General features: G+C 59.2%; 6 protein-coding genes across 11 annotated transcripts; 1 reads left to right on the forward strand and 5 right to left on the reverse strand.

Annotated features, from left to right (window-relative positions):
• Nucleotides 1-2,914: 2,914 nt before the first annotated feature.
• Nucleotides 2,915-8,339, reverse strand: LOC109256693 (sperm flagellar protein 1-like). Of its 2 annotated transcripts, XM_019432227.2 has the most exons (7): nucleotides 8,082-8,339; nucleotides 7,504-7,615; nucleotides 6,315-6,465; nucleotides 5,900-5,966; nucleotides 5,466-5,553; nucleotides 5,267-5,369; nucleotides 2,915-3,287 (listed from the first exon to the last, which is right to left on the reverse strand). In XM_019432227.2, exons 1-7 carry the CDS (start codon nucleotides 8,221-8,223, stop codon nucleotides 3,192-3,194), a joined length of 759 nt encoding a protein of 252 aa, XP_019287772.2. In that variant the 5' UTR covers nucleotides 8,224-8,339; the 3' UTR covers nucleotides 2,915-3,191. The 2 variants fall into 2 exon arrangements, with proteins under 2 accessions (XP_019287772.2, XP_053766079.1); XM_053910104.1 differs by lacking the exon at nucleotides 7,504-7,615 and having other exon boundaries at nucleotides 6,315-6,430.
• A 54-nt stretch (nucleotides 8,340-8,393) lies between these two features.
• On the reverse strand, nucleotides 8,394-19,646 carry ADAM8 (ADAM metallopeptidase domain 8). Of its 4 annotated transcripts, none has more exons than XM_053910099.1 (25): nucleotides 19,437-19,645; nucleotides 18,135-18,238; nucleotides 17,191-17,267; nucleotides 17,028-17,106; nucleotides 16,862-16,938; nucleotides 16,333-16,516; nucleotides 15,920-15,982; nucleotides 15,765-15,833; nucleotides 15,437-15,606; nucleotides 15,229-15,310; nucleotides 14,779-14,927; nucleotides 14,518-14,695; nucleotides 14,227-14,316; nucleotides 13,892-14,081; nucleotides 13,734-13,815; nucleotides 13,313-13,475; nucleotides 12,785-12,862; nucleotides 12,150-12,234; nucleotides 11,724-11,858; nucleotides 11,478-11,589; nucleotides 10,914-11,073; nucleotides 10,411-10,476; nucleotides 10,191-10,241; nucleotides 9,363-9,443; nucleotides 8,394-8,951 (listed from the first exon to the last, which is right to left on the reverse strand). In XM_053910099.1, the coding sequence occupies exons 1-25, from the start codon at nucleotides 19,477-19,479 to the stop codon at nucleotides 8,901-8,903; spliced, it is 2,619 nt and encodes an 872-aa protein (XP_053766074.1). In that variant the 5' UTR covers nucleotides 19,480-19,645; the 3' UTR covers nucleotides 8,394-8,900. The 4 variants fall into 4 exon arrangements, with proteins under 4 accessions (XP_053766074.1, XP_053766075.1, XP_053766076.1 ...); XM_053910100.1 differs by having other exon boundaries at nucleotides 8,465-9,154; XM_053910101.1 differs by lacking the exon at nucleotides 10,411-10,476 and having other exon boundaries at nucleotides 8,465-8,951; nucleotides 19,437-19,646.
• Nucleotides 19,647-21,654: 2,008 nt separating this feature from the next.
• Nucleotides 21,655-40,848, reverse strand: TUBGCP2 (tubulin gamma complex associated protein 2). Its single transcript, XM_019432213.2, has 18 exons — nucleotides 40,715-40,848; nucleotides 38,038-38,197; nucleotides 35,944-36,072; nucleotides 34,965-35,141; nucleotides 33,674-33,833; nucleotides 31,526-31,733; nucleotides 31,064-31,263; nucleotides 30,565-30,754; nucleotides 29,241-29,386; nucleotides 27,667-27,847; nucleotides 26,878-27,058; nucleotides 25,980-26,152; nucleotides 25,562-25,690; nucleotides 25,030-25,150; nucleotides 24,535-24,678; nucleotides 23,891-24,019; nucleotides 23,033-23,196; nucleotides 21,655-22,066 (listed from the first exon to the last, which is right to left on the reverse strand). The coding sequence occupies exons 2-18, from the start codon at nucleotides 38,185-38,187 to the stop codon at nucleotides 21,931-21,933; spliced, it is 2,718 nt and encodes a 905-aa protein (XP_019287758.1). The 5' UTR covers nucleotides 38,188-38,197; nucleotides 40,715-40,848; the 3' UTR covers nucleotides 21,655-21,930.
• Nucleotides 40,796-44,480, forward strand: ZNF511 (zinc finger protein 511). The gene is made up of 6 exons (XM_019432225.2): nucleotides 40,796-41,009; nucleotides 41,271-41,344; nucleotides 41,640-41,841; nucleotides 42,027-42,151; nucleotides 43,154-43,303; nucleotides 44,097-44,480. Exons 1-6 carry the CDS (start codon nucleotides 40,857-40,859, stop codon nucleotides 44,173-44,175), a joined length of 783 nt encoding a protein of 260 aa, XP_019287770.1. The 5' UTR covers nucleotides 40,796-40,856; the 3' UTR covers nucleotides 44,176-44,480.
• Nucleotides 44,481-51,456: 6,976 nt separating this feature from the next.
• LOC109256694 (homeobox protein MSX-3) lies at nucleotides 51,457-53,083 on the reverse strand. Its single transcript, XM_053910106.1, is given in 3 exon segments — nucleotides 51,457-51,573; nucleotides 51,575-51,858; nucleotides 52,446-53,083. Coding segments are annotated over 3 exon segments (615 nt in total). The 5' UTR covers nucleotides 52,660-53,083.
• A 6,790-nt stretch (nucleotides 53,084-59,873) lies between these two features.
• LOC109256731 (BTB/POZ domain-containing protein KCTD2) lies at nucleotides 59,874-63,567 on the reverse strand. 2 transcript variants are annotated; one of them, XM_053910105.1, is made up of 2 exons: nucleotides 63,262-63,567; nucleotides 59,874-63,228 (listed from the first exon to the last, which is right to left on the reverse strand). In XM_053910105.1, the coding sequence occupies exons 1-2, from the start codon at nucleotides 63,559-63,561 to the stop codon at nucleotides 62,737-62,739; spliced, it is 792 nt and encodes a 263-aa protein (XP_053766080.1). In that variant the 5' UTR covers nucleotides 63,562-63,567; the 3' UTR covers nucleotides 59,874-62,736. The 2 variants fall into 2 exon arrangements, with proteins under 2 accessions (XP_053766080.1, XP_019287859.2); XM_019432314.2 differs by having other exon boundaries at nucleotides 59,874-63,567.
• Nucleotides 63,568-66,069: the final 2,502 nt, after the last annotated feature.

Below are 66,069 nucleotides of genomic sequence, written 5' to 3' on the forward strand. Positions count from 1 at the left end.
TTCTAGGGCTACATGGGAAACGGCACCTGGCTGGTGTCACTCACGCATGATGTTTATCATACAGCCTGTTTCGTCATCAAGGCGTCACGGCCAGGCTTTCCACACGGCTCCTTGGAGTTGCGGCTCATCCAGGCCGTTGCCTTGAGCCACGGCGAGCAGCCGGCGGTGAGGCCACAGGTCACCTCCGCTTCCTGGTGGGGCTGCAGACCCAGGCGGGAGCCCACAGCCCAGCCATGCGCGACAGCCGCGTCCCATCTTGCTGGCCCTCTGCGGCAGCCCCCGAGGTGTGTGTGCCCGTATCCAACCGGCAGCTCAGACCCCAGGTCCTGAGAGCCCTGTAGTCCCCTGGGGAGTACCCTGTGGCCTGGGTGGGGGCCTCCAGAACTGGGATGGGGACCCTCAGAGGGAATTGTGGCACTGTGCTAGGGTCCTACCTCCCCACAGAAGGATCCAGAAGCCTCTTGGGGCTATGTTGTGCTGGCCTGACCATGAGGTTGCTCTAGGGGCCCGGGGAAACAGAATGGGGTGGGGGGACCCACAGCGGCACCCTCATGTTTCACTTGTCATCAGCTTTGCGCAGGCCCTAAGGGAGCCCCCAACTCTGCAGCCTGTGGCACCTCCCATCACCTCCAGCACCTGCACCCCCAGCCACAAGCTCACCGGGGAGGGCCTGAGCGGGCACAGGTGGTCTGCTCTCTGCAGGGGCTCCACCCCCACCCCACCTCCAGACCTGGGGGCCCACGTGGAGTGCCTTGGACGACACCCCAACCCCACAGAAGAGACGCAAGCTGGTCACAGGAAGTCCTGTGACATCACAGCCACCCAAGATCATGGGTGCTGCCGAACCAGAGGGAGCCCCCAAGGGTGCCCTCACTGGAGCTCCAGTTTGGGGGTCTTTGCTGGGGAAGGGCTTCCCATACATGGTAGCCCAGGATCCAACACAGGCTGGAGGGGCGAGTGGGAACCCGAGGGCCTGGCTTCACAGCTTCCCCCATCACTGTCCGGCCCAGGCCTGAGTCAGCTCCACCCACAGCGAGGAACTCAGAACCTACTGCCGGAACCCGTCAACCTGTCCACTAGGTCTGCCATCCGGGGTGTACGTGGTGGGGAAAGGGTGTCCCTCCAGGAGCTGGGCTAAGCCAGAGGGTGGCTTTGGGCCCTTGCACCAGAGATCTGGCCCGATGTGCCCCTGGGAACCCGGACCCTCACCTCGGGTGGTTCAGCCTGTGCTGGTGGCACAAGGCTGAGCTGCTCCTTCAGCCAGGGTGGGGCCCTCACCCCCCACCCAGAGGTCTCCCTGCCTTGTGCCCCCCTGGCCCCTGGTCAGCCCCCTGCCTCTCCCCTCAGCCGTGGGGCTGACCCTCTCGAGGCTGCAGCCGAGGTCCAGCCCACAAGCCCATCTGCAGGCCAGCAAGCTGGGCCTGTGTTTGGGGTCCTCATCTGCAAGCGGCCCCCACCTCCAGGCACCAGATGCTCAGGGCCCACTCCCAGGTCCCTGCGGGGGACAGGTTCCCGTCAGGGCAAAACCGTCACCTCCAGCCACGCTCCCCCCGGCTCCAATCTCCGCCTCGAGCCCTTGGGGCCACCTCTACCGGTGAGCATGTGGGTGTGACCAGGCACACACACAGCCCTGCTTCATCAAAGGACCAGCCTCATGAGTGAGCACGTGTCCGCACACGTCTGGGCCCTGGAGCACATCGGCAGTCCCCCCGCTGTCCCCCCGAAGCAGCAGAGTGCAGAAGCACCCCCCGACGCACACACATCCTGGCTCCCGCAGGGGCCCGGGCAGGAGCAGGCCTGGGGTCTAAAGCCACCTGGGCCTGTCCCGACTCAGGCTCCAGGCCATGGGAGCCCCCATCTCTGGGCAGATTTTCTGGCTCCTGCCGGACACCAGGAACAAGCAAGTGACATCTGTAGCCCAGATGCCCACAAGTGGTGGGGTCTGGACCCTTGAGCAGAAGCCCCCCCCCCCAACTGAGCTGTGAACGCCCCCACACTGAGGTCTAGGAGCCTTACTACTTGAGGCCTGGACCCCCCAAACCCTCGTGCTCCAGGGGCAGGCTGCACGGGAGACCTCCGAGACTGCCACTCCCAGGCCCTTCTGGCAGCAGAGGGCTCTTCCAGAACGGCTCCCCTCCTGGATGTATGCCCCCCAACCCCTCACTGCCCCAGCCCACCTTGGGGCCCTGGTTGCTGGCCAAGACCACTTGACCCAGGAGTCTCCACGTGCCTCCTGGCTGGGGAGCAAATCCTTGGCCTCAGTTGTGCTTCTAAGCAGTTTAGCCCCAGTTCTCTCGACAGTAGCCTCGGACCCACCCTCTGAGCCTGAAGCCCTGACCCGTGCGTGCTTCAGTGGCTTCAGAGGCCAAGAGACATGCTGTCTGACTCAGGGAGGCATGGGCTGTCTGACTCAGGGCTCTGCTGACTCTCAAACCCTGGAGGTGGTTTGTGGCTTTGACGCAGCTTCCTGAGTCCCCGAAGGGGCTCGGGACCCAGAAGCCGGCGGGACAATGCAACCCCCTGCCTGTCCCCTCCAGCGTACTGCCCCGAAGTCCCTGACCCAGGGACAGGGCCCCACGTGCAGGAAGAGGGTCTATCCCATGGGGAGACGGCCACGGCGATGCTGGGTCAAGTTCCAGCTCCATCCTGACCCCCAAACTCTCCCAAGCAAAGTGCAGGAACCGGTCAGTCCATCTGGGGGTCTCTGCAAGGCACCCCGACCCAGCGCCTGCACAGCAGCTCGGATGGCCCTTCCCGACACATGGAATCTTCCATGAGACTTGGGTTTGGCTGACACAGGATGTTGCTGGCTGGCCCAGCCACCCCCCTCCCCTGCCACTACACCAACGCAACACCCTACAGACCGGAACTTTCTGTGCTCACAGACACAATGAGGACAGGACACCTCAGGGGCTCAAGGGAACGAGACCAGGTCTTCATATCCAAACAGGTCTCTGGGGTGGGCTGGAACCCCCGGCCTCCACTGCGTGGATGTCCACACACCAAGGCCCCCTGAAGCACTCTGTACATGGGTGTCCCCGCTCTGCGCCTGCTGGACAGCGCACAGCCACAAGCAGAAGGACCCCTGGTCTGGGGGAGTTCTGTGTGGGCCCGAGTCCAAGGTCTAGTGGACTTGGGAGGGGTGGCCCCTCGAGCCTCTCGGAGGAGCCTTTCTCCGCTGCCACTCTTGGTCACTGGGGCTCGCCCCCGGCTCTCGTCAGCTCTCCAATCCGCTGGTCCTTCAGCTTTACCAGGTGCTCCAGCCTGACCACCTTCATCTGCAAAATCTTCAGGAAAGCACACGTCTCCGAAAGCAGCACGCTGGGTGCCAGAGCTGCGTGGCCAAGCGTTCGGGGCTCCCAGCAGTAGCACAGCGTGAGGGAGGGCGGGACGTGAGAAGAAGGGGGGTGGTTATGGGAGGGGCTGGTTTTCCTGCCTCACCCTTTCTGGAGCACTCCTGGCTCCCGGCTGGCCAGAGCTGGCAAGGCCTCTTGGAGCCCCCCAGCCTGTCCCCTCTGCAAATGGAAAAGCCTTGCCTGGTCCCCTGGCAGGTTTTCAGAGCATGCTTGCGGAATTAATGTTGACTGAATGCATGCACTGCATCTGGGGAGCGTGTGCAACGTTTATTTCTACAAGTTAATAGCCAGGGGCGCCTGAGGGGCTCCGCCGGCTGAGCTCTGCCTTCAGCTCAGGTCATGATCTCACGGTTCATAAGTTCGAGCCCCACGTGGGGCTCACTGCTGTCAGCGCAGAGCCCGCTTTGGATCCTGTGTCCTGCCCCCCTCTCCTTGTGCTCTCTCTCTCTGTCTCTCTCTCTCAAAAATAAATAAATAAATAAATAAATAAATAAATAAATGAATGAATGAATGAATGAATAAATAAATAAATAAATGTTAAGAGCCTAAGGGTGACTGGCTGGCTCACTCAGAAGAACAGGTGACTCTTGATCTCAGGTTCATGAGTTCGAGCCCCACACTGGGTGCAGAGTTACTTAAATAAATAAAACTTAAAAAATAAATAAGTTGAAAAAACAAGAAATAGCCAAGCAAACGTTCTTGGGCGCGTGTTCGTGCAGGAGGAAGCACCAGGCTCCACACCCCCTCCCTAGGCTGTCCTGCCTGGGGTGCCCTCCCGAGCCACGTCACAGACCTTCCCTGCTGGAAGCACAGACCCTGCCCGAGCAGCCCAGAAAAAGGAAATAGCTGGACGTGAAAAACCGTGTCTGCCCCCAAACTCCAAAGTGAGGTCAACGGCGTGACAGCCCATGCCCCAACTAAGGACAGATGGCTCCGGCCGGTCAAGGCGGGCAGCTGGCGTCTCAGCCGACGAGTCCCTTCCCTGCTCGCTGGACAGCGTGGGCCAGCACGCCGCGGCACGCCATCATCCCCTGCAGCCGGCTACGGTGGCCCCACGCCGACACCAGGCCACACGCTGACCAGCGCAGTCCACTGTGACGGATGTCCTGCTCCAGCTGACACGGGGGGCTCCTGCCGGCCCCGCAGCTGCTGCTCCCAGGACCCCCCGCACCCCCCGCCCCGAGTCTACTCTCTCTCACGGGGACAGCGTCCGACCGTGCCGAGTGCGGCCACCTTCCCTCCAGGCGCCCTACAGTGCAGCAGTCAGGATCCACCGTGCCACGGGTGTGGGCACGAGGGTGACCTCACCGCGGCAGCAGCTCCATTTCTGCTTATCACTTCCCTCTCTGCTGCCCTTTGGCAAACTCAAACCGCACGATGATATCACCTTCCTGCTTCCTCAAGAAAACAGCTCATCGACATTTGGGCATCCGCTAGGGAACTGCGCTGTCTTCACAATTCTTGACAGCCCCTTTCACGCTGAGACCCGACTGGGGTGGCCTGCACACCTCCCACCAGCCCTGCACTGACTCAGCCCTACTACCCGACTCAGTGCCCCCAGACCCTGGGCCTGCGATCCAGCACTTCTGGGTGGTGGCGCCTGTGACTGTCCACAAAGCCCCTGTGGGCTCCGAGGGCTGGTAACCGGCAGGGCTGGGCGGCAAGTCATAGGGGGCTGGAGGTCCACCATACCCCTCTGCGCTTCTGGGTATGTTTGGAACGTTCCATAATTAAGCTGTTTTCTAGACAATAAAACTAAACGCACGCTCTCCCAGCACTGCCAAACTTCATACTGAGTCCAAGTTTCAAGAAGGCGGGGGTGGGGGGCAGCACCTCCCCATAACGGTTACAACCAGTCCCTCCCCTTCCTGGGGGGTATCTGGGCATCTGGGGCACCCAGGTCACTGTACCTTGACCATCTCCTGCAGGAGGGCCAGTGCCTGCTCCTTTTCCTCCAGTAGTTGCTGCACTCTGGAGTCCAGGTGCCCCCAGGGTCCACCAGCTGGGTCCCAACTAGAAGGCAAACACCCAGCCTTTAACCCACAGGCTGGGGGGGTGGGGGGTGGGGTAAAGGTGGAACAGCAGACGGGTCAAGAGACAGGGGCCTACCCCGTGCACACACAGCGGCCTGTTTTCTCTGGAGTCCTCGGACTCTGTGGGGTCTTCGCACTGGAGGGCGCCATGGGGCCCGGCAAGCCTAAGGGGTAAGCAGATGTTTATCTGGGGTCCGCCCCCCTTCCCCCAGAAGATCCTGCCCCATGGCAGCACGTGGGGTGGGGGCAGGGCACGGAGCCCCAGAGGGCACCATGCAGGCACGGTCTGGCCTAGTTCAGCCAGATGCAGCCTGGATGTCCCTGAACGGCACGGCACCTGCGTGGGGTGTAGACAGGCCTGCGGGCCCCCCTTGGGAAGCTGCAGCCTGGGGGGCGTTGGGAGCAAGGATGCCCCTGCCCTCCCGGAGTGTGAACTCATCTCTGACGCAGCCCTTCGTGGAAGGCTCTGATGGGCCTCAGTTCTCCAAATCTGTGGATGTGGAATACTACCAGTGTGCGGAGAGGCGGTGAGCTCTGCCCATGGTCTGTCAGCAATCCCGCCAGAGGGTCCTGGGCCCTGCAAACATTTTAAAGGTCATATGGTAAGGGCAGGCCGAGGAGAGGCTGACCTTGTTCAGACCGGGGGTCGGGGGTGGCAAACGGGAGTGGAGAGAGCCCGGGCTGGGCTGGCCTGGGCGGGAAAGATTCTGCACAGGGAGTTATCATGGCCCTGGTGGGTGAGGCTGGGAGGCCTGAGGGCTCCAGAGGGTTGCAGGTATCTGCGGTCCGCAGGCCAGGGCCGTGGGGACCAGGGCCTTCATCACCACCTGGTTCCTGATTTTACTATCGTGACAGATAACTGGGTCACATCCCAGCACGACAAACACAGCAGGGTCAGAGACCATACAAAGGTACCAACACGTACGGCCGGGTCAAGCAGGTACTGGTGGGCAGCACCATCCGTCACTTTTTCTCTCAGTGCACACAAGATGGGCTCGATGGCTCCGGGCGTGTTGGCCACCACCTTTCGGATATCCGTCTCTGAGACCCACAAACGCAGCTTGTGAAAGACTTTCCTGCGAAGGAAGCGGGGCCACAGCCCTCAGGGTTGCACCTGTAGGGCCAGGCGGGGGGTCTGGCTTTCCTTGGAGGGGAGAGGCTGGGACTGGAGCCCCTTCTTGCCCTGCACCCAGAGGAGCCCAGCAGCCATCTTGCCCCCAGCTGTCCCCTCTGGGACCAGAGCAGTCAGGCCAGGGGTGTCCCAGCCTGGGCCTCGCAGCAGGGCTCGCCTTCTGGGCTGAGTGCCCCCTGGCCCTGCGAGGAGGTCCTGCTGGTTCCCCTCCAAGGTGCTCAGAATTGGGACTTGACACACACTGCTAGAGCCACTGACCTCTTGTGTCCCTGGAGTTGAGCAGTGGCCTCTCCCTGCCTCCCCATCCCAGCACAATCTGCCCAGGTCTCAGCCCTGTGCTCCCTCTAGCCCTCCGGGCTCCGAGCCAGGTCTGAGCCACGTGGTGGCCTTGGCCTCCAGAGTCCCTCCAGAGTCTCCGGGGAAGCCTGAGCTCCCCTCCCCATCCAGCCTCAGGGGCTAAGGGACTCTGCAGCCTGCTCCCCACTGCACCCCTAGGTCACCCACACCTCACTCTGCTCTCATTTTCTCAGGGTCCTGGTCCTTCATATCACTCGTTACAACTGATGCTAGTTACATCTCCTTATTTATCTGTCTCCCCACTGTACTGCCAGCCCCATGGAGACAGGGGCCCATTCACTTCAGTGTCTCCAGTGCCTGGAGCAGAGCCGGCCGTCCACCTGCAATTTCTGCGGAGTCAGGAAGTGAGAGGTGTGGTCAGCAGGAGCCTGACTGACGCCCTGCTGAGTGGCTCTCAAGCTGACTGGTGCCGGCCAAGTCCTCTTGGGCGGAAGCCCCTGGGAGTCTGTGCTGATGGGGAGACCCCAGGGGACAGGGGGACACACACGGACAGGGAAACAGCCCAAGAGCTTGTCCCAGAGCCCAGGAGGGTAGGGGAGAGGCCGCCCACCCAGGCCAGCCTTGAGGGGAGGGCCCTCGCAGAGCAGGGGCTCGGATGCGACAGGCAGGGAGGCGGGAAGCCTGCCTGTTGAGGATGCTCCAGTTGCTGAGTTTCTGGTCAGTGTTGCAGGTGGGGACATAGTTATGCAGGTCCACGAGCCGGGGGCGGAAGTGCTTCACGATCTCTGCCAGCATCACTGGAGGGGGCAGGGGGTGCAAGGTGGGCTGCCCTGGCGAGCTTAGCGCCCCTCCTTTCCTTACACATCCGTCTCCCATGGCAGGAGAACCGGGGAGGGCCCTCGACCTGGGGGAGCGGTCACAGGGGCCTCCGGAGCAGGGTGTGGGTGCCCCAGGGGGGCGGGCTAGGAGCCGGCCTGAGGTCGGAGGAGCTGCTGGAGGGAACCCTGAGGCTGCCCGCATCCTCCCCCAGGAATGCTGAAAGGCGAGGGGACCTCCCCCCAAAAGGCGGCCCCTCTCGGCCACATTCATCCTCCTCCAGGGGCCGGCAGTGCAGCCGTCCTGCCCCTCCATTCCACGGCGCCCGTCACGCCCCCCGCTCTGGTATCTTCCTTCCTTTCGGGGAGCCTGCTGACGGCCGGCCAGGCACCCCCCAAGCCCCCTGCCCGCACCCCCGGCGGTCCCCGGCTTCTCCCCGGCCCTCACCGCCGTCGCTGAAGTCCCGGGCCAGGTGGCGCTTGGGACGGCTGAGCGGGAGCCCGTCCAGCCAGGCGCAGAGGCCGCGGAGGTCGCCGGGCGGCAGCGGCGGTGGCGAGGCCCGCGGGGTCGGCCCCGCTGCGCCCAGCATGGCTGCGGGACCGGCTGTTGGGGCGGTTGCCGGGAGACGGCGCCCAGGGGGGGCCTGGGGCCGGAAGGGGAGGGCCGTGGGGGGTCGCCAGCCACGCCCCCCGGCCGGTACCCTGGGGGCGGCGGACTTCCGGCTAAAGTCTGGGTGGGAGAAAAGGTAGGATTTTGGCGTTTTCCGTTTCCAGTGTTCATTTTATTTTAACAAGCACAGGGCCCTTACGTGTTATCAGTTGAATTCCACGTTATTGAGCACACACTCTTTCATCGATTTAATAAGAATCTCGCGTCATTGAGAACTCGATCAATAACTGTCATAAAATACACACTTTTCATTGCGGTTTCGGTTGCAGGCGCGCCAGGGGCCTCCAGAGCAGCAGCGGGGGCCGCAGGTGCCTCTCGGGGTCCCGGCCCTGCCAACTCTGTTGGCACTTCTCACAGCGGACCCGGCCCCTCCGAGGGCGAGGGCGGAGGGCAGTGAGCCCGGAGGTGGGGGTGGGGGGAGCGCGAGGATCCGGGCAGGGGGCACGGCGGGCGGGGTGGGGGTGGGGGTGGAGAGCGAGTCCGGCCCAGTTAGCAGTTCTCACAGCGATCCGGCCCCTGGGACAGAGAGCGGGGCAGGCCCGGTCCCTTCAACATGAAGGACATCTGCCCCGCTGCGGCGGGGGCCTGGCACCCGAGTCACCTTCTCTGCACCGGTGGCTTCAGAGCAGCCTTGGGACCGACTACGCCCTGGGAGGAGGAAAAAGAACCGATGCCGAAATCCACCAGCTTCGCCAGGAGCACAACTTAATCTCACTTCCTTTCACATTTCTTAAGATGCAGGTCTCGGCTCATGCAACATGCAGTGGCTCCGGTGCAGTGACAGCAGTGAGGGCCGCAAGCCATAAGACCGACAGCTGACGTCTTGTAGCCGTTAGACTTTCTCACTTGTACTAACAGGAAGAAAAGGCAGACTCGCAGCCGGTAGGAGTGGTGGTCAGGGAAAAGCCCGCCCTCTGACCGAGTATAAAGTGGGTGTTATATCTACGGCCCCTAACTTTTCCTTTCCTCGGACAGGGACAGTGTCGGGACAGTGTCAGGGCAGTGCGGTGGGGGAGAGGCTCACCCTGCTACCCAGAGCCCTGGGTGTGAGAGGCTCACCTGTGGCGGCGGTCCAGGATGGGCTCCTCCAGCCCCAGGCTTGACCGGTGGCATCGGGGGTGGGAAGATCGGCTTGACAACCTGGAGGACACAGCAGACGGTGGACACCATCTGACAGCCCCTTGGTGCAAAGCTCCCCAGGTCTGCCCTGCTCCTGTGCACCTTGCAGAGTGCCCCCAACCCGTGGCTGCCACCGTGGGCAGCATGAAGCCCAAACGTGGCAGAACCCCATTCCTGGGCCCATCACCACCTCCCCCTCTCCCTCGACATCCCTGCCCCCACCCCTCCCAGCCCAGTGTTTCCCAAGAAAAGCTCTTAAATTGCCAGAAAGTGGGTCTTGGGAAGTTCAAAAGCCAAGAATTCACTAAAACTTGCATCTGTGTGCTGGTCAGGTTCAGGAGGAGGCCTGGGGAGGTAGGGGTGGGCACTGGTCACCCATCCCCAGGGGAGACCCTGGGTGTGCCGTTCCCAATCACCACTCCTTGGCCAGAAACCTTTCTGTCCCAACTGCCCCCGTTTTCCTGTCAAAGTCCCTCCTGAGGCTATTTTTGCAGCTTTACTCTAAGTCTAAAGTTAGTTTAAAAAGTTACAAAGAGAAAGAATCTCCATCAAGCAAACGCCACAGTAATGGTTGCTGCTGGCAGGCCCACGGACAGACACAGACACGGGGGTCACAGTGGAAGGAGTAATCGACTATGTATCTCAGAGCATCTCCAGACGTCAGCTCCAAAGGGACGCCAAGGGCTTTACGCAGAGAAACCGCAGACACTGGCCACGGAGCCCCTGCCACCAGCGAGGGGCACAGGTGTAGCTGGGGGAGGCTCTCACCTGCTTGGACTTCAGTTCAGGGAGGGGCTTGGCAGGCGGAGCAGGTCTGAGCTGGTGGGAAGGAGGGGCAGTGATCAGACTAGGCCCGAGCTCGCCTACCTAGGCCCCAGGTCTAGCACTCGTGCTGTCCCTCCGGGCTGGGCCATCAGCCCTCCTGAGATCCCTGCCCACCAAATCCAGTCCCCAGATGGCCTGGCTGCACGGGCCCACCGCTGCTCACCTGGTCTGGGGGCGGCCAGGTGTACACAGGAACTGTGGAGGGGGGTTTGGACGTGGCAGCTGGAGGCTGGAGGGAACGGACAGGTAGCCTGGGTCTCACAGGAGGGCTCCTGCCTCCAGCTGCGCTCCCAGCGCAGGACCCAAGGTTCCCGCCCCTCCCAGAGGAAGAATAAAGTGTGCGTGGAGGGCTCTCCCTCACCCCGCTGCTCAGCAAGGCCTGAGCCCGGCTGGGCCTCCCATGCTCCCTTTCCTCAGCCTTGTAGGGGGCTCGGAGGAGGTGGACAGCAACGGAGGGGATCTGGGCCTTAACACCTTCTGACTGACCGTGCAGAGGCCAAGAGTCTCAGGTTCAAGTTCAAGCTCCAGTTCTGTCACTGGCTCACGTAGGTTCTCAGACTGCAGGCCCTAAAGCCTGCCTCTGCTCTGCGGGCCAGCTCTAAGCCCTGTTGTGAGGGATGGGGTGGCCTCCAAAGCCCATCGGGGACAGTGGGATGCAATGCTTACAGCAGGGGGCGGCTGCTTGGGGGTCGCCCTGGGGACCGCGGGCCTGGCGGGCTGGCTGGGGTGGTGGGGGGGGCCCGGAGCCCCACCCTTGGCTGGCACACCGCGCCCCTCGTGGAACAGGGGGTTGGAGAGCCCAATGGCGGTCTTGGGTGCTGCAGTCCTGGGGAGAAAGCAAGACTGGTCAGTGTGTCCTGGCCTCAGGGTCTGACCCAGGGACCCAGGGGCTCCTGGCGTGTCCTGCACCCAGCAAAGTGGGGTGAGGTCACACGGCAGCTCGGACCCTGGCTGGTACGGGCCGGCTTCTGCAAGCCCACGTCATCCCACGTGTTCCGGTGCCAGCAGAGGTTGAGGGGTTGTGTGGGGGGACAGAGGGGCAGACCATCCACCTGTCACCAAAGGTCATCACCTGTTCCCCCCACCCAGTGAGAGGCAGAGGCCCCAAAGCCCTCTCCGGGAAGGGCTATGTTTCTTCTTCCTCAAACAGCAGCGGGCATTTCCCAACTGTGAGCAGAAGGTCTCCCTGCACATGACAACGTGTGTGTTGCAACCCCAGAGCAGGCTCACCCCCAAGGGTTGCGGCCCCAGGCCTTTCGGTAGATGACTGCACCTGCCAGGAGGGCCAGAGCCACCAGGAGCACCACAGGCACCAGCACGACCATCAGGAGGCTCCTGGACCCTGGAGGGGTGCACAAGGCCAGATGTCAAGAGGGTAGTGAGGGCTGGGAGGGCCAGTGAGCCCAGAACCCTGGGACCCTCCCTAGAGCCCAGGGCCTGTCTGAGGACCCTCAGCACAGAGACCCAGTACATTACAACAGCACTCCAGGCTCTCAGATGATGAGTTGGAGGGCTTAGTGGTAGCTGGCCCCGGGCCCACAGTGACATGAGCCAGGTCTGGCCAGGCCCTGGAGGGGGTGGTGCTGTGGCCGGCTACACGCACAGTGGTTGCTGCAGAGGAAGACACGGTGGCAGTGGGGGCCCACAGACTCAGAAGGGGGCTGAGGACCCGGCAAAGGGGCTAGCGCTTCCTGTCACTGCTCCTGTGCCCTCCCTCTAGGATGGGCCTCTCGTCTGTCTCACTGGGGCCCAGGTGGCCACACAGGCCCAGAAAGCGTGGGGTTGAATCTAACAATGCCCGGAGGGACCTGTGGGCACATGGTGTCCTTGTCAGCCCTGCCCATGTGGTCTGGACCCCGTCAGGTTGTACAGACGTGCGGGCCCCAAGGCGGCCGGACGTACCTGTGTGCACGGAGGGCAGCAGCTCTGTGCAGTGGGGTGGTGCCCAGCCCGGGTGGCACTGGCACTCCTCCTTGTGGTTGCACACCTGGGGGTGAGTGGGGGTCAGGGCCAGGCCTCAGGCCCAGGAGGGGCTCTGCCGCGGCCCCCACTGATGGAGGACAGGCCGAGCTCACCCACGAGCTGCCACGACCAAGGCCGAGGGAACATGCTGACAACAGAGGAGGGCCCTGCTTCCCAGCACCGCAGGCGCGGGAGGCGCAGGCCGGGCAGCTTCTTGTGGGCTGTTCTCGGGGCCCACCCCCAGGCCTCCCTGAGACGGGAGCCCCCGAGGGGGGCGCTCCAGCCCCTTGTTTCAAGCTCTGGGTCCCAGCATCACCACACAGGTTACTGAGAGCTGACCACAGTAGCCACATTCCACAGCGGGTCATTTCAACCACAAGCAGCCCACAGGTTCCCCAGCACGACTGCCCTGGGCCTCTGCTCACATGGGACGCCCAGATCCCCACCAGCTCAGTCCCTCGGCTGCTGTTCAGCCCCCGGGCGCTGGCCCTGTCCCCTGCTCATCTTGAGCACCGCCTACCAGTCTCCTTCAGCCCCAAAAGGCAGGTGGCGGGATGTCCCGTGGACTCACATACCCCATGGTTGTTGCACTGGGCGGAGCAGTTTCTGGACCTGTAAACTTGCAGGTGCTCGCAGCGTCCTTTCCAGCAAATCTGGAGGGCAGGGAGTGTCTCCTCGGGCAGCCATTCTAGGGCTGCTTCAAGCCCCTGTACCCCAACTTCTAACGTCGGCTGACGCTGCCCCACAGCCTGCCCGGTGAGCTTTGGGGGAGATTGGCTGTGGTCCCGGCATCCAGGCTTGGTGTATATGCCCTCTGCCAGCTGGCCGGCCAGCCCACCAGGGCCAGAGGACTGGCCCCACCCTTCTAGGGGTGCGGTGGGTGCCTTGGGGGGACTTGCCCAAGAGAAAGGTGAACAAACCACACGAACAAAGGACAGAGTCCCTGCGCACAGTCCTTGGGTCACAAGTTTAGGACCTGTGGGTCTAGCAGCCTGACTGCCATGTGGGACACGTCCAGGCTCACAGCCCTCAAAATCCCCTAAAAGCTGCAGCCAGCTGATGTGCCCTCCAGCAAACGGGGTCGGGGGGCTCTGGGCGCTCACCCTCTCCTCGCCACACTTGGTGCCTTCAGGCACTGGCTCGTAGCCAACACCTTCCTCCAGGACGAGGGCCTGGCAAGCAGCCGAGGAGGAGGTGAGGGTGCAGGAGCTCTGCTCTGGGGGTTTCTGTCCCCCCTCACAGTACAGGACGCCACATTTGTTGACCCTGTGCAAGAGGAACATGCATGCTCTGCTGGGTCTCCTGTCTGGTGCGTGCTGACCGCACCCCCCTTAGGAGGACCGGGGGAGCTGCGGGAAACGAGGTCCAGAACCCTTGGACAGGCTGTGGGGTCCACTGATGGGTACTCCAGCGAAAGGCAGGCTGGGCCCCCCGGAGAACCCCCTGACTCGGTCCCCGGGCAGCCCTGCTCACAGGGACATCCTGTGGTCCCGGACCCAGGGCAGTCAGGCTACAACCGCTCACCTGCTGGGGCCAAGGGGGATCCCGCCCTTACAGTCGGGCGAGATGCTGTAGGTGTAGCATCTTTCCACGGCAACCCGTGAGCCTGTGGGGGCAGGAGGAGGTCAGTCCTCCCGCTCAGGACCCGCGGCCGCCCGTGGGCCTGGGGTCCCCTGCCTCACCTGGCCCCCACAGGTCCTGGCACCTCTGGGCCAGCGTGGGGCAGGCTCCGTTGTAGCAGTAGCCCCCCGGGCAGGGTGTGCCGTTCTCCTGGAAGGCGTCCTCTGGGCACCCCGGCTGCCGGCCGTCACAGTGCTCCTCAAGGTCACACGCGTCCTTTGGGTGACGGCACAGCTCACCGGCGGGTGTCACCTGCCCGGAAGAGCAGAGCTCACCTGGGGAACACAGGCCCGCAAACAGACCCGTGCCTCCCGCGCTGGCAGGCAGGTACCCGGGGCCCTTCCCACCCGCTGACCTGCGGGCACAGCCGGGCTGGAGCAGGAGGTGTCACACTCACCCTGCACTCCCGGCAGCAGGCGCCCTGTGCACACTCGGCCCCGTGGGCCAGCTGGCAGGTGGTGGCGTTACAGCAGGGGTTCCGACAGTCCTGGAGGGCAGGGCCGGACACAGCAAAGGTCAGAGCGGGCTCCAGGTGGACCCCAGGACCCCCTCCCCAGCAGCCCCTGCGGGTGGTGACGGGTGTCAGCGAACAGGAGCGTTTTCTGCCGTGTGGCTGTGGCGCGCAGGGCACCTGGTGGGTCAGGCATGGACGCCCCCGCTTGCAGGACGGAGACGGGGGCCTGTGTACCTGGGGTGGGCCGCAGTCACACTGCTCCCCACGTTCCACGAACCAGTTCCCACACACGGGGTCGCCCACCAGCCGGCCAGAGTCTGGGGCGTTGTCCAGGCAGCCCGTCCGGGGCTTCTCCACGAACAGCTCCAGGTCGGCACGGCTGCACTGGCTGAACATTCTGGGGAACTTGACGCTGGGGGAGGGGGGTGACTCTGTCAGGGGGTGCAGGTGGGGGGCACTGGGACACCCCGCTCCGCAGGCAGACCTGGGCCTCACCCGATGCTGGCCGCCATGACGCAGCCGCCACCTTCCCGCGGCACGGGACAGTAGCAGCCTTGAATGTTCTCGTCATGGGCCATGCCCAGGTTGTGGCCCATCTCGTGGGCCATGGTGGACGCCACACCGATGGGGTTCTGGTGGTGGTCCTACAGGGAGAGGCTGTGCTGGCTGGTGCTGCCTGCACCACCCCCACCCCCACCCGCGCCCCACCCCACTGCCCCAGGTAAGGCTGGGTGCTGGGCGCGGCCTCCTGCCAACCACGCTTCTCAAAGCTCCAACCCATCCTCCAGGGGAGGTGGCCATCCAGGTGTTCCAGCCCATGTGGATGGCTCGGGGACGAGCATGTGGACCTAGGTCCCCGGGGCTCCCCTTCACGCACTCCGCTCCAGCTCTGAACCGGGCTCCCCACCCAGAAGCCAGCAAGCCTAGGCCAGATTCCCTGCACACCTGGTTCACAGCCCCTGAGCCCCGGGAGCACATGGACGACACCTTGGCCAGTCCCACGGTGGTCCCGGTGAAGTCGACCCCGCTGGAAACAAGAGGCGTGCGTGGACGTGGATGCCCTGAAAGCCGCCTCCCTCCCGCGTGCCCCTCGTTCTCACACAGCCCTCCCTGGCTGCAAGGGCCCAGCTCTCTGCGTCCACGGCCCACATACGTGATCAGCTGCGCGTTGTCGTGCTGGTAACGCCCCGCCAGTTTCTGCGCCCGCCAGGTGAGGAAGTTCTCCAGCGTGGTGTCGGCTTGGGAGCTCACGTGAATCCCGTCCCTGTGGTTCCAGATCTCCAGGCCCACCAGGACCACACGGACATTGAGCTCCTGATAAAGCTTCGGGCAGAGAACCCCTTGGTCAAGCTCAGGGACAGCAAGGGCCAAAGACACAGAGGCCACTCCCTGCTCACCTAGCCCACGGTCCCACCTGCTGGCCGTGCCCCCCCATCTCTACAACCAGGGTTTCTACTGAGCTGGGAGGGAGCAGCCCCCACCTTGTCCACATGGTTCACCACCTCCAGCACCCGCCTGCGTACAGCCTCTCTGCTCCCCAACAGCTGGAACTGAAGGACGGCAGACCGTCAGGTGCACGCAGCCCGCTGGCCTGCCCCAGCCCCCGCCCCCGCCCCCGCGCCCCACCCCGCACTACCTCTGTACTGTCCGTGACCACGTACAGCTCCACGTAGCGGGTTTCCCGGGGCAGCAGCCAGTTCTGGGGGCACAAGAAGCTGGTGAGCTGCCCCAGCCACCGCCCTGCCGACCGAGGCCCAGTCTTCACATACCGACCCTGTCCCAGGGACCTGGAGCTGGCACCGGCCCCCTGCTCACTCCTGGGGGGACCGTCCAGGAGGCTCCAGTGCAGACTAGAGCTATCTCTGCAGCTGCCGGTGGAGCCAGGTCCAGGCCCACTGGCCAAGGGGACGGCTCGGAGACACCCTGACTATGGGGATGGTGGACAGAACCCCCACTCAGCTTCAGCTGACCACACTGCAGTCTAGGGGACGCACAGCCCCAGCAGACGGGAGATGATGAAGCTGGTGGGGGGGGGGGGCGCCCGCTCACCCGGGGCCTGAAGGCTGCTGAGATCCGAGGCCCCAAGGCCTTCTCCAAGCTGGAATCGCTGACCCCGCAGGTCCCGGCCTTCTGCTGCAGGTGCTCTGCCTGGTACAGCGCATGCCGCCCCTCTTCACTGGCCCCATCCAGGGGCTCAATCAGATGGACAGTCGAGCCAGCCCGGAAAAAGCCCCTGAGGGCAGAAGGAAGCCAGCAGGTTCCAAATTAGCACATCCCCCCCACCCCATGCCCATCTGGGGAGGACAAACCCTTGCAGGACAGAAGGCCTCCTTCTGGTGCCCGAGGACACAGGCCCCCCAGGGAAGTGGTACACTGGGGACAGCACCCACAGCCCTAGGAGAGCTGCATAGCTTAGGGGACCCGTGACTTCTAACAGGACAGACACCCGTGTGCAGAAAGGCTGCCATGTGAAGCCCCGCTTTCCTTGGCCTCGGTTTACCTCCTTGGGGCATGTGGGGGAGGGCTGAGGCACTGATGTGCTGACACCCCCCTCCCCGGGTGTGCAATGCCCACCCACCTGAGGCCGGCACAGGTGCTGAGGCTGGCGGCAGAATGCTCGTGCCCCTCCACGTGGCCCTGGTAGAAGCAGTGATCCTGCAGGAGATGGGAGGGTAAGTGGTGCACAGCCCTGTGCTCCCTCTGCCCACCACCGTCCTTGGGGGGCGCCGCCCAGGGGCCTGTACCTGCCTCTGTAGCTGCTCCGTCACTTGGGAGCCGTTGGCCGTGCTGTAGGTCTCCGTGTAGCCCGAGCCCACCAGCTCCCTGGAAAAGAGCCACCAGGTGCTGGGGGCATGTGTGGGACCGGCGTGGGCGTGCTGAGACCCTGCAGGCCCGGCCTCCACTTACCTGTTCTTCCGCAAGTGCAGGGTGAAGTTGTGCCCTTGGGCCCCAAGGACATAGCTCACACTGTCCGGGTACCGGTCCTGAGGCAGGGGAGAGGGAGGGGTCCAGGGTGAGGGGTGTACCCCACCTCAAACCTGGGGGCAGTGGAGCTCGGCTGGGTGGGGATGCTGCCCAAGTCCGGAGTACTCTGAAACCTGAAAGACCCTCAGAGGAGGCCTCGGGGTCATTCAGAGTCAGGCCGGTATTAGGAGGTTGGGGCTCTAGATCTCATTTTCCCCATCGGTCCACACAAGGGTAATGACTGGGATCCCATTCCCCGGGAAGCAGGGGGAGGGGAGACAGAGACATGACCCTGCCAGGCTGCCCTTAGAACCACTGCAGCAGAGGAGGTGGGGGCAGGGCCCATGAGGGGGCACCCCAGGGGAGAGCCCCGGCGGCTGACCTCGCTGACCTTGGAACCGCCCCCAGGGTGGGATGAGGGCCCGGGGTGGAGGAAGGCTTTTCCCAGATACTGAGGTCAGGAGAGGGCGGTCTCCACACTCACAGGCACACCCACGTGGATTTTAAGAATGCCCCCAGGCAGCCTTGGGGAACCCCAGGCCAGCCCCAGATGCCTCACAAAGGTGTGTCACCATAAACACGCCTCTGGTGAGCCATCCCCTCTAGCCTAGGAGAGATTTGAGGATCCAGCCCTTGAGTGAAACTGGGGCGTGGCCAGGGCCAGCAGGGTTCCTGAAAGGCACCCCCACCCACTAGAGGGCAGGGCGAGGCAGGAAGTAGGAAGGTGAGGCCTGGGGGTGGAGGCAGTCCAGGAGGCCCAGGAGGGCTGTGAGCCCTCTCAGAAGCTCACCTGGCCCTCAGCCCCACAGGCTGCCTCTTCATAACTGGCTGGGCCCACTGGGAACTACAGGAGGGACCCCAGGCCAGCTTCCCTGGCTGAAACTTACCGAGTGGGAGGGCAGGGCTCGGCGAGCACGGGGTTGTGGCAGACGTTGGGGCCACACCACCTCGTACTGCTCCACATGGGGCAGGGGGACACTGGGGGCGGCCACTGTGGGAGAGAAGGGGGTCAGCAGGCCTGTGGTGGGTCTGTATCTCTGCCTCTGGGGGAGTCCTCTAGCAGCGCAGGGACCAGAGATTTGGAGACCCAGTTCTGCTGCCCAAGGACCAGGTGTCAGGTTCTGGGTTCAGAGGCCACAGGACCCTGCCCTGGCTGCCAGGACAGCTCCTCCCTCAGAGCCCAGGGCTGACCTAGACGTCCCCTCCCCTCCCTTGGGTCCAAGGGCGCACAAGAGCCCTCCTTGCCATCTCAATGTCTCCCATAATTGCGCCTAACTGGAGAGCCCACTGGCCTGCCTGGCAGGCCGTTCACCCAGCCCAAATCTAGAAGCTCCCAGGTATCCGACAACAAACAGCCCAGGGAGTGGGGGTGAGGCCCAGAATTGGAGCACCAGCACACCCTTTTCTGTGTCTCTCTCAAAGCGTTAGGCCAAGTGTTTCCATAAGCGTTATCTCGCAAACCTCCTGAAGAAAGGGGCCCTGCCTGCCAGAGAAATGACCCCCTCCAGCCTGGGGGGCTGGGACACCACCACACCCCAGCCCAGAAAGCGCCCAGAAAGCTCCCAGGAGCAGCCGTGAGGGCTGGGGCCAGTAGCACACTTGGCTTCTCCCCCCACCAGAGGTGGGTCCCCTGTGGGGGGGCGGGGTAGACTACCACCTATACCCAGCCCCAGGCCATTGCTCCTCGGTCCTCCCTTCCTTGCCACGCTGGGGAGTCCAGGTGGGAGTGGGCACTCACCCCAAGGCCCCGGGGTGGGTAGGCCATGGGGTTCTCCACCTTCCCCTGAATCCTTGGCGGGACCAGCGCTGGCGGGACCAGCGCTGGCGGGACCAGCGCTGGCGGGACCAGCGCTGGCGGGACCAGCGCTGGCGGGACCAGCGCTGGCGGGACCAGCGCTGGCGGGACCAGCGCTGGCGGGACCAGCGCTGGCGGGACCAGCGCTGGCGGGACCAGCGCTGGCGGGACCAGCGCTGGCGGGACCAGCGCTGGCGGGACCAGCGCTGGGGACACGCCCTAAGCTACTTCTCCCTGGTTCCCTTTTGAAGTTTCTGCCTGTCACCTGAGGGCTCTGAGCTGAGGGCTCCCTTCCAAGCGCCCAACCGCTGGGTCTGTTCCAGAGCTCGGCGGGGTGCAGACGGCCAGGGGACAGCCCCTCGCCTTGGGGACAGCCCCTCGCCCTGGCACTCACCTTGCAGCCACAGAGCGAACAGCGGGAGTCCGAGGCGGCGCATGGGGGACGCACACAGGCGTCCGGGGCGGGAACAGGGAGCGTACAGGGGGTCGGGGGTCCGGGGTCCGGGGTCCAGGGTCCAGGTCCAGGACACAGCGCGAACTGGGGACAGCCCCGCGCTCGAAACTCGGTCTGGCCGCCGCGCTCTATGCTGGAAGGGCCCTCCCCCGCCCCGGAGCCCAGCCCCCGGCCCGCAGCCTATCGGCCCCTCTGACGGCCGGAGGGGCGGGGCTTGGGCCTCCGCGGGGGGAGGCCCCCGTCCCCCGCCCGGACGGCGTCTACTCCTGGGCCCCAGGTGTCCACGAGGAGGGGGGCTCCCGAACGGCCTCTGGTGTCCACAAGGAGGAACGTCGTAAACGTGGACGGCACTAACGAAGGGGGCCGCGAACGGGCCAAGCCGGGCCCCCCCTTGCAAGTCTGCACCCTCCCGGGTGCAGGTGAGGAGCCCAGGCTCGTCCTGCAGCCTGGCGGCGGCTTGAGTAAGGCTCAGAGGTTGGGGGGTGCTCAGGTGCGGATGTGCCCTCGGACTTCCTGGAGAACAGAAGCCCACACGGGACCCAGTACCGCTTCCTGCCCTGCCGGCCCCCACGCTGACCTGGCCCCCCGGGCGGGCAGGCGCGGGGCGGAGGGAGGGCGGTCCCTGTCATCTGCCGCTAATCCAAGAGGGTTTGCCCTCAGCTCAGTGGCCCTGGAGCCACGTTCTGGACAGGCTTCCTGAAATGGTGCACATCAGTGCAAGTCCAAACCTTGGGCGAGGGTGTGGTGCCCCAGGCAGTCCCAGACCAGAGGTCAAAATTTCACAGCCCAGTAGTTCCCCCAAAGCAAATGGAAAGAAAAGGAAAAGCAGCAAGGGGTTGGCGGGCTTTGAGGCATCTTGGGCAGAGGTGGCGGCGGGGCCCGTGCCCCCGCGAGCAGAGCAAGACACAGAGACGGTCTGGGGTCTGGACGTGTGGGTTCCGTCCCTGTGCTCACACACAGCTCGATCAGGGAGGCTCGTGAGCCCCCCTTCCCAGTGAGCTCACTTCTCTTCCTTAGCTGTGCAATTATTTGGGAACAAAAATTAACAGGCAACAGTCCCTGTAAAGGCAAAACCCAGAGCTGTCGCAGACGCACTCGCTCCTCGGCCAGCAGACCAGACCACCCATGTGCAGCCAGACCAGCAGGGGTCTGCTCCTCCTCCGACACAGGACCCCCCTCCCCTCCCCCCGCTGCCGCCAAGGCTCCTCTTGTCCCACCCTCACCACTGGCAACCCTAGGGTGTAGCGGGCAAGCCTGTTGCCCAGAGCCCAGGACGGGGACACAAAGTTTCCGGGTCTCAGGGCAGGGCACGAGGGCGGCAAGCCCAGGGCCAGTGGGCTCCTCAGCTCGGTAAGAGGTTAGCACGACACCAGGGCTCTGGTAACACTGGCGGCAGATAAGCGTATTTGCCACTGCACACACAGCGGCCTGGACAAGAAAGACGTCTGTGGCTTGTGAGTTGGACCCCCTCCATGGTGCCTGTTCTTCAAGGCAGCAGCCAGACTGAGTGCCCACCACCCTGCCTCCAGGAGCCTGCTTCCGGCCCCTTCCACCTGCCCCCCAAGACCCCCTGCAGCAGGCAGGCAGAGCCGAGTCTGGACAGCAACACAGGGCATTTGGCGGGTGGGCAGCATGGCTAGAGTGGGGAGCAGTGGGGTGGGGGTCACAGCTGTGCCACCCAGGGCCGAACCCGCCCTATGGGTTCCACTCTGCACTTCAGCGGGTGCTCCTCAGGACTCCCCCACCCTCCTGCCCAGTCCTGCGGCAGGACAAGGACCGTGCTGCCCCCTGGTGCCCAGAGCCCAGCCTTGCTGATTGCTGGGACACCAGGTGTGCCCACCTGGACACCAGGCTTGGATTTCGTCCCTGCGAGACCTTGATAATCATCCTGAAGTTGCTCAAATGCTGCGTGTTTTCACCTTTTTTTTTTTTTTTGAGACAAAGAAGGTGCCCAAGTGAGCGAGGGCCAGAGACAGAGAAAGAGAGAAAAAGAGAAAATCCCAGGAGGGGCAGAGAGAGGGAGGGAGGGAGGGAGAAAAGGGCGCATCCTCACCCAGAGCTGGGACACGTCCCCACCTGATGTGGGACTCAAACTCACCAATGGTGAGATCACGACCTGAGCCAAAGTCAGGTACTTAACTGACGGAGCCACCCAAGCGTCCTTCACTTTGTCTTTATTTGAGAACAAAAACGTTTTTAAAAACTCACCCTATTCAATAGAAGAACTCACACAAACACACCTATGGAGGCACCCGGCCCGGTGCGGGTGGCTGCTGTGAAGGGAACCTAGCGCCCTGAGCAATGACAGCAGCTTGGCAAGACGCCCCTCGGATTTTATATTTAAACAGTAACGACACACACAAACACATGTGGTTCAGCAACATTCATTCACGTGATGGCTTCTGAACTCATTCTTCTGCAACACCTGCTGGCCTCACTGGGCGGTGACGGCAACCCTGGGCGCAGATGCCGGGGGGCCCCGTGGGACGGGCACTTGGGGCGCTGCCTTCTGGCTCCTCTCTGCAGACAGACGCTCCAGGCGCTCCGTGTAGAAGCCATTGAAGTCAAGTCTGCGGGAGGAGAGGGGCTGGGCTCCTGCACCCCCAGGTGCAGAGGCGCCCTCCCTGGGGCAGCCTGTCCGCCCCACAAAGGGGGAAGGGTGGTCTCTGCACCAGGTGCGAGGGACACGCACCCACACGAGGGCCTCAGGCTCCATCCGGCCTCCGCTTTCTCAAGCAATACTAACACCAGAACTCAGACACACATGAAAATTAAACAACAAGCGTCCCAGGCCCTGTCCTTAGGACATCCGATGCCCACCATAGGACACCTTCCCAGGCAGGGACACCCCCTCAATCTCCTGGAAAGAAGCTGAGCCACTGCCTCCCTTCGGAAGAGCTGTGTGTCCAGGATTCACGGGCAGTGGGAACCTGACGGCCCCAGAACCACAAACTGGCTGAGCGGCCTGCTGGTCCCCCTTCCCACGGGGCCCCTCCCAGAGTCACCAGGAATGTACCACCACACCCACCCCCCACCACCCGAGAGTGACAAGGCACAGACAGAGTCAGGAGCCCAAACGGGGCGGGTTTAGTGCGTGCCGCCACGACCCTCACTGGGTGCTCACAGCCCACGGCAGAAATGGCATCCCCGGTCCCATCCTCCCTCCCGTGGCCACCCCTTGGCTGCTCATCTGAAAATGGGGGCAGGGGGTGGGGGGTGACGCGGCTGCCGTGCATAGCCTAGGGCTATGGGGGCACTGACGGGGCAGCCCGACACACGCTGGCGCACACACACGAGTGAACACGAACCGCTACGCACGCCCGTCTGTGACTTCAGGGGGTGACGCATAGGAGGCTAAGGACAGACACCCTCACGCCCGAGCAGACCCTGCCTCAGTGACACCTTCCTGAGGTGGCCCAAGGCTGCGTGGCAATGGTGAAGGGGGAGCCGGCGAGGGAAACCCGGGAGTCCCATCAGGCAGGGACAGGATCGCGCCCGTGGCCACGCGGGAAGCCGCCTGGAGATGACGCACCCACCTGGAGATGACGCTGGCCATGCTGTGCTCACAGTCACTGGTGCTGTAGAGGCTCAGTCGGGCCAGAAGGTCAAGCAGATGTGCTGAGAAATTCTTATCAAACTTGTTGATGGTGGCCTCGAAGCTGGAGGCCAGCTGCGGGGCGTCCACGTGCTCAGCCAGGTACTAGAAGACAAGTTTGGGCACCGTGAGCGCCCCCAGCCCGGCCTCGGCACTGCTCTCACCAGCTCAGCTTCCCTGTCCCTTTATCTCTAATAGAAGAAAGGATCTGGGCAAGTTTTTGCGTGATACAAGGTGAAAGAGTTAGGACAACATAAAGCTTCCCGAGACCCCAGGACAGAGACACAGTCTGGGCAGCTGGCACCCTGCTTTGCTCCCACCCACACGCGCAAGCAGTAGACCCGCCCGCCTGGGGTGTTTTTTCTGCAACTCAGGTTTTCGAGCTAATGCAGCATTCTCTCCTGGCTCCCTCTCAGTGGAGGGAACGGACCCAGGGGCCCGGGAGCAGGGGCCTGGGCTGGTGCTGCAGGGCCTATGCCCCGACATCCTCTCCAAGGAGGCCCCTCTAGTTAAGGCCGGGCTCTGACCATAAGGACGGCAGGGCCCACAGCCCCACGCCTGCTGTGTGCCAGGCCCTCCAAGGGGCGCCCACACCTGGGCGTTCCTCCCCTTGGGGGAACCGTGGCCTTGCCCTCAAGCACAGAGGGGCTGAGGTTTGGATAAGTCGAGCGAGAAGATTCTCTGGGACTCATATTTAATATCTAACTCAAAGCAAACTTTTTTAACCAAAAGAAGAGTGAAGGGCGGCAGCAGGCGCGCCTGCTAAGCTGCAGGCCCGGCGGTGCCGGACGAAGCACACCTTCCTGGCGAGCTCCTTGCGGGTGCGCTCCTCCGCCCGCTCGGCCTCCGTGGGCGGCCCCAGCATTGTGCCATGCTCCAACATCAGGCGGCCCAGCTCACCGTCCAACTTCATGCTCTGCGTAAATCTCTTGGGGTCAGAAAGAAACGCTCCTGTTAGCGTCAACCCGCCCGGCCCAAGTGAAGGGTGGGCCTCCGCACAGCCAGGCGGTGTCTGCTGTGCCCACGTGACCTTACGGGCGCCTGCCCGAGGGCTGGTCCACTGACTGACTGAAGAACGTTTCTCCCCCGATGGAGCCCCACGTGACCGCGAGAGGTCTAAGGAACCAGTTCCCAGGCTCCTGTCCTCTGGAGGCTGGCCAACACCTCGCACGCTCTCCACTGGCCCCACCGACTCAGACCCCCTAGGCCCTGGAGCCCCAGTGAACCCCCACCTCACCCCCTCTGCCTTCCAACACTTATATTCTGTGCCAATACTTTGGGGCAGCTGCTTGTAACTGAATCAAGTAGCTCAAGTCGGACAAAAAGAACAGCAGGTGTCCAGAAAAAGGCGCAGAACAGAGGCCCATACCGGCGGAAGGGGACTCAGAGCAGCACCCCTGCAGACAGATGGCAGGAGGCGAGTGGGCTGTGGGGTGGCCGCACCTGCATGCAGTTGGTGAACATGACGCACACGGACATGAGCCTGGAGAACACCTTGAGTAGCTCCGGGTTGGTCAGCATGCAGTCCTTCAGACAGTTGTCCAGGAAGCTCGTGTGGTGGCCCAGCACGTCATCGATGTTGGACGCCTGTGCGGAGAGAAGGACCCGGCCTTCACTCTGGGAACGACTTCGCAAGCAGACAGACTCCGCGGGCCTGGCTTCGGCTGCAGCTTTGCACGCTTCCGGTCTGTCGCCATTTTTCAGATGACCCTGTGGCCTCTGAGGGACAACACATCACCCCCAACACGCCTGCTCTCGCACACGCACACCCTCACCGTGCTCGTAGGGAAGCCTCTCGTGTGTGCGGAGGGCTTCGCTTCCTCCCCATCAGCCTGCGGCCGGCGCTGCTCTCACCCCTGACCCCTGACCTGCTACGCTCCCTCCTCAAGAACCCGCTGGAGCCTCTTCAACGTTCCGACACGCCAAGCTACGACTCACAGACTTCAGGTTCTTCTCGAGGACGTGCCAGGTCGGCTCCATGACTTCAAACATCATGTAGTACTGAATGTTCTGAACAAAGTTGAGCATCCGCTGCCGCAGAGTGAAGGCGCCGGCAAACCTGAGCGAGCAGACGGTTTCAGCGCAGTTGACAGGGAGTCGGCGCATCTACAGCATGTGGGGGCCACCCGCCTTGTCGTCAGGGCGTCTGCTCCGGGCTCATGCCCCTCCACGGGGGCCCACACGCGGGCACGAACACCACCAGCGTGTGGGGCACCCCTGGCCGACAGTGAGCAGCTGCGTGTGAGCCAGCAGGAGGAAGCACACGCCCCCAAACCTCGAAGGGCTCACGCTAACGGGCCCGACCCCCCCAAGTCTGCATAGACGGCCGAGGGACAGAGCCAGTGGCCACCGCGGTCGGCAGTGGCCCTGCTCCGCAACGTGAAACATGTCACGGATCTATAAGCTACAAAGGTGTGCGACAAATTGCCTTTTTGCAAGAGGGGAGCGCGTGCGCGCAGACGAGACGCACCACTTAGCGGAGTGCAGGGAGCACTGCTTGGCGGCCTTGTTGCTGATCCAGACGCTGCAGAGTTGCCGCTCTACGTGCTTGCAATAGAACATGTGCCTGAAGAGCATCTGGTAGCGGGTCAGGGCTTTCCTGCAGGGAGCGGGAGGAGACAGGCGTGTAGGTAGGCTTCTGGGCGGCACCAGAGCTCATGAGGCTCGCAGCAGATGGCGGCCTGGGCTTCGGCGGCACCGAAGCGGTTCTGCACTCCGGCCGCCAGGCGCCAGGCAGCCCACCCTGGACACAAATGGGTGTGGAGGCGCCTTGGACGTTCTGCAGAACAAGGCAGGTGCCGGGCGGATCCAGTCCCTTCCTCCCGGCAGACCTGCTGTAAGGTCTAGAGAAGCTAGTACTGGAAGGGTCAGGAAGGACCGACGCTCACCTATTGATAATCAGCGACAGGGGCCACTTGACGACGTAGTCGAAAGAGAAGGCCTCGAGGCCACTCAGCGTGAGCTCGGTGGGGTCGGCATGGACCATCGCCTTCTCCTGCTTGGTCTCGATGGCCAGAACCCGCAGGAGCTGGGTGATGAGGTCATGCGGCATCAGATCAATCTTGGGAAAGACAGAGAGAATGGCGTCGAGTCCTGACCACGGCACCAATCCAGCCGCAGCACAGGCCGGAGAAGCAAGTCCCTCCGGTGGACTCCATCTCCGAGCCCAGCTTGCAAAACGAGCGCCTGCCAAGAGACCCCCACTCAAAAAGTAGGCGTCTTTCCTCCACCAAAGTAGGAAAACAAACGTACGGAGAGATCATTTAAAATACACCTGACGATATAAATGAAAAACCGTGAAGTCAGAAAGGCCTGAATCCCTCCAGATTTACAACTTTACCGCAGGTGCCAGGCTCAGGCTGAAAGAGAAGGTACGTGGGTCTGGAAACACAGCACAGCCGACCCTTAACGTCGGGGGTCAGGGCGCCAACCCGCCGTTCAGCTGAAAATCCACGTGCAACTTCTGACTTCCCCTCCCCCGACCACCGAGAGCCTACTGCCGACCGGAAGCCTTACCGGGACAGCTGACGGACGCACGCTTTGCGTGTCGTACGCCACACACAGTGCGTTCTCGTAACAGAGAAAGCTAGAGACAAGGAAACGTCCCTGTGCTGCATTTACCATAAAACACCCACGTGCGCACACCCGGGCTGCGGGTATCACTGTCAAGAGTTGGTTCCTCCCGTGTCTTTACCTCAAATGTCTTTCTCAGGCAGCTGCTCCAGCTCTCGGGACACGGGGAGCGGCCTGAAAGGTGCTCCCCCCGCCCCCTCACCCCCAGCCCACCTTGAGGTCGTCCTTGAAAGGGTCCGTGTTGGCAGTGCTCATGCGCAGGGCCAGCTCCAGCAGCGCCTCCAGGCGGGTGGGAGTGATGTCGTCCACCGGCTTCTTCAGCTCCTCCTCGGTGAGGTCCATGAAGTGCACGAAGAAGTCCCCCTGGTCCATCAGGAAGTAGCGCTTGATGGACCTGCGGGCGGACGCAAGGTCATCGGGAAGACTGGCCGACGCGCACAGCGGCCTGGACTCGGAGAGAGGCAGGCGTCTGACGAGGAAGAGCTGCGTGCTTGCAAAGGGCTCCCACCAGAACCAGCGGTTTTGATGATGGGGGCGGCGGGGGGACAGGGGGAAGCCAGGAGGGGCCACGCGGCCCAGGAAGGACGTGTCAAGCACATGGCCAGCGCCCCACACCAGGAAACATGTTAGAAAGGGGAGACCGGCGGTCAGCTTCAAACAAACGGAAACAAACAGCTCTTAGGCAGGGGCAAAGAACTCTGTGCCCGGCTACGCCGCCTGGAAGGGGCTGGTGGGGCCGGGGGCAAGACTGGGAGGCTGTGTCACTGCAGACAAGGTGACGCAGGCAGACACTGCCCTGCTGGGCCTCGGGGAGTTAGGACCACAGTGGCAGGGTCACAAATGTGCAAGGTTCTCAGGCTGTCTTCTCAGGCAGGACAACCTGGCAGTGTGCTGGTTTTTACATAAATAGGACAGAGCCACTAAAAGTTAATTTGTGGCCTTGGTCAGACACCCCCGATGGTTACACATGCTGAGCTAGGAGGCCAAGGACAGACGACACACCTCAGGTGCGCCACAAGCTCCTTCTCTTCCATCAGGAAGGCCAGCAGGACCTTGCTGGCATAGTTGAAAGCCTTCTCGATTTGCTCAACATATGCCCGCTCCTTCAGAGTGTAGATGATCTCCTTGGCCACTGGGCAGGTGACATCGTGGCCACACTCTCTGACTACATTCAGATATTTTCCTGAAAAGACAGGGAGAAAGCAAATTAAAACTTTCACCGTAAGTACAAGAAACCACAGACCTGAACCTCGGATGCTGTAACCCAAACAGTAGCTAGAGAACTGGAAAGAGGTTGAGAACAGCCTACAACCCTCTACACATGGCAGAGAAACACAACCAACTGACACCCATGGAGCACAGAAGCGCTAAGTGCTAGAACAGGCTGGACTCTCCAGATCTTCTAAGAACACAGAAATAATTTCAAAAATATTTCAGAGAATGAGACTCTAAACCCTCTTCCGACCCCGTCCCAGACAGCTCCCAGAACCAAAGTGCCGAGTTCCCGGCCAGCAGCGTGTCAGGTACGTCAGTCCATGTGATGGCGACAGGACCATCACTGGCCCAGTGAGGCCTGCATCCTCGGCTGTTTTCCTGTCATGGTATGAGACCAGCCCAGTGAGAAACAGATCTTTGGTCTCTGTCCCTGGTTGCTGGCGCTGAACTCCTAAAACTCTTGGGATTTTGTTACTCATGAAGCCCCTTCTGACCACACCTGAGTTCAGGCCAGAGAGGGACTCTCGGCAGCTTCCCTAGACAGCTTCAGGGTGAGGGCTGGTGGCCAGGGGACCCAACCCCGTCATCACCGCCCACTGAGGTCAGGATCGGGAAAGGCTGAATAAATCACCAACGGTCAATCATTTCATCAATCATGCCTGCATAATGGGACCTCCATAAAATTCCTAAACCAAGGTGTCTGAAGAGTTTCCAGGGAGGGGTACACATCCACACGGGGATGGCGCACCCCAAATCCACAGGCACAGGAGCCCCTGTGCTCGGGACCTGCCCAGACCTCGCCCCATGGACCCTTCACCTGGCTGTTCGCTTGTATCCGTTATAACACACTGGTAATCTAGAGAGTAAAGCGTTTCCCTGAGTTCTGTGAGCCGTCCTCGCAAATGATCACACCAGAGGAGGGGGCCATGGGAGCCTCCCATTTGCAGCCACTCAGACAGGACCCAGTACTTGCTGATGTGGGGGCCGCCCCAAAGGACTGAGCCTCAAACCAAGGAGCCCGCCACAAACCCCGGGTGGATGGGATGAGGGCTAATTTACAGGATGCCCAGCTTGTGTCCACAGAGAACAGGAGAGCGGGATGCCGGTGTGGAAAAGCCCCGCGTCTGGGGTCAGCTGGGAGCAGGGAAGCAACTTTCCTGTCAGTGATAACAGAATTCTAGAAGCGAAGTGGCAAAGAAAAGGCGTCTGTGAGACAAACCCCCAGGGTCAGGGCACAAAGCAACAGTACCCAGAGCCACAGGAGTCGGACGGGACGGTCGCCAGGCAGGGAAGGCGCCACCGGGTACGGGGCCGTGACGGCAAGGCCACAGGCAGAGGCACACCGGGGCCGCAAGGCTCACCTGTGCTGAGGACCTTGCCTGCCATCTTCTGCAGGAAGGAGGGGATCTGGTGCTGCACGACGGTGTACCTCTGGTCCCAGTACTTGTCGTTGTAATCCTCCTGGATCTTCTCCTTGCGCAGCTCGTGCTCTTCCACCATGAACTCGCTGCAGGCACAGCGGACGCTCTCGGGGTCTGGCCGACCAGAGCCCCCCCCCCCCACCCAAGTCGGTCCCCGGCTGTGAGCAACAGTGAACCCACCCACACCCCCGGGGGCAGCTGTTTCAACCGGGGGCTCGGAGAAGACCCGGGGCCACGGGGCCACAGGGGGACCTCTACCTCCACCCCTCCCAGGGGAACTCGGCACTTCCCTCCATCACAGACACGGACAACGCACGACCCCAACAGCAGGGGCGCGACCCCAGCACACCTGCTTCAGATACCGCTCTCGCAAGGCAGGATTTTACAACTTGTTTTTTCAAGTTTACTTAAAACTTTATTTTATGCGAGAGACAGAGAGACAGGGAGAGTGCAAGCAGGGGAGGAATAAAGAGAGAGGGTGAGAGAGAATCTCAAGCAGGCTCTGTGCTGTCAGCCTGACGCGGGGCTCGAACTCACAAACCCTGGGATCATGACCTGAGCCGAAACCAAGAGCCGGACGCCCAACCTACGAGTCCCTCAGGCGCCCCGCGTGAGGCACAATTTTAAAATCGTGTTCCTGGGGCGCCTGGGTGGCTCATTCGGTTAAGCGTCCGACTTCGGCTCAGGTCACGATCTCACGGTCCGTGAGTTCGAGCCCCGCATCGGGCTCTGTGCTGACAGCTCAGAACCTGGAGCCCGTTTCAGATTCTGTGTCTCCCTCTCTCTCTGCCCCTCCCCTGTTCATGTTCTGTCTCTCTCTGTCTCAAACGTAAATAAACGTTAAAAAACATAACATAACAAAAATAAAATAAAAAAATTTAAAAAAAAATAAGTAAATAAAAAATAAAAAATAAAATAAAATCGTGTTCCTTGTAAGGCCCTCCCCTCAGACTGTTATTTGCACCATTAGCAGAGAAACACTACCCCAGCCACAGACTTATTTTTAAAGTATTTTAAGAAATCTACCTCAACACAATAGACTCCTTCGTGAGCTACCCAAGCTCCGTTTACGTATTTAAACGCGTGATGCGGAGAAGGAACGCTCAAGTCTCACCACTGGGAAGGAAGGAAGCTCAGGCCAGGAGCCGCCGCTCCGGGCGACTCCGACGCCCTCCGCTCGACAAGATAAAGCCTCCCGGGGCTCGTGTGGGCGTGTGCCCCTCGCGTACCTCACCGGTGTTCTCCTCGGGCCCTGCGAGCCTACCTGTACGGGTCGTTGATTATCCCTCTATAGATCCACTTCTCCAGGATCTCGAAGTAGGGCACGCTGGCAGCCTTGGTGAGGTACAGACACAGCTCCTGGGCCTGGCTGTCCCCCGTGTAGTTGAAGCTCCGGTCGTGGAGAAGGCTCAGGGTTGACCCCCCAACACACTCGCCTTTATCCACCGAGGTGGCTGCAAGGAGGTGGAGGTGGCGCTCAGTGCGGCGAAGGGGGTGCCCTTGGCGCTTGAGGCCATGTCACGAGAGGCCAGGGCCTCAGTTCATCTCCGGTCTCCCGGGGACAGGTGCCGCTCTCGCGGGACACACTCAAACCGTAACGCTGTGATCGCTAACTAAAGCCTATCAGGAAGAGCTTCCAGAGTTTTCCTGCCACAGACTAACACCTGACGCCCCGCGGGCTCTGGCCGCACAACACGCCGGTCCTGCCGATGCTCCCGCGGGAGGGCCGGCACGTCCCCGGGGGCGGGAGGGCAGGCACGTACCCAGGGAGGCCAGGATGTCCAGGGTGCGCATGGCTGGCTGGATGTAGAACCAGAGCTTCTGCAGGGACAGGAGGCCCTGCCTCTGCAGCTGCTCCAGCTGTGTGACCAGGATCAAGTACTCCTTCACCAGGGCCCTCATGGCGGCTGCCAGGGCGTGGTTCACCTGCCCGTATTCGAAGGAAGACTTCTCTTCAATGAACCTAGGAGGGAGAGGGCACCTGAGCAGGTGAGGCTGAGTTTTCAGATCAGATGTCACAAGCTCTGGGTCCCCTCCCCACTCAAGCTCTTACCCTTGAAGGGAACCTGTAGACACCAGCCCCCTGCACTTGTCCCCAGGCCCTTCGGGACCGTGCCAGGAGTGAAACCCGGTCACGACAAGACAAGCGCGCTCTTGGGGTTTTGTTTTTGGGCGCGAGGACTGAGCTGCAGGGATCAGGAGCACCTGGGAAGGCGGGCGCCCACCTGGTCACCGTGGAGTAACCGGCAGCCACCGGGAGGACCCTGTTCACCAGCTCCCGGATGGACAGGTCGAGGTTGGGGTCCACGAGGAAGGTGCGGCTCTGCCTCCCGGCGAGAGGCTGGGCGGTGATGTACCTGCCGTCCACACCCACCAGCACGTAGAGCAGGTCCTCCACCACAGCCGACTCCTGGGCCGTCAGGGGCAGCGTGCCTGCGGGCCGTGGACACCGCTGGGCCGTGGCCTCGCGTCCAGGGTCCCCGCTCCCACAGACCTCGCTCCCGCCGGAATCTCCTCGGCACGCCCCCCTCCCCCACCGGCTCCCCGGTGCTACGCCCTCCAGCGCTCACGGGCGTGAGAACCAGGCTGACGGGGACCTGACTGGCCCCGGAGCGGTGCGCCACAGCCTTAAAGCCCCGGGCGGAGAAAAACTCCCACTCAGATAAACGCCCGGCCTTAAAAGGACGTGGTTAGGAATTAAGGAGCACTTCTGCCGTAAGCTGTTCTCACAGCACTGGTCACGGCCAGCAAGTCTGGGTTGCGGCGCGACAAAAAGATTTTCTTCAAAGACTTTAAAACCGGGTACGCGCAGTATGAGGCGGTCCCCTCACAACCACGCCGCGGACCGAAGGACAGTCGCGAGCCATCCCCAGGGCCGCCCGCCAAACACCTCCTGACCCAGGCAGCCCCCTGCCTCTCTCGGTTCACGGGCCCTGACACGACCCCCACTGCTCCCCCCAACAACACCTGCCGGGAGAGACCGCCGTGCGCGGGCAGCCAGAGGCAGCAGCGGCAGAAAGGTGTCTCCACGAAGCCGCCCCCCACCCCAGCCTCGCACAGCCGGCCCCACGCGTGCCTGTGTCGGCCCCACAGTGCCCCAAACCGGGGCCTGGCGGCTCAGGGTGGTGCTGCACCACACGCGCGGGACACGGGCTCCGAGCAGGCAGCCGCCGTCTGTGGCCCGGGTCACCCGGCACGCGGAGGCGCACTCTGAGCTCTGGCTCCTCTCCACGAGCCCGTCACGACAAGATCACCCACAGCTCCCGTTCCCCGTGAGCAGGGCCGTCTTCCGGGAACGGCCACCAGCCTCGGCTGCCGCTCACTTGAAACCTGAGCGTCACCCCACTCAGAGCCCCGGCACACGCTCTCAGTGGGGTTAAGGGGTGCAGCACCAGGTCAGCTGGTCCTGAGGGAGGGGACCTCGGCCTCAGGGGGCAGATGCCACCCTGCCCCTCCAGCACCCTGCCCACGTGTGGGAGAGAGCACCGCAAGCCGTGCTGCTGAGAGGCAGGCGAGATAGGAAGGGACTGCTCCGAAGGGGACGCTGCACCGCGAACCGCGGCCAGGAGAACGATCCAGCAGGGTCTCTGTGGCTCGCCAGGGTTTGGGGAGTCGCTGCAGAGGCGACGTGGGGCACACCCCTGCCGCTCAAAGCCGCTAGCTCTGGGACTGTGGAGAGCACCCCAGGGAGGAGGGACGGGACACGAGGCTCCGTGCCACCGGCCACCTGGGCCAAGTAAAGAGAGCAAAACACCTGTTCCTCAGCCACACTAGCTGCATTTCAATGCCCACGAGCTCCATTCAGCTGATGGCACCATACGTTCTGGATACAGCATATCCAGAACATTCCTCAGCACAGAAAACTCTGGGGAGGTAGAGGCCCAAGCCAGTGAGGGCAGGACAGTGTGTGAGCAAGAAGGGTTGGTGAAGGCTGGGCCCGGGACCAGGCTGGGGCAGCGGGAAGGAAATGAACACAGGGGCCACCCCCAGCTCCAGGACCTGACAAACAGCGACACCGGTCGTCACGAGAGGAGTGGGGACACCAGAGGGCAAGTCAGGAGCCCCGCGGGAGACACAAACGGCAGACAATGGGCCCCATGAGCCAAAATTCAGGGAGACATCCTAGGGATAGAGACCTGAGATCACAACAGGGGCATGATTCCTTCAAACTAAAAGGTCACTGTGGAGAGGGAAACAATCAGAAAAGACCCAGGAGCAAACCATGGGAGCACTTGGAAGAGGAGGGTGGGGGGCGGGGAGGGCAGACACAGGGAGGACACAAGAGCTCGGCGCTCCTGAGCACAAAAGCACAGGAAGAACGGTGCCCCACGCCGCTCACACACGCAGATGTGAGAAACAGACGTACCGCATACCTATAGGCACAGCCATGTCCGTGTTGACGCCTGAGCCAGGCAGGAAGTCCCCAAGGAGGGTGGGTCTGTCGTATACCCACGGTGGAAAGACGGGGAGGCGCTGGCCTGAGTTTTTTTTGTTCTGCTTATCTCGAAGCAACTTTCTTGTCAGTTCCAGAGACTGGCGAGGGTGTTTTCAAAAAACAAAAAAAAATATATACTTTTAGTACAAACGCTTAACGCTAACACATACGGCACTGGAGAGATCGCCCACTGAACGCAAATGAGGAAGCGGAACGACTGTCTCCACGCCCGTCACAGTGTGAGGAGCTGGGGACGAGACGGGAACCCAGCCTCTTGTCAGGGTCCCAGTCTGTGCAGGACCCACAGGTAAACCAGCAACACCAGCAACAGGCTGCACCCTTCTGGGGACAACTACACACGGACCCCGTCACTTTTCCCGGAGACACAAGGTCTAGTCACGACCTGATGGGTCTCGGATGGGTCAAGGAAACCAGGCCACCCCCCCGCCCCTCCCAGCCAGCTGGAGAAGGGCAGGCGTAGAGGAGAGATCCACCCAGGGAAAGGCCGACCCCCGACACGCCCGGAGCAGCAGTCCTCCTGCGGAACCAGCCACCAGAAGCTGACCAGGGCAGGCCGAGGTGGCCCGGCTGTCAGGAGAGCCAGCTCAAAGGTGGCCAGGGAGAGAGGCAGGTGCAGACCATTTTCTCGTCGATCACACGGGGTGGCAGTGTGGGGACACGGGAGGTGCTGATAGGACACGCCCACCGGCACTGGCTGTCATGTGTCAGAGCCATGGTGCTCAAGAGGCACGTGCTCTGCTCAGACCCTCGTGGGGACGCAGCTCTGAGGGAGCTTGAAAAGCCACAGAAGTTATAGCCTGAGAAGACAGCTGTCCCTCAAGTGACCAGGGCAGGACACGAAATCAAGAGCAAGGAAAAACAGTAAGCACAGAAGATAACACAACGTAGATGAAATTATCTACAAAATACAACCTTAAGAAACAAACTGTGAAAACCTAATGGATGGAAACGGAGAATCACAGTATACAGGGCAAGACCCACACGAGTGCCTCGGACACGCGAGCCCAGAACAGGCGAGCCGGCGCGGGTGACGCAGGGCCTCGCGTTTCTGACCTGCAGCGTGCGTCAGAACTGCCGTCCCTACGCAGCTAGGTCCCCATCGGGAGCGAGCCGCGGCCCCTCCACGTCCACGTTCCTCTCTAGCTCGCACACACCCCATCGCCGCACCTGCTCCCGCAGGCGTGGCCCGTGGACGGCGGGTGCAGTACCTGCTGCAGCGTGGAGCCTGTGGCCACGCTGCCGAGCTGCTTCCTCAGCTCTTCCAGCTCCTGCATGGAGATTTTGGAGGCCGTGGCGGGGCCGCTGAAGCCGCTGGTGCTGCTGCCTGCAGCGCTGGCCGCGAGCTCGGCTCTCTCTTTGGCGTTCTGTTGTAAGTACTGCAGGGTCTGAAAACACACGAGACCCTACATTACACGCCTGTGCTCTGCTGGGCACGGCCAGGCCCCCTCCTTCCCTCCTGACCCCAGCCACCCACGGAGGGCAGCGGCAACTCCCGAGTCTGTGGGCCGCAGTCAGTCTCTCCGTGTTTTCTGCCGTGAGGTGTCACGTGCTCAGAGAGGGCGATAATCCCGCGGACGCTTGACAGCCAACTCCCAAACCCTGTTCCCAACTCAGCCTTTCCTCTACGCTCGGCCAGTCTCCCGTCCCGCACGTGGCAAGACCTCTTCCCTCTGTGTGACGGTCAAACATGCCTGGTGTGGCACCACAACCTTCTCCAGACCCTGGGCCTGAGGAGTGAGAGGCCCAAGCACATCCCCAGACGCCCTCGGGTGCAACAGCATCTCCGGCCTTGACATGACGCTAGGTGTTTTTCTTAGGGTCACGAGTAACATGCCCATTCAAAACAGACAAAACCCCTGCGTGAGACTACGAAATACAAAACCCTCCAACCACAGGGGTAACCGCGGTCAAACTTCCCAGGGGCACCGCCAACATGAGCTACTGTTCCTCCTGACGCACCACCGACACACCCCTGCGGTACACCAGAGTGCTGCTAGCACAAGGCAGGGAAGGAGCCCCGTGTTGGGTGCTGCAGGCGAGCAGAAAGGTGCCGTCCGACAGCAGACTCACGATGTGTTGTCGCAACTGAGCCAACCCACGTGCGTAGAACAGGTTAATCAGAGCAGCTCCACACACAAGCTCCGTCAGGAGCACGCATCACACTCTCGATGAGTCCACGGCCATTACCTCTCTGTCTTCCGTGAGTTTCGATAACAGGTACACCAGTGGGTCAAGGTTCCTTGTGTTTTTAGATTTCAGTTCATCATATTTCTTTAGAAAGTCTTCTGGAGTACGAGAAAATTCTGCTATTTTAACCTCAAAAGCATAAACATGAAAGATTTAGTGACAATAATAAACAACTGTTAAAAATCTTCCAGGGGCGGACGGGTGGCTCAGCCGGTTAAGCGCCCGACTTCGGCTCAGGTCATGATCTCGCAGTCCGTGAGTTCGAGCCCCGCGTCAGGCTCTGTGCTGACAGCTTGGAGCCTGGAGCCTGCTTTGGATTCTGTGTCTCCCCCTCTCTCTCTGCCCCTCCCCTGCTCATGCTCTGCCTCTCTCTGTCTCAAAAATAAGTTAAAAAAATGTTAAAAATTTTTTTTAAATCTTCCAGAAAATTAAACACGAAAACCAAAACAGTGAAATTAGGTAGGTTAAATAATCATACACCCCTGAAATAAAACTTAAACTCAACAAAATATCTCATTAAACCTACCCATGATCTCCCACAATTTCCCTCCTGTGTGCTTCCTCAGCCTGAGATCAGGAAATGACCATCTAGATCTTTCTACCAGTTTATGCATTCACTTTACACATTTAACTCTAGGGGCTCCTGGGTGGCTCAGTCGGTTAAGTGTCCGACTTCAGCTTGGGTCATGGTCTCTTAGTCTGGGGGTTTGAGCCCCGTGTCAGGCTCTGCGCTGACAGCTCAGAGCCTGGAGCCTGTCTCCCTCTCTTTGCCCCTCCCCTGCTCATACTTTGTCTCTTTCTCTCGCTCTCAAAAATAAATAAACATTAAAAAATATATATGCATTGGGGCGCCTGGGTGTCTCAGTAGGTTAAGCATCCAACTTCAACTCAGGTCATGATCTCACAGTTCATGGGTTCGAGCCCTGTGTTGGGCTCTCTGCCCCTCCACAGCTCGTGTTCTCTCTCTTAAAAGTGAATAAACATTATAAAAAAATGTTTTTTAAGTTTACGCATTTAACTCTATTCCCTCTGGAACCAGGGATAGGCTCAGCGGTTACGTTCACTCACTGATTTATGGTGCTCCCCTTGTAATAAATTAAGATCACTTCTGTGTTCCCAGTCTGTCTGTTCAGTGAATTTTTCTAATTATCCTTGTGCCATTATTAAACTATTTATTAAAAAAAAATTTTTTTTTAATGTGTATTTATTTTTGAGACAGCAAGAGACAGAGCATGAACAGGGGGAGGGTAAGAAAGAGAGAGACACAGAATCCGAAACAGGCTCCAGGCTCCGAGCTATCAGCACAGAGCCCGACGCGGGGCTCGAACTCACGGACCGCGAGATCATGACCTGAGCCGAAGTTGGACGCGTCACCGACTGAGCCACCCAGGCGCCCCATTATCAAGCTATTTAAATAATACAAGCTTTACAGAGTGTTTCTAAAAACAAATTTCAAAATTATCTCGTACTGAAGATCCGTAATTTTGAATTATATGCTATTTGAATAAAAACAGAAAAACCTGCTTTAGAGGGATTGCAATGCAGTTAATACAGGAGCTTCCTTTCCATCCAGAGGAATATCTGAGTCTCCTTCCTCAGGGGACTCAGAACCTGGGTTCTGAGGTCAGGGTGACAGCCCAGCAGTCTCCCTGAGCCACCATTTATTCATTTGTACAACAGAGTGAGTAACAAGGGCCGTTATGAGGAAGCATCAGAAGCATGGAGTTGAGCAGAATTCCTGGTCCAAGAAAAGCCTTTGACAAGTATTGTCTGCCATCTGCACTGGTAATGCTGTGGCTGCTCAGTCAGGAAGCTTATGAACTTTGTGCACAAACTGTGCCAAGGACAGGGCCCATCTTGTCCAGTGCACAGCACTGTACCAGGACGGGGCCCATCTTGTCCAGTGCATAGCACTGCTCCAGGACAGGGCCCACCTTACCTAGTACACAGCACTGTACCAGGACAGGGCTCACCTTACCCAGTGTACACAGTGCAGCAACAGGACGGGGCCCACCTTGTCCAGTGCGCAGTGCTGCACCAGGACAGGGCCCACCTTGTTCAGTGCACACAGTGCCGCACCAGGACGGGGCCCACCTTGGCGCTGTGTGCAGATACAGTGGTAGTGACATATGGGGTCCTATTCTTCTGCAGCAAGTCGATATAGACCTCAGCACCATCCCCTCCGTGGACACGCAGCAAGCTGAGCAGCTCATTGACGTCGTGGTGAATCCGAAACTCACTCATAGTTTTGGCTCTGAAACAACATCAACAATATGTTCTCCTAAAGCTAAGAGGAAAGCCGTCTACAAAAAACAAAACTGTGCTAACAGCTCTAGTGAAGACGAGGCCTGAGGTAAACGAGCAGTAGACATAGCACACAACCCATATGCTAATTAACTAATGAATATTAATTTGCAACTGGGCAAGTGAGACTCTAACCTTGTGCGACAGAGAACAAGTTCCGCACATACAAATATCATCAACTCATGCTAAACATCGAAAACTGGCCAGAGTCAGGGAATCTTCAAACAGAAAAGCAGAACGGTTAAGCGTCAGCAGGTGCGTAAGTCACTAGCACACACTTTTAAAATCAGGAGGAGTTCACAATAACCAGTTATGGGCATGAGGCACAGCAGGGCATGGGTTGCGGAGTCCCAGGCAGTCTGAACCCTGACTTGGCCAGTTCTGGGCTGTAAGGTCCTCGGCAAGGAGCCTGATCTCTCTAGGCTTCTCCTGCCAAGGGGTGAGTAGTAAATCCTACCCATAGAGGTACTGCGGAGATCAAATAAAATCATCCTGATAGAACACCAAAGGGCCCATACGGAGTAAGTGCCCATGGTATTGTTACTAGACAAGCAGGAACAAATTCCGTTACTACATAGGGCCGACCACGAGGAAACGTTACTGGAGAAGTGGCTGGTTTTACCAAAGGAAAACTGGATCTGAGTCACCATCAGTTACCTTAGTGATCACAGAAGAGCCTGAACGAGGCACTGCAAACCACAAGCAAGACAGAAAAGACAACACAGAACTCTTCCGCTGAGGCCTCTTTGAATCTCAGGGCAATCGGTTTTACACACATTCTACATTCTACAAGGCTTCCTAAGGAATGTGGGTTGTCCTATAATGGCTAGACTAGGTGTCCTATGATGGATGGACTACAAGGTCATGCTAGATGGCAAGGGCACTGCGTTTACCATGGAAAGAAAACACCTGTCCCCCAGATACAAGTAGGTGGAGATAGGGCTTCAGAAGAAAGATCATCTAAGTAAATGTGTATTTATTTTATTTTAATATTTATTTATTTTGAGAGAGAGCGAGCGAGTGAGCAGGGGAGGGGCAGAGAGAGAGGGAGACACAGAATCCGAAGCAGCTCCAGGCTCCGACCTGCCAGCACAGTGGCTCTCAAACCCATGAACCGTGAGATCATGACCTGAGCTGAAAAGTAGGACGCTTAACCGACCGAGCCCCCGAGGCGCCCCAACGTGAACATTTATTCTAAACTATCCTCACATGGGGCGCCTGAGTGGCTCAGTCGGTTGAGCGTGTGACTTCGGCTCGGGTCATGATCTCGCAGTCTGTGGGTTCGAGCCCCGCGTCGGGCTCTGTGCTGACAGCTCGGGGCCTGGAGCCTGCTTCAGATTCTGTGTCTCCCTCTCTCTGACCCTCCCCCATTCATACTCTGTCTCTCTCTCTGTCTCAAAAATAAATAAATGTTAAAAAATAAAAATTAAAAAAAAAACTAATTGCACAAATGGGCTTGTAAAACAAAATTTGTGAAAAAAAGGTCAAGAGCCCTGATGCTTTTTCAGAGACAGAAAAGTAAAGCATAAGCGATGAATCTGTCCAGGGCTCTTCTTAGCTGTGAAACGGACCGGGGATGGGGCCACAAGCCTTTACTTCCAGGATGAAGGAGCCAAAAGATTTTTATTATGCTCTTTAAATGACAGCTCTAAAATTATCTTCTAATTTTTTAAAGAAACACTACCTCACTTCCTGACTATATTGCACGCATGGGTGTACAGGTCCTATCAACGCCGAAGTACCTGGGGGAGGAGGGGAGTCCGGCCATGGCCACCCCGCACCCCCCCCCCCCCCCCCAGTAAGTCTCAAGCGTCCTTGCGTCCCTTGGATCACCCATCGCTGTTTTAACTAGGTAACTTTCACCAGGTAGGCAGCCGTGTCCGCGGCTGGGCAGAGGCGTCCTCTGCTTTCTTCACCGGCGGGCACTGAGCACCGGGCACAGAGTCCTGCGCACCTCAGGAGCTGATGGGAGGGAGGAGACTAGAAAGGCAGGCGGAACGCGCAGGGCCTGACAGGCTACGAGAGAGCCGCTGGACTAAGGTAACGGGAAGCCACCGAAGGGCTTTAAACAAGGAAGCATTGCCGTAGGACGTGAATTTTGCAAAGACCACTCTGGCTCCAGTTTGGTTACTGGTCTGGAGACCAGCACGACCCAGAGGCCGCGCCAGCCCTTCAGGTGGGAGGCAAACGCGGCGTGGACAAGGGTGAGGGTAATGAGGGCGGAGGAGGGGTGGGAGTCTCCACAGCAGGGAGGCCGCACGGTTAGAGTTTGGGACGTGAGCCGTCGGTGGGGCAGCGCACAGGCCAGCACCGTACCCGAGCGCGGGGTCCAGGGGCGAGACGCCCGCCGGCCGTGCGCCCCTGAGCGGTCGGCGCACGGCCGGCGGCGGAGCGCGGGGAAGGGAGACTGAGCCCCGCCGCCTCCCCCTCGCAAGGCTCAGGCTCCACCGCCCGCGGCCGGACTCACCGCGCGTCCGGGCGCCGGTCCGCCTAAGCTCACAGCGAAACCCGCGGCGGCAGCGGAAGTGGCGCGAGGTCACTTCCGGCCCCGCCCCGGCCGGCTCGCGGACGGTGGCCGGCAGGCTGTGGCGCCGCCAGCGCGCAGGGCGATGCAGCTGCCGCCCGCGCTGCACTCCCGCCTGGCGGGGGGACCCGGGGCGGCCGAGCCGCTGCCGGTGGAGCGGGACCCCGCGGCCGGAGCCCCGCCCTTCCGCTTCGCGGCGCGCCGGGTACGCTTCCCGCGGGAGCACGAGTTCTTCGAGGTCTGTGAGCCCAGGAGGGAGAGGGCGGTTGTCGGCGGGGGCGGGGCCGGCGGGCAGGGCGGGGGGCCGTGGGCGGGGCCGACGCTCGCGGTTGGGGGCGGGACCGTCGGGCGGGGACGAAGCCGACGCTCGCGGATGGGGCTTCGGGCGAGGCGGGGGATACGGGCCGGGGCGCTCGTGGATGGGGCGTGCGGATGGGGGCGGGGCGGACGGGGGCGGGGCTGGCAGACCGGCCCCGCCCATGATGTGCGTTTCCTGCAGGATGGGGACGTGCTGCGACACCTCTACCTTCAGGACGTGCTCACACAGGTGACAGAGGCGCCGGAGAGGCCCAGGTACTCGCCTCTGGGCCCAGCGCTGCCCCCTCCCTGGATCCAGCCCGCTCGCTCCTGGGTGATCCGCCACCCTACCCTCTGCCAGACCACCGTCCTTGCTCCTCTGTTCTGGCTTCACTCCCTCCTCTCCGGTCTGTGAAAATTTAGTTGTTAAGAAACTAGAATTTGGGATTGCCAAAGAAACATCAGAGCTTTACCGTTTATCAGGCTGCTTAAAGGAAAGGTGTCAGTTGGGAGCGTAAGGTCCTCTGTCATCAGCAGGACGGCATTCCCACAAGGTGGTTTCCTTTGCCAGGGTGCCTGAGTTTACCTGTCAGGTGGCAGGCTGCTGCCAGGTGTTTGACAGCCTGGAGGACTATGAGCACCACTACCACACTCTGCACAGAAACGTCTGCTCCTTCTGCAGACGGGCCTTCCCCTCAGTGCACCTGCTGGACGTCCACATCCTGGAGTGGCATGACTCACTGTTCCAGATCCTGTCTGAAAGGCAGGACATGGTGGGTGATGTGTCCATGTTCCTTGGGCCAAGGGCAGTCATCTCGGGCGGAGGAGGGGTTTGTCCCCAAGCTGTTTGCCTAGCTGGGGGGGGGGGGGTCAGCACACTGCTCCCAGCTGGAGGTCAGGGGCAAGGTGCGCGGGGACTCTGTGAGTCAGGATGGAGGTGACACTGTTTCTGTTTCAGTATCAGTGCCTGGTGGAAGGCTGTGCAGAGAAGTTCAAGACCAGCAAAGACAGGAAAGATCACCTGGTGAGATGTCACCTCTACCCTGCGGACTTCCGATTTGATAAGCCAAAGAAAAGCAGAGGGTACGCGAGGTGGTGCACGTGCCAAGCTTCAGGATGGGCCCCTGAATTTAGAAAAGCGTTTTGAGTGTGTGGACTTTAAGGGTGCTGTCGGGTGGGGAGTTCTCAGGCAGGAGGAGTGAAACCAGTAGGGGATGGTTTTGCTGGCCCTGTTGGGAATGACTGGGATCTCATCTTGCTGTCTGCCCTGGGGCACCTAGGAATGTCACCTGATTCTCTGCTCTACCTGTATCTCCTCTTGGGGGCTGCAGCCCCACTTGCTTTGCTGACCTGGCCCTCTGGGAATCTGTCCCAGGCTGGGAGGCCCTCCCCTCACGCAGACCCTCCAGCTCTTCGTCTGGTTGGTAACTTGGACAATGAAGCCATTTTGTTACCACCACTGCTCAGAACAGCCTGGGGAAATGCATCAGGAGTCATTCTTAAACTTGTATCTCTTTGCCTCTTGCAACTGGTTCCTTTGGCAGAGTCCGTCAGAACATCCTGGGAATCGTGTCGAAGTGTTACCAGTCTAGTAGTCCTCAGCAGGACTTTGCTCTTAAAGTACTGTGAGTCTGAGAGCCCACTGCAACACAGGAGAGTCACGAGGTTCTGAGTGTAAGGTGACTCTCTCCTCTCGGAGGGACCATTTCAAGGAAAGGAGTCCTACAATGCTGGATTGAATAGGGATTGGGGACGACACTCGATAGCAAGGTTAACATTAGCAAACTTCTCGTGGTTGTGGAAAGACAGCGGGCACCCTTGGGAGGCATTTACCACGTGGCACCACAAAAATACTTTTTTCAAAACCTGAGGTGTAACTGTCACTAAATTTGCAAACGTGGCATCTGTCACATGACCATTCACTTAAGGTTTTGTTGTAACCCTTGTGCTTGTCCCAATAGTCTGGAAAGTATGCTTTGCCAAAACAGTTAAAAAACTTTTTTTTGCAAGAAAAGTAGTGTTTTTGTGGTCAGTCTGGGGGGGAAGACAGGGCCACAGGAGCCACCACTCACCCTGTCTCCACAGCCCAGCCACACCCGGGGCCGCTGTAAGAGCATCCGCAGAAGCTCCGGGGGATGACGGGGAGCAGTCAGGAGGGGATGCCATGGAAGTCTGCTCTGAACACGCGGCCTCCCTCCCAGAACCTGTGGGCGAGCGGCGGACCTCCGGCCACAGGTCAGTGCCTGGCATCCTTCTGGGGCAGGTTGTGAGCATGTGCTTTGTGAGGAGAATGCTGGGCTGGGCCCTGGGCAGTAGTCTCCCTGAGAGAAGAGGGTTGGAGTGTTGGCTTCAGCAGGAGTTGAGAGCCTGACCGATTCTGTTTCTCTCGAGTCACTTTGTGTCTTGCGCATGCCCTGTTTTGGGCCCTGAGGCACCGGAAGGGAAGGCACCATCGCCCCCTTTGCATCGTGGCCTAAACTGGGATGGAAGGAACGTTGGCTGTCGTTGCCGAAGTTATGATCTACTGATCTGTTTTTCTATTGCTAATTGTGTTCTTATTGGGCTAAACTTGTTTTCGAGTCTAATTTTGGGAAGGACACAGGACAGAAGGAAAGAAATTGCCAACAAGTGCAAACCGATAAGTAGACTCTCACCCCCAGCTGCCCTCGCGCAGCCGCCCAGCCTTTGGCCTGCAAGTGGGTCCCGGATGCCGTGGCAGTCAGGGTTCCTTCCAGATGGTGGGCCACAGGAAGCCTGGGCCTGGAACCCGTGTCAGGAGCGGCCCTCTTGGCCGAGTCTCCCAGGCGAGAGTGTGTTGGTGGAAGCGGGTCTGAGGTGGATGGCCAGGTGTAGGAAGGGAGCTGACCCCGGGGCCCAGGGCATCTTGGGAAGGGACAGCCCTGTCCTAAGTGTTCCTCAAAGTGGAAGAGAAGGAGCTCGCCAGAATAAACTCACGACGCTATTTTATGAGTTGGGTTCTCGTTGGGAAAAGAAATGGTTTAGTACGGAGACGACTCTTCTCTTTCAGAATACCTTCTACCATCTGTTTCGGTCAAGGTGCATCACGAGGATTTAAAAGCACCAAGAAAAAAAAGGGACACCAGTGACAACGTGGACGGAGAGCCACAGAACTCTGAGCTGACTCTGAGCGAGCGGTGGCCTTTCGCAGGATGGGGCGTCAGTGTTGCACTTTCTCTCGCCTTCTGGTGCGGCCGCCCTCCGACTCAGGCCTTTGCCACCCTCCATCTCAGCCCAGCTCCGTGTCGCTGAACAACTGTGTGACGGCAGAAGCAGTGACAGACCCACGGATTCCCGACACATGCTCTGGTGAATGAAATGGCCCGCCATGCCACCTCCCTATGCAGGGCCGTCCTGAGGATGTGCCGTATAAATACGTAGATATTTGCCATAACGGTCTCCAGCCGTGACTTCTGTGTGGTCGAGCTGCGTAGGGAAACGGGCAGCAGCTCTCCGTGGGGAATCTGTTTGCAGGGCTCAGTTTTTGGAAAGATTTACAAAGCCACAGAGCCTCTGGGGGGTGAGGATGTAGCACCTGAGTCGCTGACGCTCCTAGCTCAGCAAGAGGTCCCAGGGCCGTCTTCCCCAGCGGCCATCAGCTCAGAGCTGATGGTGGGGTGAGAAGCCAAGGGGCTCCTGCGTGGCAGGTGGGGCGTTAGGCGCTGGGAGAACCCTGCGGCCAGGGCCAGCCTCCCCGTGAATTGAGAATCCGGAAATTAACCCACATACTTGTGCTCAACTGGTGGGGAAAGAGTAGTCTTTTCAACAAATGGTACCGAGATAACTGGACATCCACACGCAAAAGAAAGTGGTATACGCGTAAGAGATGAAAATGCACGTCCCCCCCAAAAACTTGTGCACCAATGCCTGCAGCAGCATCATTCACAATGGCCAAAAGATGGAAACAACTCACATGTCCCTCAAGTGAGGAACAGGTAAGCAAAACGTGGTGTATTCATAAAATGAAACACTGGCCAGAAAAGGGAATGAACCACTAACACTTACTACAACATGGACGAACCTTGAAAGCATCATGCTGAGTGAACAAAGGACACACACACACACACACACACACACACACACACGGCCTGTATTCTATGATTCCATTTCTAGAAATGCCCAGTGTGCGGACATATATAGAGAAAGGAGGTTACTGGTTCTTAGGGCTGGGGATTGTGCGGAAATGGGGGAATAGCCAGAAAATACAGGGTTTTTTTCTGAGATGATGGAAATGCTCTGAAGTTGCCCGTGGTGAAGGCTGCACACATCTGTGAATCTGCTGAAAAGCGTTGAATCCTACACTTTAGATGGGTGAACCGTATGGTTTGTGAGTTTGTCTCCATAAAGCTGTTTGAAAGAACAAACACGTACCCAGCTGGCTCAGGCAGAAGAGCCTACGACTCTTGATCCCTGGTTGTGAGTTCAAGTCCCACATTGGGTATAGAGATTTAAGTATAAAAATTAAAAGTCTTACAAGTAAGTAAAAAAGCAAAGAAATCGCGAGGCAATCTGGGAAACCTGGACACTGCTGGACACTCGACAGGCACCAGCGCTATTCTGTGGTGGTCATGCTGCGGCTGTTTTCCTAAGTAGTCTTTAGAAGGTACTTCCCGAAATATTCGTGAAGGAAATGACATGATGTCTGGGGTCTGCTTCAGAATGATCTGGGAGGGAGGACTGTTTGGGGCTGAGATGAAACGAGGCTGACCCTGGGTAGATAGCTGCTGAAACCAGGAGCCAGGGGCACGATGACCCTAACCGTGCACACGCACTTGCCCCCTTCGACAAGTAAAAAGGAGGAAAAGGAAGCCAAGGCAGGTGTGGACAGGACCAGCCTCAAGGACCAGAGCTCCGGGTCATCGTGTCCCGAGGGCAGCCCCTCACACTCCCACAAGCACAGCAACTGGTGAGAAGCTCACACCCACCCAAACCTTGTCCCCGGCTGCTCGGAAGGAGCATGAGGCAAACAGCTTTCTTTCTGGACTCTGAAAGACAGAACCGAGATCAGGCCCTTGGGCGGGCATAGTGAGTGCTTACAGGGGAAGTGCACTGAGCCCCCGGGTGGGGGGAGGGAGCAGCACCGACCCTGGAGAGATGATGAGGCAGCCTCTCCATGAAGTGGTCCAGTTAGACCACAGCAGGTGGGTGGGCAGGTGGGCAGTGGGCAGGCAGATGGGGGGGGCGGTGCCCCAGAGGCTTCCTGCGGCACTGCAAAGCAGAGGACAGGACATCACCCTGCCACCTCTCCCCAAGCAGGTCACCTTACATGTTTCTCCTGATTTGCTGTGGACTTCATGTTATGGTATTTTGTTGTACGTAAGTTCTTTACAGTTATGTGGTCAGTCTATCATTTATTATCTTTATGATTTTTTTTTAATTTAATTGTGTCAAAAGCTCCCCCCTCCACGGGTTTATTCTAGGAGTTCACACTTGCCTCAACACTGGAGAATCTGTTACTGTAATACACCACGTTAACAGCCTGAAGGGAAAATCATATCATCATTTCAATATGTGCAGAAAAAGCATCTGACAAAAGACAACACTCATGGAGGAAAAAACTTGCTATTAACTAGTTGCGGAATGGAACCACAGTCGCCTGGAAGAGCTATTTCAAGACACCCACCGCACCTACCATGCTTGTGGTGGGGTTAAAAATACTTCCTTTAGGGGCGCCTGGGTGGCTCAGTCGGTTAAGCCTCCGACTTTGGCTCAGGTCATGATCTCGCGGTCCGTGGGTTCGAGCCCCGCGTCGGGCTATATGCTGACGGCTCGGAGCCTGGAGCCTGTTTCAGATTCTGTGTCTCCCTCTCTCTCTGACCCTCCCCCGTTCATGCTCTGTCTCTCTCTGTCTCAAAAAAAAAAACAAAAACAAAAAACAAAACAACTTCCTTTAAAAATCAAGAATGAGGTGGGGGTGCCTGGGTGGCTCAGTTGGTTAGGCGGCCGGCTTTGGCTCAGGTCACGATCTCACAGTTGGAGGGTTCAAGCCCCGCGTCGGGCTCTGTGCTGACAGCTTGGAGCCTGGAGCCCACTTCAGAATCTGTGACATCCCCCCTCTCTCTGCCCCCTTCCCAGCTCATGCTCTGTCTCTGTCTCTCAAAAAATAAACAAACGTTAATTTTTTTTTTTTTTTAAATCAAGAATGAGGCAAAGATACCCCTTCTGGCAACTTCTGTGCACCCTTATGCTGGAGGCGGTCACCTGCCCAGTGAAACAAGAAAAGGGTCAGGTGTGTGCGGTGTTTAGTTTCAGCTCCGTTTAGCAGCAAGCCCAAACAATTGCTTCAACAAAGTAGGAACGGCTCGTGCCCCGTGGCGTCCGTGGCCTCCCTCCATGGCCTTCTGGGGTCGTGGGGCCCTCCCTCCGGGAGCTGCACGCACCATCCCGAGTTGCAAAAATGGCTTCAGCGAGGGCAGGGTGAGTGCATCGTTCCGCAGTCTACAAATTTTCAAAGTACAGCCTTCAGAACAAATAGCACCTTCAGTGTTTCAAGGAAGAGTGTAGCTCTTTGGTGTGGTTTTCATACACGCACCCCAGACACGCTTCCCTCCCCCTTGCTTCCCATGATGTCCTGCAACGCTGGTCATTTCAGGCGAATTGCTACACGCTTATTTTTCTGAATGGCCTAATCCACGGAATACAGCATATAATGGAGAATATCAGAAATAGCAAAAACCCCGTATTTTGGTGAAGGAGACGACACTTCTTTTAAAGTCAAAATGAAGGGGCACCCGGGTGGCTCGGTCAGTTGAGCGTCCAACTCGATTTCAGCTCAGGTTTTGATCTCACAGTTCATGAGATCGAGCCCCATGTCAGGCTCTAGCTGACAGTGGGGAGCCTCCTCGGGAGTCTCTCTCTCTGCCCCTCCCCAGCTTGTGCTCTCCCTCTCAAAATAAATAAATAAACAGTAAAGGTCAAAATGAAAGTCCCAGAACTTTTAGGCCATCTGACTAGCATTGTGTGTTATCACATCAGAAAACCAGCACAGCCCACATCCTCGGAAATACTATCCTGGAGCCGGGGAGCACGCGCAGATCGGAGCCTGGGGCCGTGCTGGGGCCGTGCCCCAGTCCAGGAGAGCCTGCCCAGCACCGGGGTGGGTCCACGGAGCAGGTCACAGGGCAACTCAGGCGATGCAGAAATTGTGTTAGTATTTACATGTCCATCGTTTTACTTGACAGAAAATAGCATTTCCTTGTTAGGAAACAGCTCATAGGGACAAAAGCACATGTGAGATCGCACGTCCTGGCAGGGACCGTAGACACCAGTCCCATGACCCAGCCTGAGAAGTGCCCAGCGTTGCCTTTTCGGAAGCCCACGAGGAACCTCTGCCCTCCAGACTGCTTCCTTGTGATCCTTGGGATCTGACCCGCTCCACCCTGGGGGCCCACGGACACAGGACCTGGGGGCCGGGCCGGGGCCGGGGCCGGGGCAGCGCCCTCTGACCCCAGCAGGCACTGCTGTTGCAGGGGTGCCTGCAGCTACTGTAGGTGCCCAGCAGGGGCTCTGAGAGCGCCTGGACCGGAACCCCGTCACCGCGCCAGCAGGACCCTGACTTTGGAGCCTCAGGGTTGGCTCCCAGGGCTCAGAGGGCTTCGGGTCACCCAGACCGCCAGGCCTATTTGTTATGTCACTTGTTTAATGACACTGATGAGACACCCAGGCTTGCGGTCTCCATGGTCCCACCCCCTGGTTTGGCCCTACCAGGGGTCACCCACAGTCCGTGCCATTGCACAGCTCGACCCTCTCTTTGTCCCCTGCACCCTCAAAGGGGCGTGTCCCCCTCATCCAGTTGGTCTCCCAGAGGCAGGGCTGCTGTCTCTGAGTCCACCAGCAGCGCCTGGGTGTGAAGCACGGAGAGGGCACAGACAGGGGTGGGGCATGACTCTGGAGTTCCGGGATGTGGGTCCTGAGACTGGGGTGGCAGAGGCCCCAGGCCTCTGTGCATGTTCCCGATGGATGAGCCCTTCCAAGTTGCTCTGGCAAGCTCAAGACCTCCTATGGGGGACACACTGGCTGGAGGAGGGCCTCAGGTCCACACAGCTGGGGTCCGGGCCAGGACATGCAGGGACCCAAGTCCTCCCTGGGAATGCAGACAGGCAGCAGAAGTCTCGAGGAGGGACAGACATCTGCCCCGGGGCAGTACCCCTTTCCAGAAGAGCAGAAAGTCTTGGTCTTCACAAGCTGGCTTCAGCCTTGCCTAGGAACAAGGGCACCTGGCTGGGGCGGGGGGGGGGGGGGGGGCACAGAGCTTTGCTCACTTTTGGGTGGTCTGTGTGCCAAGCCCTGGTCAGATGAAAGGGCTGTCGACCAGCTCGGTGAGGACACCTGGGCAGAGAACCTCCCAGGTAGGCATCTTGGGTCGGAAATGGTTATGGAGAGACACCTTAGCAAGCTGACTGAGCATTCCTGACCGGGGTTGGGGGCTGCTCAGCCAGACTGTGTGGGTGGAGTTGGGAGCCGCGTGGTGCAGAGCCGTGCTCTGTGGCGAGAGCACCGTTGGGGTGGAGACCAAGGGACGGTGGACAGATGCCAGGGCGGTGGGCACCTCGTGGTGGTTTTCCTTGTGTCGGTGTCTTGCTCAGCTTTGCCTTGGAGTATCTCAAATGACCACCATGATCCTCAAACTGTTTGCTAAGTGAGCCTTGTCTGGCTGTCTGATTTGGCCCTGACTTTCAGGTACTTCAGATTTGAGAAGATCAAAGTGCTGGCCCGCAGGGAGTGTCCAGACTGGGGGGCATGGCCCCTCGCCCCTCAGTGAGCTCCCTGTGTGCCATGGCCCCCAGCCACCCTCTCTGGTGTATTTACAGACCTGTGTCCTTGCGGATGGTGCCTGGAGTTGGGTTGTGAGTGTAAACAGCACACTGCAGGGGCAGTGGTGCACACGGGGGGAGGTGGAAGGGGAAGGGGCTTCCCGGCCCTGTCTGGTCGCCACTGGTCACCTCAGCAGCTGGCACTTCAGGAACTGGGTTGGTGTCCCTTTAAAATCCATTGCGGGGCACCTGGGTGGCTCAGTCCGTTAGGCGTCCCACTTCGTTCGGCCCAGGTCATGATCTCATGGTTGATGGGTTCAAGCCCCACGTCGGGCTCTGTGCTGACGGCTTGGAGCCTGGAGCCTGCTTCAGATTCTGTGTGTGTGTGTGTGTGTGTGTGTGTGTGTGTGTGTGTGTGTCTGCCCCTCCCCCACTCACACTCTGTCTTTGTGTCTTTCAAAAATAAATAAATGTAAAAAAAATTTTTTTTTTTTGTTTTAAATCCATCGTGAGTTCTCGTTTTCCCAGAAACCTAGGATGATGGCTACTGACAGGTAGGTTCAGGTAACGGGACTTTGGGCAGGTTCCTGCGCTGTTTCCCCGGGCAGCCTTCGCAGGGGGCAGGGCTTGGAGCCCCCGCCCGCGGTCTGGGCCCCACGGGCTGCAGGCGGGTTGGGGGGGCGGGACGGGGGGCTGCCCCCGCGGGCCCCCCCCCCCCCGGCCCCCCCTCGTTCCCCCCAACCCCCCCCCCCCCCCCCCCCCCCCCCCCCCCCCCCCCCCGCCGCAGCGAGCGGAAAGCGGGCCTTGTGGGTTTTCGCGCCACCACCAGGCGAAGCGGAGTGTTGGGGACGCCGCGCAGTCCGTCCAAACGGGGGGACCGTCCTCTTCCTCACTCGGCGCCCCGATTCCCGAGTTAACCCTGCTGGTGGGAAAGCAGCAGGGTGGGCCGCGCGGGTCCCGCTCATCCCGCCTCCTCAGACGTGCCCCGCGGGCTCCCCCACCCCGGCCAAGCGCCCTCGCGCGCACCCACCCCCACACGTGGACCCCCACGCACGCCCCCAGACGGTAGTTCACCGCAGGCTGCTGGGCGCGCCCTACGAAAACCGTAAGTGTGGGGGGTCCCTAAAGTGGGCGTGCGGGTTTCCATGTGGTCGGGACGGCACCAGACCTCATCCGGAGACGTAGCTGGTGAGTTTCACGTAAAGGCCCTGGCTCCAAACTGTCTCCCCCGCGGTTCGGGCCTCAGTCTCGCAGCCAGTTCTGAGCGCCCTGCTGGCCGGGTTAGGGGCGCAGGAGCGCGCCGCGGAGTAAACCCCACGACGCCTCACGGTTTGCACAAAACGCGAAGCTCCGAGGGCGCTGCACGAAACCATTCACCGCTTTTCACGGAAGTGTGGGAGGCACGGGGTTTTTAACACCCGTTTTAAAATGTGTGTAAGGTGCCCACGAGTGCGCTCGAGGCATCGGTCATCACGTGTATCGACGACGGCGGAAACACAAAAACGGAAAAATGAGACACGAAGGCCTCCGGGAGGCCACCCAGGGCCGAGTTCCGCGCCCCGACGGACGCGGCCGGCGCGCTGGCGCTGGGACCCACGTCGCAGCCCCCCCGTTGCCCTAGGACAGGTAATACATGCGGTAGGCAGCGACGGGCGCGGCGACGAGTCCTGGCACCTGCGGCGGGGAGCCCGCTGCGCCCGCGTACGCGGCCGGGGGGCCGGGCAGGGGCGCGCCCCAGGGCGAAGGAGGGCAGCAGCGGCTTGGCCGCCAGCTTCAGCTTCTCCAGCTCGGCCTCCTGCAGCCGCTTGGCCTTGGCGCGGCGGTTCTGGAACCAGATCTTGACCTGCGTCTCGCTGAGGCTCAGGCTGCTGGAGAATTCGGCGCGCTCGGCCACCGACAGGTACTGCTTCTGGCGGAACTTGCGCTCCAGCGCCAGCAGCTGCGCGGTGGTGAAGGGCGTCCGCGGCTTGCGGTTGGTCCTGTGCTTTCGGAGGGCGCAGGGCGGAGGGCTGGGGGCGCCTGGGAGGAGAGACAAGCACAAAGCGGATGCTCCGACGCCAGCAGCGCGCGCCCCTTGCCGACGCTTCCGAACCCCGGCAGAGCCCGGTTTACGCGTGGCGGTCGCGGCCCTGAGGCACGACGAGACCCAGAAAGCACTGGGGTAAGAGATGCAGGCCTCAGGGGGACGGGGCGGGGGGGCCCTGGACTCGGGGTCTGCCCTCCAGGGAGGGAGGACCGTGCTCACTCCGAGAAGCGAGGGGCTTGGGCGGGAGGTGGCCGCAAGAACTGAGCGGCGAGCACTGGGGCGAGAAGTTGGGGAAGCGGGAATTAACCGTCGCGGGGACGGACGGGGGCGGGGGGGCGCTGGCGCCGGAAAAGCTCTGAGCCAAGAAGCCGCGGGTTCAAGGGCTTCGGGCTCCGCGTCCGGATTGGCGCGCGCGAGGGGGCCCGGGTGGGTTCGGTCCTTTCTTTGCGCGCAGGCCAGGCGCGTTAGTGGCTACTTGGCGAAGTTAGGGGCGCCGGCGGCCTTTCCGCCCTCGTCCTCCCAGCGCGGGCCGGGGCGGGGGCTCCCCTGGCTGCCTGGGACCGAGAGACAGGGCACTTACGTGGGGAGGACGAGCGGGCGGCCGGCGGGAACCAGGCCCAGGGCTCCGCGGTGCCCCGTGGCCTCTCCTCCCGGGGCTCGGTGGGCCCCGCGTCCAGCCCGCGCTCCGCCTCCAGCAGCGACTCGACGCTGAAGGGCAGCGGGCCGGGCCCCGCGCGCCCCCCGCCGAACGTCTGGAGCCCAGCGGGGTTCATGCTGAGCGACGCCGGGGCCATGCGCCGTCAGGCGGGCGCAGGGCTGGCGAGGCCCGGCCGGCGCGCGCGAGGAGGTGGCTCGCGGCGCGATCGACCCGGGCTTGGCGGCACCCCCGCCCGCGGAACCCTATAAGAAGGCGGTGCCCCTTTCATGCGCCGTCATCCAATCGCCGCGGCCGCTGCCGCGCGAGCCTGGGTGTCCATTGGCTTCGCTGACCTGGGAGGGCCGAAGGGACAGGCAGGGGTGGGCCAGCCTCCTGGGACCCCGTGCCCCTGTCCCAATCCCAGCGCCCGCCAGCCTCTCCGGAGCTCTGCGGGCCGGGCCCGCGCTCCTCCGGTCCAGGAGGTGGCCGAGGCACCCGGGGAGCTCGTGGAGCGGGGCCTCGGCTCCCCCACCCGGAGGAATCGACGACGGGCGCGGCCTCGGTGGAGCTGGCGTGGGAACACCGGCCTTGACCGCGCGCGGTTCCTGCGAGGCTGAGCGCGCGGCGCCATCAGAGGCGGGGTCGGCCCCGTGGCTCCCCCGCCCTCTTCTGCTGCGCCCCAGCCGAGAGTTGGAAACCCTGGGCCCTCTCTCCGAACCCTGGGGGCCGCGTAGGACGGACCCGAACCCGGACTGGCGACTCTGCTTCTGTCCCCTTGAAGTCGCCTTGGCCCTGGGTGGCTTTTCAGGCACCTGTAGCTGCTTAGCACCCTCCCGGCAGGGGCCGCCTGTCGTGCTGCCCGAGTGTCCCACGGCCTGGGCTTAGGAGCCACCATCGGTGCGGGTGGAAGGGCCCTGGGCACAGGGGCCCGGGGGGGGGGGGGGGGGGGGGGGGGCGGGGCGACCTCTTACCAACTCGGTCACAGGGCTTGGGACAAGCGCAGAGTCACTGGGTCACTGGGTGTTTACTGTTGGGCTCTCCCGCTCAGCTCAGCACTTTCTTCCCAGGCCCACTGAGACCTGGGACCAGGGCAAGATCCAGCGGGGAGGGGCCTCGGTGGGTTGGGCTTCCTGGGCGGGGGATGCTCCTGGGGAGATAGGGTTCCCCCCCTCCCCCCCTCGCAGCTCGGAGAAGTGGGAGCAGAGGCCCAACAGAGACCTGTGCTTATTCAGATTCTTTTTCCCAAACTGGACCAAATCTGGTTGAAAAGCCTTCTGTGCCATAACACTGAACCCTCCGTCTGCAGTGTCTCCCTGAAGTTTTGGAACAGATTATGAGATGGGTTGGGCCGTACCGACTTCTTGTCTGGTTAACATCCCAGAGCACAGAAACAGCAGTGTGAATCAGCATATTTTTAGTTTTGAAAAACCAAAGTTGCTTTAATGAGATCCAGCTTTGGGGGACAGTTAACTGTCTGGCTCAGCCAGAGAAACTCAATTAAAAAGTGTTTTTCTCCATGCAAATTTAGAAGCGGGGCTGAAAGGGCTCTCATACCAGGCTCCAGGGCCAGGTCCGGTGTCTGGGGCCAGGCCAGCGCCTTCTATAAACCAAGACGGATTGCCCCTTTCTAACGTAATAAAGACATTCCGAGTTGAATGACGATAATTGCATCATTAAAGCACTTTCTGTGAAGAACTCTCTCGGGGTAGTTTATCTTCAGCAGGCCACTCCCAGGAGTGTTTGAAGAAGAATTTTAATAAGGATGACAGCCAGCCGCCCTAGCCTGCCCCATGTCTGCCCAGGACACTCTGAAGGTGGCATCTGGGGGGGTGAAGCGGGAGTCTGTGCTGTGGTTCGGCTGGCCCGGGCAGAAGGATGGGGTCTCAGGGCCAACCTCCAAGAAAGTCTCGCCCTCCCCTGTGGTGTCCAAATTGGAGTTTGTCCCCCCTGGCAGGGCAAGGCCGGGCCGGTGCTGACCGGGCCCTTGCCGGGCATGGGCTCCAGCAAGGTGGCAGAGAAGGGAGGAAAGATTTGGAGGCTGGGGGGGGGGGGCGTGTCCAGGATTGGACGTGAAAATCCAGACCCCAACACTCCGCACAAACAGGTCTCCAATGCAGCACAGTACCCTCCGCACCCCTGGGGCCTGGCCAGTAGGACAGGGGGTGGACTGACAGGGGACCCCGTTTCTGTCAGTGTAGTGGCTCTGGACGTAGAAACCCATGTCTCATGTGTCAAGAAAGACTGGATGCTGTCCTCGGCCACCAGGAGGGCCGAAGTTGACTGTGGTCACTTGGCTTCCCAGCAGCCCAGGAGCAGGCCAGCCAGCCGTGTTGTGTGAACAGGAGGCCGGGAACAGCCTCTGCCTGTGGGCCCTTCTTGAGGCCACTGCCCCGCCCCCATCGCAGGTGTGCCCCTGAGAGGGTGGCAAAACCCCACAGACTGTCCACCTCACCCCGCGCTTGGACAGACCTCTTCCCAGTTTGAGTGGCGCTGTCTCCCATAGTGATCTGCTCCCACTCTGAGCTGCGAGGGACAAAAGGTCAGGCAAAGGCCACCTCCTTTTGGTGCTGACTTCGGAGGCAATGAGCACATCCTTAGTTCGCAGAAATGAGTGGCAATCACAGAGCCGGAGGTTTGGAGGCCCTGCTAGGAGCTCCCGTGGGGGAATCAGTGTAATGAGATGATTTTTGAGAAGGGATTCATTCCGTAGGGTTTATATGGCCATGTTCGGAACCGCACCGGACTGAAGCAGAAATGCTGCTCACAAAAGTTGGCGGAGGGGAGTGTTGGCCACTACAGGCGTGAGGTCAGGGAAAGCCCGTGATGTCACTCTTCTGAAGAAAGTCATCGTCCCCTCTTGGATATTGGTGATGCGCATCCAGTCCTTGATGAAAACCCCCAGCGGACTTTCCCTCGTATAGCAGCTGGTGGTAATCAGTTGGCACACAATGGGACCATTGCTCAAAGGACGGGGCCACCTGCTGCCGGGCCTCTTCCAAAGGCTGCACTTCCCACACAGTGTCATCTTCCAGGAAAAGCCCTGTTGGAAACCACCATTTGTTCGTCATCCTCTTGTGTCGCTGTCGCCAGCAGTATGGCAGACAGCCTCCCATCCACCCTGAAGGGCCCGGACACCCCCTCCCCAAAGGCACGTGTGTTGGAGTTTGACTTTTTCCTTCTCGACTTGTTAGGAAATTGCTCCAGACGCCGGTGGCACTTTCCCCACAACTCTGGCCAGAGGGAGACCAACTGGCGTGAGCTCCAGCGGCAGTGGCACAAGAAGGGGGCAGCTGGGACACGAGGTCCACCTGGAGACGCTCCGGTGTCACGTCACTCAGGGGAGTGTTCCGGAGGGGGATCGTCAGAGGAGAAGCCCATCCTGGTTGAGCGAGCCCTCTGTCCAGAGCCCCCGGCTCCCATAGCTTTGTCCAGGGCAGTAGAGAACGGCCCCTCCAGGGACATCGCAGCCCCAGCTCCGGGCAGCGCAGCAGGGCCCTGGGCAGAGGCGGCGTTAAGATCGTTAGTCACCTGACCTGGAGATGCAGAGACCATCCTGCCTCGTGCAAGCAGACCCAGCCTCACCCTGAGCGTCCTTGAAGGGGAAAGGGAGAGGCAGAGACACGCACTGTGAGAAGGATGCAGCCAGACGCCGCTGGCCTTGTGGGCAGCTTCTAGAAGCCAGGGGCGGGCTCCAGCAGCCAGCGCCCCCTTCACTCTAGCCCCAGGGAACCATTTGCACTCCTGTTTGCGCTGTTTTACGCCACCCCTTTTGTGGTCACCTGTCACAGCTGTAGTCGGGAGTCCAACCTGTCTTCTAAGGCACCTGTCATCACCCTGCCTTTTGTGGGAGAGGAAACCGAAAGAGAGAGACAGGTGCCATGCTGGGGGCCGGGCAGAACGGAACCGGCCCCGTGTGACTGCGAGGTCCATGCTTTCCCTCCACAGCCGCGAGCCGGGCGGGCGGGCCCGGCGCTGCTCCCAGCTTCTCCTCCACAGCTCAGCCATGGGTCACAGGCGGCAGCAGAGCCCCGTGGCATGCGGGGACCCTTCCTCTGGCGCCACCTCTCCCAGGGTCCAGGCCTCCCTGACGCATCCTGGAGCCTCCCTCCCGGCCTCCCTAGCTCTGCCCGCCCGGCCCCATCTCCACAGCCCCTTAGGGGGGACGTGCTCTCAGGGGCCACTGCTCTGCTAAACTGAGCCCGGGGCGCTGACTGACCAAACTTGGTGATAGAAGGCAGGTGACAGGTGGTTCTGTGCCTTTGTAAGAACCAGGCGCACCTGCTACTGTCCACCCACTCACAGCTGCTCGCTGTGAGCCCGAGACCCAACTGTCCTGGGCCCGAGGCTCTGGACGCCTGGGCCAGGTGGGGCAGAGTTTCTGAGGACAGATTCAGCTCCCTTCCGGGGCTTCCCAGAGGAGTGGAGTGGGGCTCCCTCTCAGTTCTGTCAGCCCCACATGCTGCCTCTGTGTACTTTCTCTCTGTCTCTTCCTGTCTTTCTGTTGTCTCTGCCTCTCTGTCTATCTCTGGCTCTGGCTGTCTCGTCACCCTGGGCCAGGGTCTGGCACTGGCTGACCTGATGAGCAGGTATGACCCGTTGCACACACGGGTCCCGGGCACAAGGGCAGGACTCAGGCCAAGTGCACAGTGTACCTCCCCCTGCTCCCCATTTCTCTGGAGGCCTTGCTCCCGTCCCTCTCAGGGCCTCAGTGGCCCGGACCCTGGCCCAAGACTCCCTGGAATGCTAGGCAGTCCTTCCAGGAGTGGGAAATGCTACCACAGATGCTCAGCCAGCGTCCCTGCTTGCTGGGACACTGTCCCCTAAACTCGGATTCCTGGGCCACGAAGGAGCGGATCTCTGCAGGGCCAGGGGCCTGGCCGCGACTCCTTATCACATACATGGTGGTCACCATGGTCAGGCAGGGAGGAGGGGGAGTGTGGCAGGTCCAGGGAGGGATGCCTCGTGGGCCCTGGATGTCCGTGGAGGTGGGACCCCTCCAGGGGGTCAGACCACCATCAGACTGCACACGGCCAGCCTTGGCCCAGCCTGGATGGAGAAGCAAACGGAAACACAGACTGACCTTCTAGGTGGACGAGGGCCTGTGACTTGAATCCCTGCTTCTCTCCTCATACCCTGCTACTCCTTCCTTCACCGCACGGTGACCTGCACCTGACCCCTGGCCACCTCCTTATCTGTGGCCCTGCCCTGACTCTCCAGCTGGCATCTGTGCTTTAGGAGACCACCCTGCTCCTCAGCCTCCTGCCTGGCAGAGCTCAGCGCCGAGAAGCGGCCGATGGGCCATCGCCTGTGTCCAGTGAGGGTGGGGCACTGTCTCCTGGGGGTCCAATTGCAGAGACTGGGTGGGTCGGGGGGCCTTGCGGGGGCACAGGGCAGTCGGCCAGCCGAAGCTGCCCCTGTGCAGAGAGAACCCACCCCCACAACCCCACTTTCCCTCGCAACCCTCCCCCTGCTGCGGAAAGAGCTGTATAGCCCCAGCTGCGGGCCGAGAGCACAGGGGCCTGTGGGAATCACATGAAGCTTGTGGATATTGACAGGATGCTGTTTAGGATGACTGAATTGTAGATATTTGTTTCATTTTGAGGATTAACAACTTTTCTTTGGTGATCCTTGAAAAAAGGGCAGTGGGGAGGGGAAAAATCCGCTCAAGCAAAGACAAGGGTGTGGGATGGTTTTAGAAACCAGGGGAGCCAAGCTGCCACTCCAGCCATGGCTCCACTCAGCCGCGGGGCCCCAGAGGGGACAGTGATTAGACCCAGGGTTTCCAGCACATGGGGAGTGGGGCACATGCTCCAGGCCAGGCCAAACAGAGACGGACGGTGGCGTGGACGTGAACTGAACCCTGGAGGTGTTGTGGCCACCGGCTCTGTGGGCAGCCTGGGGTTAACAATGCTGTTGATCTCAAGCGACCAGCTCTCAGATTCATTGCCTGCTGTTTCTCGCTGATTTCCACTGTGATCTTTATTGCTTCCTTTCTTCTACTTGGTTTGAGTTGTTCGCTCTTCTTTTTTTCGGTTACTTAATGTGGAAACTGAGTCATAGATTTTCTAACCTTTCTTCTTCTTTTTTGAAGTTTATTTTTGAAAGAGAGGGCATGAGCAGAGGAGGGACAGAAAGAGAAAGTGAGAGAGAAAGAGGATCCCAAGCAGGCTCCGCATTGTCAGCACAGAGCACAACTCGGGGCTTGAACTCATGAACTGAACCGTGAGATCATGACCTGAGCCAAAATCAAGAGTGAGACGCTTAACCAACTAAGTCACCCGGGTGCCCCACCTTTCTTCTTTTCTCGTACAGCATCCAGTGCTATGAATTTTCCCCTGAGTACTGCTTTAGTGGCACCCCAGTTATGCTGTTTTCATTCTCACTCAGTTTGGAATACTAATTTCCCTTTTGATTTCTTCTTTGACTCAGGGTCACTTAGAAGTATGTTATTCAGTTCTCAAGTATTTGGGGATTTTCCAAGGATATTTCTATATTGATTTTCAGTTTACTTCCATTGTGGTCAGAAGACACACTTTAACATGAGTCCTTTTACATGTATGGAAACTCATGTTATGTCCCCAAATATTGTCTGTCTTGGTCAATCTTCTGTCGCCTTGAAAAGAACATGAATTTTTCTGTTGCTGAGCACAGTGGTCAATAAATGTCATTTGGGTCAATTTGGATGAAACACACCTATCGACTGTACCCATGCTGATTTTCTGCCTACTTGTTTGATCAGTTATTGAGAGAGGAGTATTGAAATCTTCAACAATAATTGTGGGTTCGATTTCTCTTTGTGGTTCTACCAGTTTTTACTTAACATTATCTTGAAGCTGTCTTGTTCATTTCACAAGTGTTTAAGATTGTTATGTCCTCTTAACAAATTGATTACTTTATCAATACGATGTGATCTTCATTTTTGTAATTTTTTGGCTCTGAGGTCAACTTTGTCTAATATTAGTATAAAGACTCCAGCTTTCTTTTGACCAGTGTTAGCATGCTATATCTTTTCTATGCTTTTACTTTTAACACAGTTGTGTCTTTATCTTTAAAAAGTGCTTTCTGGGGGCGCCTGGGTGGCTCGGTCGTTTAGGTGTCCAACTCTTGATTTCGGCTCGGGTCATGATCTCACAGTTCATGGGTTCGAGTCTTGCATCCCACTCTGCGCTGACAGCACAGAGCCTGCTTGGGATTCTCTCTCTCCCTCTCTGCCCCTCCCCCACTTGCTCTCTCTATCTCTGTCTCAAAATCAATAAATAAACTTTTAAAAAGTGCTTTGTGTAGGCTGCTTGCAGTTGCACTGGCGCCCCTACCTACTTTGACTCTTTTTTTTTTTTTTTTTTGTTTCTTGTCTTTATTGACAAAAAAAGGTCACAGCATTTCAGACTTTATTCAAATACACAAACAGTAACAAACAATACCCACAAGTGACAGGCATGGTCCCTAACCTCTGCGCCAAAGGCCATGTCGGAGGATGTGGTTGTCCTCTTGGCCACCCCCCAGCATCTCTGTCCCTTCCTCCCCTACACCTCGCTGACACCCCTGAGATCAGTTAAGACTGCAGAAACGAAGTCGCTCTAGAGGAGGTTGGGCTGTGCCTCATTGCCAAGGAGGAAGCAGGTTCTGAAGGAAAGACAGAAGCGTGCTAGTGTGGCATCTCCTAGGAGAGGCCAGGCTGCTTTGTGAGCTGGGCCTGAGTCGCCCGCGGCCTCAGGCCTGGGCACAACACGAAGACGGAAGACACTCCCCACCTGGCAGCACTGGGCTGCTGGAGAGAGTGTGGGTCCCTGGCCACGTGACACCCCCAAACCGACGGATGGCCAGGCCTCCCTACGAAGTAATCAGCTGGGCTCTCCCAGAAGGCTTTCAGTAAAAAAAAAAAATACTGACTTGGTTCCTAAAGGGCTGGGGCGAATACTTTTCCAGAAACCTTAAGAACTGAATCACCCTCAGACTCAGGAGCACTGGAACAATTGTCATTGGGCTGCCAGAAGGAGGGGGACCTCGTGAAAGCCAGCCCTCTAGGGGAGCAGAAATGTCACTTGTGTTAATTTCTCAAGAGCATCGAGTGAGGGGCTCAGCAGTTTTTCTACGGGATCCACTGTGGGGCTCTGAAAAGAGAAAAGACTATGCGTTCCTGAGGGGCTTGCCACCTCTGCCCTCTGGCCTGCCTCACTTTACCCCTTCGTGCAGGCTCAGGAGCACTAGGAGCACTAGAGCACGAAGAACACGAGGAGCACAAAGAGCACGAGGAGCACGGGCTGATGCCCAGGCATGCCCCAGGGAAAGCAGATCTGATTGGGCTCAAGGTCCCAAATGAAGCTGCTTTCCCTCCTTAGAGTCAAATGTTACTTTTCTGGCCAAAGAGCAAGTCTTCCGAAGTCCTCTGTCCTACTCAGGTCTGAGCAGCTTTTCCTCCACGCCCAATCTCGTGCTTTCCGAAAGATGACAGGAGGATGCCTGCGACGTCTCTGAAAGGTGACTGCTTTTGCCGCAGGTAGAAGTTCCTCTAACGTTTATAGCTGTAGAAATCGTGGGCACAGGCCAGAGTCCAAGGGGCCAATGTCAACACGCACGCTCACGTTGGTGTGTAGACACACACGGAGCAGCAGACACCCCTGTACACACATTTCTATCCTGCTCTACCCACAGAGAGATAAGGTCAAAGTGAGATCCGGAGAAGAGTTGTGCCATCTGCACGCAGGCAGGTCATGAGTTCCTAAGACATTTGGCACCGTCTGTGAGTCATTTCCAAAAACCATGGCCCCAGACCCCCCTAGTAAGCACTGAGCTGTGGAGCAGAGGGAACCTCACTGTGAAGGAAACCAGGAGTGACCAACGTGAGTGGCTGTTACAGGTGCAGCGTGCCCCAGAGGCGCCTTCCCCTCCTCTGGGCTATTTGCCACACTGGGAAAAGTCATCGAGGGAAGAACAAGGATTCTCCAGCCCTTTGCGTTCAGTGACTGTTCACTAAGACTCAAAAGCGCAGACAGAAGGTCCAGATACAAGCCCTGTGGTCCCAGCCTGAAGGAGGGCTTTACTCCCCTCCCTGGCCAAACAAGCACTTGATTCTCGAGGACACGGCACTCTGCAGATAGAAGTGATGGTAAAGGGTCGGGCTCAGAGACGCGGGGAGTCCTCGGACTGCCCAGCAAACACATATGCCTTGCAGGGGCTGGCGCGGCGTCACGGACACGGCTGCGGGGCAGGTTTGCCAAGGTTAGAAACCAGGAGACTCGGACAAAGATCGAACGTTCAGTCAAGGCATTTCCAAGAGACAGTCACAGAAATAACGACACTTTTGGGTACTACAATAGAACACATTTGGCAACTTTCAAAGAAATAGCCGTCCCCACCCAAGCCATCAGAGGATCCAAAGTCCCTTTATCTTCGGTCTGGTTCAGAAAGCCAGGGAAGGAAGATGGGTCAATGGAGGGTATGGCCTCCCTAAGTGCCCCTCTGTGTGTGACGCGGTGTGGGATGCCGCCTGCCTCTAACCTCCACCTGAGGAGCAAGCAAGCTACTGGAGGGTCCGGGCTGCCGGAGACAGATGAGGCAAGGACGAACACGGTAGCAGCTGAGTGCCCCGAACCCAGAGCGGCGATCCCCGACCTCCACCCACAACCACGGAGACCCCGTCCTCCCCTTTCTCGAAGAGGTTTCGTCCACAGGAATATGGGGTATTCTGCGGATCTATCCTTTACCCGAGACCTCAATTTGACGAACTGAAGCTAGAATCCTTGGCACCTGCTGCATTTGTGTGGGGTGCGGGGAAGAGGGGGAAGATAGTGTTACAAAGCGGCCGCCAACGTCCAACGTGGCACCCAGGCAAAAACACGGCACGGCCCAGGGACGATCCTCTGGCGTTTGCTCCAGCGTCCCTGAAGCACAGGCCTGTAGGAGGAGCTAGGCCTTCCTCTTCCCCTCCCCCGCATCCCCCGTAAAGGCCCCCACTGGGAGCCCAGCCCAGCTGCTGTGGTAAGGATTTGATCTAACACTGGCTAAGAAGACAAAAGCAGGTTTCTGAAAAGGTATTCTGCAGCCGGAAGTGCGTCTGTCTTCAGGTTCCTGTGGGGGGCAGGCAGGGGTTCCTTTGGTTTTGACCAGAACACTTCTCCATTGGGGGGCCAGGCTCAGCCGTGCCTTGCAGGAGCTCGGTTACTGTACAGGAGCAAGATTTAACTTCACAAGGTGCTCTGCCGGCTTGTTCTCTTGATGGTTAAGAATCTGGAATTTACATCCGAGATCCTCTCTCCTGAAGAATCTTTGCCTTTTCACTTGGCTCTATGACAATGCCATTGGTAGAATTATTGAGTTCTCTGGAGACAACACAGAGGAATTCTGCCTGATCCTCATTTCCGTAGTTATAGGAAGATCCAATGCTGATTAGCTGTTCGAATTTCCAACCATCAGACATAGTGGAGACCATCTGTGTAAGCTCCTCTTCCTGGCACTGCAGGACTCTGTACACGTGCTTCACGGGGCCCTGAGAAGTTCTGTTCTCATTGTCCCGTATCCGTTCCTTAACCAGCCGCACAAGAGATGCAATGTTGTAAAACTCCGCTTCTTCCAGAACACCTTCTTCAGCCAACTCCTTTGTAATGATGAGTTTCCCGTGGCGGAGGTAGTTGAGGATAGGACCGAAGTAGGTGGGGTCCCTGTCAATCAGATAGGCTCCCGTCTCGTCCTTGTCCGAGTCCAGCTCCGGGTCCTCCTGGCAGCAGAGGCGACAGTGGCTGCCAGGCTCCTGGCAGCAGAGGCGACAGAGGAAAGACTTGGGCTCCCGGCCTAGGGTCTGTCTGGTGGTCACGAAGTAGGTGCCGCCCACGTTCAGCCGGACCCAGCGGGCCGCACCGCCTCCCCCTGCCCGCTCTGGCGGTCCGGGACCCGGCTCCAGTGGCGGCGCGGCGGCGGCGGGAGGGCGGCCGTGCCCGCGGGGCGTGGGGCCGGCGGGGCGAGGGCTGGGGGGCCCGCGGCCGGGGCCACCCCCGTCGCCCAGCCCGCTCCCGCCACCCCCTCCCAGCCCCGCCATCGCCGGGTCCAGCTGCAGCTCCGCCATCTTGGGCCGCCGCCGCCCTTTGACTCTTAATTGGGTATTTAGACTGTTTACGTTTGGTGTACTTATTGATGTGCTAAGGTTTAAATGTATCGTCTTTTTTTTTTTTTTTTAACGTTTTATTTATTTTTGAGACACAGAGAGACAGAGCATGAACGGGGGAGGGGCAGAGAGAGAGGGAGACACAGGATCCGAAGCAGGCTCCAGGCTCTGAGCCATCAGCCCAGAGCCCGACGCGGGGCTCGAACTCACGGACCGGGAGATCGTGACCTGAGTCGAAGTCGGACGACTGAGCCACCCAGGCGCCCCTGTATCGTCTTTTTTAAAAATATGTTTTAAAGAACCCAATAGTAAATAAGTTTATTTATTTATTTTGAGAGAGAGTGATCGGGGGAGGGGAAGAGAGAGGGGGGGCAGAGGATCTCAAGCAGGTTCTGCACTGACAGTAGCCAGCCTGGCGCGGGGCTCAAACTCACGAACTGTGAGATCAGGAGTCGACGTAGGGCGCTGAACTGGCCGAGCACCCAAGGGCCCTAAACCTACCATCTTGCTAATTGTTCTATAAATTCCCATCTGTTCTTTGTTCCAGTGTTTCTTCCTTTTGGATCAATTGACTTTTATTATTATTATTATTATTCCAGCGTATCTCCTTTGTTGGCTTATTGGCTATAACTTTTTTATTACTCTTATTTTAGTGGCTGCTTGAAGATTGGCAGCAACACACTCAGTTTATCACAACCTACCTGCTAGTGACATCATCCCACTTTGTGTTTAGTATAAGAACTTTACAATAGTGTCCGGTACCTTCATTTCTCCCTCCAGGCCCTAGTGCCATTGTCGTCATACCTTTCGCTTCTGTGCGTTAGAGACCCCATACTATATTGATATCGTTTCTGTTTCAATAGTCAGTTATCTTTTAAGGAGATTTAAATAATAAGAAAAAAGTTTGCATTCCTTCACATAGTTACAATTTTTGGTGCTCTTTACTGTTTTTTGTACGTTTATATTACATCTGCTATGACTTTCCTTCTGCATGAGGACTTTCATATTTCTTAAAAAATTTTTTTTAAGTTTATTTATTTTGAGAGACAGAGAGAGCAGAGGAGTGGCAGAGAGAGAGAGGGAGAGAGAGAGAATCCCAGGCAGGCTCCATGCTGTCAGAGTGGAGCCCGACATGGGGCTTGAACTCACGAACTATGAGATCATGACCTGAGCCGAAACCAAGAGTCAGGTGCTTAACCGACTGAGCCACCCAGATGCCCCAAGGACTTTAGTATTTCTTATGGTACAAGTCTGCTGGTGAACGGTTTCAGGTTGTGTATGTCTGAAAAAGTGTCTATTTCTACTTTGATTTTGAAAGATATTTTCCTGGGTATAGAATTGTGACTCAACGGGTTTTGATATAGTGCATTTATTATCTGCACTGTCCCCAGTGAGACATCTGTCACTGTCCTTTGTTATCTTTGCTACCGTATACATAAGGTGTCTTCTCTCTGGTCACTTAAGATTTTGTCTTTATCATTGGTTTTGAGCTTTTTGGTTATGGTGAGTTTGGGGATCATTTTTATTTATGTTTCTTGTGCTTGGTTTTTGGTGAGCTTCTTGGATCTGTGGGTTTATAGTTTTCATTCAATTTGGAAACTTATCAGCCATTATTCAAATTTTTTTCTGACTTCCTTTTCATTTAGACTCCAATCATATGTATCTTCAGCCTCTTGAAGTTGTTCTGTGGCTCCACTGTTCAAAAAGTTATCTTTTCCTCTGCTCCTTTTGTTTTGTGGGAGGAGAGCTAGTTCTGAGCACTACATGTCCGTTCTGCCATTAATCTTTTTGAGTGTTTATTTGTATTTTGTTTTTGTTTTATCTCAGACGTTGCGGTTTTCATCTCTAGAAGTTCTATTTGGGTCTCTTTTATGTGTTTCGTGTCTCCACCGAACTTGTGAAACGACGGAATATTGTGGTAACTGCTGTGCAAAGTCCATCATCCATATCAGTTCTTGGTCGGTTATGATTTGATTTTTCTTTCCATTAAGGTTCACATTTTTCTGCTTTTTGCTTCTTGGTAATTTTTTGTCAGATGTTGCACTTCAGGAGTTTACCCTGTTGAGTGCTGGACGGTTTCACATTCCTATAAATGCCCTTGAGTTTTGCTCTGGGATATGGGTAAGTTATTTGGCAACAGGTGGTCCTTTCACATCTTCCTTCTAGGTTTCTCAGGCAGATTTGGAGCAGTGCTCATCCAGGACTATTCCCCTGAGGCAGGGCTCCCTGTCCCCCTCCCCAAACGCCGTGGATCATGGGATTTTCCATCTGGCTGGTGGGAACTGAGTGTCAGGTGCGACTCTAACACTCTGGAATGTTTCTATCCACAACCCCACGTGCGTGCACTGATCTACTCTCGACTGAGTTCAGAGGGGGGCCGCTGAAGAACTCTGGAGCCCTCACTCTGTGCAGCTCTGCCTTCTTTGGTCTTTTGTGCTGCTGACCCCAGTCTCCTGTCTGCCTGGCCCC

The sequence above is a fragment of the Panthera pardus genome, unplaced genomic scaffold, assembly GCF_024362965.1.
Source record: "Panthera pardus isolate Hobbes unplaced genomic scaffold, ASM2436296v1 HiC_scaffold_22, whole genome shotgun sequence".
Taxonomy (NCBI): domain Eukaryota; kingdom Metazoa; phylum Chordata; class Mammalia; order Carnivora; family Felidae; genus Panthera; species Panthera pardus.

Excerpts from the sequence above, each read along its gene's own strand:
- LOC109256693 (XM_019432227.2), bottom strand. The coding sequence starts at position 8,223 with ATGCTGGGCGCAGCGGGGCCGACCCCGCGGGCCTCGCCACCGCCGCTG. Across the intron at positions 7,616-8,081 it reads CCGGGACTTCAGCGACGGCG|TGATGCTGGCAGAGATCGTG; the intron begins GTGAGGGCCGGG and ends TGCCCCCTCCAG. Across the intron at positions 5,554-5,899 it reads CACCGCCTCTCCGCACACTG|GCTTGCCGGGCCCCATGGCG; the intron begins GTAGTATTCCAC and ends CTTACCCCTTAG.
- ADAM8 (XM_053910099.1), bottom strand. The coding sequence starts at position 19,479 with ATGCGCCGCCTCGGACTCCCGCTGTTCGCTCTGTGGCTGCAAG. Across the intron at positions 14,317-14,517 it reads GTGACTGCGGCCCACCCCAG|GACTGTCGGAACCCCTGCTG; the intron begins GTACACAGGCCC and ends CCTGCCCTCCAG. Across the intron at positions 9,444-10,190 it reads CTGAACTGAAGTCCAAGCAG|GTTGTCAAGCCGATCTTCCC; the intron begins GTGAGAGCCTCC and ends TGTGTCCTCCAG.
- TUBGCP2 (XM_019432213.2), bottom strand. The coding sequence starts at position 38,187 with ATGAGTGAGTTTCGGATTCACCACGACGTCAATGAGCTGCTCAGCTTG. Across the intron at positions 36,073-38,037 it reads TATCTGCACACAGCGCCAAG|GTTAAAATAGCAGAATTTTC; the intron begins GTGGGCCCCGTC and ends TATGCTTTTGAG. Across the intron at positions 35,142-35,943 it reads AACTCACGGAAGACAGAGAG|ACCCTGCAGTACTTACAACA; the intron begins GTAATGGCCGTG and ends GTGTGTTTTCAG.
- ZNF511 (XM_019432225.2), top strand. The coding sequence starts at position 40,857 with ATGCAGCTGCCGCCCGCGCTGCACTCCCGCCTGGCGGGGGGACCCGGG. Across the intron at positions 41,842-42,026 it reads TGTCTGAAAGGCAGGACATG|TATCAGTGCCTGGTGGAAGG; the intron begins GTGGGTGATGTG and ends TTTCTGTTTCAG. Across the intron at positions 42,152-43,153 it reads AAGCCAAAGAAAAGCAGAGG|CCCAGCCACACCCGGGGCCG; the intron begins GTACGCGAGGTG and ends CTGTCTCCACAG.
- LOC109256731 (XM_019432314.2), bottom strand. The coding sequence starts at position 63,561 with ATGGCGGAGCTGCAGCTGGACCCGGCGATGGCGGGGCTGGGAGGGGGT.